Here is a 72,089-nt window from a genome sequence, read left to right as displayed (position 1 = left end):
CGTATTTTTCCAATCAATTTAAAGCAAATGCCCCCAACTGGTTTCTAGGAGAAAAACTGCACTATTCAGCCCTGTCTCATCAAATATTCAGATTGTTCATGGTTGTGAGGATATTAGACACTGAAATTAGAGTGAAGGAGGAAATCTACAAAATCTACAAAACTGAGACAAAATCAGAGTTGTGTGAATTTGTCACATCTGCCCGAATCCAATGTATTGAGAGTAAGATCAGGGTGCCACAAGCATGGCCTGAGACTACAAAGAGAGCCACGCTCACTGATCCATCCCGTGTCTGGGCTTCCAAGTAGAACTAGAGTTTCGTTTAAATCTACATGTGCTTATAGGTCCTCCCTGTGGCAATGATATCTCTCAGCTCAGTAATGGCCACTTGCAGCAGGAATATGACCCTATCCAGAAGACTCAGTGGATCCTTATCACCTTCATAGAAAGGTACTCACCACCCACGTCAAGAGCCAAGCTAACATGCTGTTGCTCCAATGAGTAAAATGCACTTCTGTAGGGCTGGCATGAGTCAGGCAGTTCAAGATAACTAGAAGGAGTCAAATATCTATCCAGTGAGTCCTGCAAGACTTCAGGCTCTTCCCCTTCCAGCAGCTCCCTGCTGAGCCTGGAAGAGTAGAAAAAGTAAAGAATAAGCCAGGGAAAATCAGAAACCTCAGAGCCCCAGCTAGATTTCATGGGTAGCATAAGGAAGTGGTTAACAAAGAAAAAGGATAGATCCATTAATGAGGTAACAAACTATTGCCTTCATGTTGGGACTGAACAGGGCCAAATGGAAAAGGATGAAAGAGAAAGACAGACAGAGAGACAGAGAGAGAGAGAGAGAGAGAGAGCGCTCAATGAATTGTCCAGGTGACACACTGATGAGGGAGTAACAGGACACTCTGAGTTAGTGTCCTCAGGACACACAGCATACAGTGATCATGAAAAGAATGCGCTCAATAATTTTCCATAAAATGTACTCAACTTTCCATGCAGTCACCATGAGAATACAGCTTTTGAAATATGGTCGATGTACTGTAGGTTCATAAATGATAAGGGGAGGAAGAAATGGAAACCTAAATATCTACTGCAATGAAAACAAACAGCAATGTTAGTAGGAATAATTCAGGCTTGGTTGAAAAGATGTAATCGATATTGTCGGCCCACTCTGTTTTCCCTGAACCAAGAGTCTCCAGGTGTCAACACAGAAGTAGCTGTTCACAATTGTTCAAAGTTACCTAGGGCATGATGGGCCTTGGTCTTCTTCCTCTTCTTGGTCCTTTTTAATTCCTACAATAAATTCAGACAGGGACAGACAAAATAAGCCAATTCACCTACACCCATAACAGTCCACTGTCTAATCCCCACATGAGGACTTCAGGCTCCTCAGCATGAGAACAGGACAATGGGAGAGATATACTTCAGGAGGCCTGAAAGCCGGTCATGATAGAGATTCTTTAGTTGCATCTCAGAACCAAGGGTGAAATGCCACTATTCTGGTAGATCGTTATCCTAAAATCATTTATCCCAAGTTTGTGGAAATAGTTATGCCTTATTGTTCCCATCAATTCAAAGAAAATGCCCCAGATGATTTCTAGGAGGAAAACTGCAGTATTCAGCCCTGTTTCCTCAAATGCCCAGCTCGTTCATGGTTGCAAGATACTGAAACTAGAATGAAGGAGGAAATCTACAAACCCTTGAGTCCAAATAATAGTTCTGTGAATTTTTCACATCTGCCTGGGTCCAATGTGCTGAGAGTGGGCTGAGGTTGTCACAGGCATGGCTGGAGACTAGGAATAGAGCCATGCTCACTGACCCATTTCATGTCTGGGCTTCCAACTGAAACTACAGTCTCATTACAAGCTATATGCACCCATAGGTCCTGCCTGTGGCAATGACATCTCTCGGGTCAGTAAGGGCCACTTGGAACAGGAATATCATCACCCCTATCTGGAAGACCAGGTGGAGGCTTATCACTTTCATAGTAAGGTACTCACTATCCACATCAAGAGCCAAGCCAAGGTGCTGTTCCTCCAATGAGTAAAAGGCACTTATGTAGGGCTGGCATGAGTCAGACAGTTCAAGATAACTGGAAGGAGTTGAATAACATCTATCCAGTGAGTCCCGCAAGACTTCAGGCTCCTTCTTGTCCAGCAGCTCCCTGCTGAGCCTGGAAAAGTGGGAGAAAGTAAAGAATAAGGCAGGGGAAATCAGAAACCACACAACCCCAGCTAGATTTCATGGGTAACATAAGGAAGTGTTTTAAAAGAAAAAGAACAGATCCAGTAATGAGGTAACAAATTATTGCCTTTATGTTGGGATAGACCAGGGTCAGGTATAAATGGATGAAAGAGGAAGAGAGAGACACACACACACGCACACACATGCACACACACACGCACACACAGAGACAGAGAGATAGTGAGCTCAGTGAATTGGCCAGGTGACACACTGATGAGGGAATCAAAGGACACTCTGTATTTGTGCTGTCAGGACACACAGCAAACAGTGATCATGAAAAGAGTGGGCTTAATAACTTTGCACAAAATGTGCTCAAGTTTAACTGCAGTCACTATGAGAATACAGCTTTTGAGGTATGGTCAACCTTCACTAGGTTAGTAAATGATAAGGTAGGAAGAAATGAAAACCTAAACATTTAATGTAATGAGAACCAAAAGCAATGTTAGTAGGCATAATTCAGACTTGTCTGACAAGATGAAATCATTATTTTCAGCATGTACTCTTTTCCCTGGACTTGGCGTCTCCAGGTGTCAACACCAAATTAACTGTCCACAATTTCTCAGACTCACCTGGGATCTGTTGCCTCTTGGTCCTCCTTTTTCACTTGATCACATCAATGTCCTGCATGCAAATAAATTCAGATGGGGCCTCTTACATTAAGCAGTTCTTCCTTGCACACAGAAACCTTCCTCTGTCCAATCCGAACACAGGGACATCAGTCTTCTCAGTGTGAGAACAGGAGACTTTGAGAGAAATATACCAGGAGGCCTGAGGTTAAGTCTTGAGAGAACTGACTTGGTTCCTTTCTTGAGCTTTGGGCAAAATTCCCCTGTTTTGGAATGTTATCTTCCCAATATGCTCTGTGCTAGGTTTGTGTACACAAATGAGCAATATTTCTCCCAATAGAGTTTAAGCAAATAGTTCTAACACCTTGTAGGAGAGATACTGCAATATTCAGGCTTCTTTCATCAAATACCCAGGATTTGATAGCTTATGAGATTGTGGACACTGAGATTTGGTGGAGGGGTGCAAAGTACCAGCTCTTGAGTCAAAATGAGACTTGGTTCTACACAGAAGCATCAGCTACTATGGCTTTTGTGGGTGAAAAGTCAGCCATTTATCTAGAAAACATGCCAGCAAGATGATGGACAGATGAGCTAAAACAAGCCAACTTAGAAGACACAGAAAATGGGGATAAATTCAGTGAAACCTGGGTCACATCTTCCACTGAGGGGTAGACAAGGGTGACACTGGCCTTAGGCAGGTAAAGAACTGCACAGACATGCTTTGGGAACAAAACTCATAATGAACTTCGTAGCTGGCAAGAGACATTTAATTCAGATTAGCTGATCTGACAGACAACTCCTGGGCATGTGCTGCATAGCTTGGTGTGAGTTTGCCACACCTGCCTTGAGTTCAATGTCCTGACAGTTGAACCAGCGTGTCATGGGCATGGCCTGAGACTAGGAAGAAAGCCAAGCTCACTGACCCACCCCATGCCTGTGCTTCAGACTCGACTCCAGAGTGATTGAAATCTCATTGATATATAGGTTCAGCCCACAGTGATGGCAACTCTCAGCCCAACCAGGGGCACAAGGCCCAAAGATTATGGGGTCTACCTGGGACATGAACTGGAGCTTTATCACCTTCACAATGGAGTATTCACTGCCTATGACAAGAGCCAAGCCGACTTGCTGTTCCTCTAATGAGTGAAAGGTGCTCCTGTAAGACTGGTACGAGGCTGACTTGTCAGGAGGAATTGAGAGAGTCGAATAACCTTCATCCCAGAACTCCTGAGGGGCTTCCTCCTCTTCAGACTCCTGCAAATTCCTGACGAGGCAGGCAGGACAGTGATGACAGAAGATTTAACCAACAGAGATTAGACAACAAAATCTCCCAGATGTTCTGATGGGAGACAGAATGGAGTGGTCACAGAAACCAAAGGCATTTTTCCTTCAAGAGAAATAAAATTATCCTTCTAAATGCAAGGTAGAGGGTGTCTGCTCTGGGGACAGAGCAAAAATGGGCAGCACGTGCTCAGTACATTTGCCACAGATGAGCCAATGTAGGGCACCAAGACTCTCCCTGTAAACTACCATCATGACTTGCAGCACAGAGAACTAACACTGGGCTTCAACTACTTTGCATAAATTAAATTGAATTTTACATGCAGCATTCAAGTGAACAGAGCTCTTGAGGCAGTGCAGACACAGATCTTGGGTATTAAGGGCCCCATTTTTCCAATATTTTGATATAATACGTTTATTTTTTCAATTTCTTTTCTTGCACAAATACTAGCAAACATACTAACAAAAAATGGGCAGAAAGCATATATACATCTCTCCCTGGATTTAAACACATGGGAGAGAACAGGCAACACCAAGAAATCCCTGTTTGAGGGTCTGGAGTGGACTCCCAGGAAACTCCAACAGACCTGCAGCTGAGGGACCTGACTGTTAGAAGGAAAACTAACAAACAGAAAGGAATAGTATCAACATCAACAAAAAGAACATCCACACCAAAACCCCATCTGTAGGTCAACATCATCAAAGACCAAAGGTAGATAAAATGACAAAGATCTGGAGAAACCAGAGCAGAAAAGCTGAAAATTCTAAAAACCAGAGCACCACTTCTCCTCCAAAGGATTGCAGCTCTTTGCCAGCAATGGAACAAAGCAGGATGGAGAATGACTTTGACTAGTGACGGAAGTAGGATTCAAAAAGTCAGTAATAACAAACCTCTCTGAGCTAAAGGAGGATGTGCGAATGCATTGCAAGGTAGTTAAAACCTTGAAAAAAAAATTAGACAGATGGCTAACTAGAATAAACAGTGTAGAGAAGACCTTAAATGACCTGATGGAGCTGGTCATCAAACCATAGCATGAGAACTACGTGATGCATGCACAGGATCGGTAGCCAATTCGATGAAGTGGAAGAAAGGGCATCAGTGATTGAAGATCAAATTAATGAAATGAAATGAGAAGAGAATTTTAGAGAAAAAAAGAGTAAAAAGAAATGAACAAAACCTCCAAGAAATATGGGACTATGTGAAAAGACCAAATCTATGTTTGATTGGTATACCTGAAAGTGACAGGGAGAATGGAACCAAGCTGGAAAACACTTTTCAGGATATTATCCAGGAGAACTTCTCCAACCTAGCAAGGCAGGCCAACATTCAAATTCAGGAAAAACAGAGAAAACCACAAAGATACTCCTCGAGAAAAGCAACTCCAAGACACATAATTGTCAGATTCACCAAAGTTGAAATGAAGGAAAAAATGTTAAGGGCAGCCAGAGAGAAAGGTCGGGTTACCCACAAAGGAAGCCCATCAGACTAACAGCAGATCTCTTGGCAGAAACCCTACATGCTAGAAGAGAGTAAGGGGCCAATATTCAACATTCTTAAAGAAAAGAATTTTCAACCCAGAATTTCATATCCAGCCAAAGGAAGCTTCATAAGTGAAGGAGAAATAAAATCCTTTACAGACAAGCAAATGCTGAGAGATTTTGTCACCACCAGGCCTGCCTTACAAGAGCTCCTGAAGGAAGTACTAAACATGGAAAAGAACAACCAGTACCAGCCACTGCAAAAACATGCCAAATTGTAAAGAACATCAATGCTAGGAAGAAAGTGCATCAACTAACAGGCAAAATAACCAGCTAACATCAAAATGACAGGATCAGATTCACACATAACAATATTAACCTGAAATGTAAATGGGCTAAATGCCCCAATTAAAAAACACAGACTGGCAAATTGGATAAAGAGTCAAGACCCATCAGTGTGCTGTATTCAGGAGACCCATCGCATGTGCAAAGACACACATAGGCTCAAAATAAAAGGATGGAGGAAGATCTACCAAGCAAATAGAAAGCAAAGAAAAGCAGGGGTTGCAATCCTAGTCTCTGATAAAACAGACTTTAAACCAACAAAGATCAAAAGAGACAAAGAAGGCCATTACATAATGGTAAAGGGATCAATTCAACAAGAAGAGCTAACTATCCTAAATACATATGTACCCAATACAGGAGCACCCAGATTCATAAAGCAAGTTCTTAGAGACCTAAAAAGAGACTTAGACTCCCATACAATCATAATGGGAGACTTTAACACCCCACTGTCAATATTAGACAGATCAATGAGACAGAAGCTTAAAAAAGATATCCAGGACTTGAACTCAGCTCTGCACCAAGCAGACCTAATTGACACCTACAGAATTCTCCACCCCACATCAACAGAATATACATTCTTCTCAGCACCACATCACACTTATTCCAAAATTGACCACATAGATGGAAGTAAAGCACTCCTCAGCAAATGTAAAAGACTAGAAATCACAATAAACTGTCTCTCAGACCACAGTGCAATCAAATTAGAACTCAGGATTAAGAAACTCACTCAAAACTGTGCAACTACATGGAAACTGAACAATCTGCTCCTGAATGACTACTGGGTAAATAACGAAATGAAGGTGGAAACAAAGATGTTCTTTGAAACCAAAGAGAACAAAGACACAACGTATCAGAATCTCTGGGACACATTTAAAGCAGTGTGTAGAGGGAAATGTATCACACTAAATACCCATAAGAGAAAGCAGGAAAGATCTAAAATTGACACCCTAACATCACAATTAAAAGAACTAGAGAAGCAAGAGCAAACAAATTCAAAAACTGGCAGAAGACAAGAAATAACTAAGATCAGAGCAGAACTGAAGGTGATAGAGATACAAAAAACCCTTCAAAAAATCAGTGAATCCAGGAGCTTGTTTTGTGAAAAGATCAGCAAGAAATCCCTGTTTAGCTAGTTCACCTGGCTCATCTGATTGCAAGTTCCTATCTTGACAGGACTACAAAACTAAAACCAATACAAGGGCCACAAATAATGCACAACATTGTTAATAAGGACAATTTGTAGTTGGGTGAAAAGAAGAAATAGTTCTATACATCACTTCCCCTTTTTCCCTAAATCTACAATCTCCCGGTGTCACTACTGAATTAACAGCCCACAATTCCACAGCATTACCTGGGAAACACTGGCCCTTTTTCTTCCTCTTCCTCTTCCTCATCATCACTTTCATTTTCTGTAAATAAATTCAGAGAAGCAGGTCACATTAAGCAATTCACACTTCACATATGACCAAATCAGTGTTCAGTCATAGCACAAGGACATAACTATTCTCAGTGCAAGAATATGGATTCTGATAGGAATATCCTAGGGTGCCCTAGATTAAGTCTGTTGAGAAGTAGATGACCCTGCTTTCCAGACCCACAGGCCAAAATCTCCCTCTATGGGTAGACCATAATGCCATATTCCCTGCCTGAGTCTATGCAAAGTTAAACAAAATTTTTCCCCAAAAAGTCTCCAAAAATTGCTCAAACAATTTTCCAGGAGTGTTGCTGCAATACTGACTTATATCCCCAGGTAACACGGACATTAAATGTTTAGAGGCATATATACATGAAACTTGACTGATAGATAAATTTGAACAGCTCTTGCTTTAAAAAGGATCTGTGATTTGGGAGGCTGAGGCAGGTGAATCATTTGAGGTCATGAGTTCAAGACCAGCCTGGCCAATATGGGAAAACCCCATCTCTACTAAAAATACAAAAACTAGCCATATGTGGTGGTGTGCACCTGCGGTCCCAGCTACTCAGGAGGCTGAGACAGGAGAATCACTTGAATCTGGGAGGCGGAGTTTGCACCAAGCCAAGATGGTGCCACTGCACTCCAGCCTGGGTGACAGAGCAAGACTCCAACGCAAAAAAAAAAAAAGAATCTATGATGCTACAAAGAAACATTGGATCAGCCATTGCATTGATGGGGGGGAGAACCAGGGTCCAGCCTTGCTTTATGGAAATATATCAGCAAAGTAAAGAAGAAAGTTTCCTTCCCGATTTCAAGGTGACTGTGCAAAGTAGCTAGGTAAGCTGACTTAAAGGAGATCGAGATTAAAGCTGAGAGCAGTGAAGCCTGGGGAACAATATTTCCAAATACACAGGAAAAGCTGCCAGCTTCCTTTAAAAGGCTTAGAAACTCCATGGACATTGTTTAGGGACAGATGACCTAATCACAGGGGACAAGAGATACTGAGTCAAAGCTAGGAGGCCTGACAGATACTTCCTGTGCACCTCCTGCACTCAGGTGACTATGAGATTGTCACACTTGCTTGGGGTCCAGTAACTTGATACTGGGGACTGGCAGACAAAGGCATGACATGAGATGAGAAGGACACAAAAACTCCCTGATATCTGTGTTTAGAATCCAATCGTAGTTTTTTATTCAAACCAATTTGTGTATATAGAGCCTGTCTTCAGAGTTTATCTTCCTCAGCCTAGAAAGAGGTATGAGACACAAGGAAAATAGAGGCTACCTGGGATAATGTGTACAGCATCCTCTCATTCATCATGAGAGGATGAGTCAATGAGAGTTGGATCGACTTTATCTTCCTCAAATGTGATTTTGGTGTTCCTGTGAGGCTGGTTGGAGTCACAAGGGCCGTGGCTATTTGAACAAGTGACGGCACATTCCTCCAGTGAGTCCTCAGGGACTTCCTTTTCTTCAGCCTTCTGCACCTCCCTGATGAGCCAGGTGGGATCGAGATGACAGAAGATTAAACACAGAGGGATTGGACCCCAGGGAGTCCTAGCTGGTTTTGACAGGAGGCATGAGAGTGGTCCCAGAAAGCAACCAGGAGGTTCCCTTTAAGAGGGAACAGGCAATCCTCTTCTCTCTGCAAGAGAACATGGCCGCCAAAGGAGCCAGAGAGGAAGAGAGCAGCTGGTGTTCATTGCACTGGACAGATAGGAGCTGAGGTGGATGAAGACTCAGCTATCCCTGTATGGTACAGACATGACACTTGGCACACATAGAGAAACACGACAGATGCCACACTCTGTGTCTCAGCTGGGTTGAATTTCACATACTGTGGCCAAAGGAATGCAGGCTTTTGGCCCACTGTAGATGCCAGAGAGGGTGTGCCTTTTAAACCTTTTTCATGTGTTAACACCCATTACTTACTCCTGAGTATTCAGTGTTACCTGGGGGCACATGATTCCTGTACTTTCTCAGCCTCCTCAACTTCAACATCTTTATCCTCATCTTCATCATTTTCTGTAAATACAGAAGTGTTTGTTCAGCTATTTCCCACTTCACACTCTGCAAGACAGTCAGCCCAATGTACACAGAGACATGAACATCTAGGCATGGGTTACCGTTAAACTGAAAGCTCTCATGTTTTGTCTTTAACAAAATGCCCTGGAACGGTTTTCTGATCCATCAGGCAATGCATTTCTGATCTGGAGGGCCACCATCAAGATGTGGCCAAATATTGAAAAGACTTTTTATGCCCCATATCACTGGAGGATTGTGCAGCCTCTCTTTGGACTTTGGCAACTGTCTCCCCGATCCCACCACAGATCTGATTCCCAGGCACAGGCTTGGTGTCCTGTCACAGTTCACATTTTGAATCTAATTCTTTCTCTTAGGAGAGGACAAGCTTGTCCCACAGTGCTCTATGAATCAGGAGACTTCACAGGCCCTCCATGTGGCTTCTGCTGTGTGACATTCTCTCCATGGGGAGTGCTCCAGTCTGAAGCACTTCTTACCACCAAAAGCCCCTACATCAAGTGCCTTCTCCAATATGACAAGGCGAGGAGCTTCATCTCATTTTGAAAAGCAGTAGTAAGTGTTCCCACATTTGGATACTTCAGTCCCTTGCAAGAGATAATCTGTCTGCCTTTGCAGATGGTGAGAGACAAACTCAGGAAGGATAAATCACTCACTTACCGACAGTTACTAAGAACATTGCTGAAGAGACAGCATGGGAACCTTCATTCTTAGTCCAGAGCTCTTTTCACTCTAACAAGCACCCTCCAGTCACAGCCTCCTTCCTGTCCTTTAAAACTAGACAGATGTTGCCTCTTGCTCCAAAGATCACCTTCCATCAAGGAAGGAGGGACACTTGCAATACTGTGACCTCCAACCCCATGGGTTTCCCATCTCTGTTCTTACCCAGGAAGTCCTGGTCATGTCATGGCCACATATGTTTGGTGGAAAAAAACACCACCGATACAACTGTCATTGAAAGTATGGAGGTCTGGAGCCTCTCATAAGCCTGGGGTTTTGGGTCATCAGGGCCTACGGCCACCTTACCTGGGCTGAGCTTTTGGACAAGGGGCTGTGCCAGCCTACACCCCTCAGCCAGCTGTTCTTGGAGGTCCTGCCCCTGGGACTTGTCCCGCTCATCCAGAGTGAGGAGGGCCTGGAGATGCTGATTCAATGAGTGGGAGGCATCTCTCCCTTCCTGTAACTTCTCCTGTAACTGGGTCAGCTCTCATTCCTGAGAGTGGACTGGGACTTTATATCACCTAAGGTTAGATAGTAGAGAAAATTTAACAGTGGAACTGGATGAGTGATCAGTTCTAATATTATGACAGATTTCTGAGAGAATGTCCAAGCAGAAGGTCAACATATGTTTAAAGAAATGTCTGTGGCCAAGAGAAAGAATAAAAAATGGTTTACAGGCTTCCTCTATATCAGAGAGGGCTCCTGTAAGATCCTCGATGATGTTCCATTCATCTTTCTCTTCTGTAAACAAAAGTAGGTGTCTTCCTAATTCAGTTTCAAAACAACATCCTTTCAGTTCCTCACTCTGACCAGGGAAATCTCCATGTGAAAATACACATAGTGTATCTTGCGGCGACTAGATACAAAGCCATGTACAGAAATGAGGCCAGGTGCAGATGGGGAGAATTGAAAAGACAAAAGAAGTAAAGAATGACAGGGTCGAGAAGGCAACATTGATTGAGTGAAAGAATGAGAAGCAGCAGTCAGGAGGTGATTCTCACTTAGGGTAAGTGGGGAGGTGATGGCACACCATTTTGAGTATACTGAATGCTGCTGGGTGGTTCCCACTCCTTTGGTTAATTTTGTATTATTCAAATTTCACCTCAACAATTACTTGCTTGAAAAAGAGAAAACAAGGCTCTGAGAAACAACTGCAACCCATAATTTATTATTATCCTTGTTCTCTGTTTGATAAATATTTGTGTGTCAAGAGGCTACCATGGCAATTCCTGCCTTTCCCCTGGCCCAGCTTAGCTCTTACTTCTCCCCACCGAGCTGCTGTAGTTCAGAGCCTGCCTGCCCCCATGGGGCCTGCCTGCCCCCACTTGCCTGCCCCCACGGGGCCCCCTCACCTGAGCTCCTCAGCTTGCCTGAGCTGCTCTGCAAGCTTCTCCTTGAACTGCAGCTCATTCCTCAGCAAAGATTTTATGAGGTCTTTGCACTCTTCACACTCTGAGAAAAGACAGACATGCCTGCCTCAGTGGAAGGCTGGACATGCTGCTGTGGTCACTGCCTACAGGGCAGGAGCCAGGTCCATCCCAAGGACAAAACTGTCCCCAGGACCAGGCCCTAGGCAGGGATTTCCACATCTTTATTCTTCAGTCTCCTGACTTTCTGGCATCTGATCCTCCAAAATTTAGGGACGAAGAAAGAGAAACTCAAGGGCACATCAAGAAAGTTGACAAGATGATTCAACCACAATGAAGTGGAGTCAGAATTCACAGCCCCAGAGGTTTGACTCTGAAAGCGGGGCCACTTTCCCAAGCCTTGCAGCCTCTCCTCTAAAACACTGCACTGGGGCATGAAGTAGTGATTTCTTGTACAGTCAGGAAGGCCCCCCAGGACTATGGGAATGATGGTTTCCCTTTTACTGGGAATTTCAAGGACAAATATGTCAAAGATTTTTAAATCATATCTTCAGATATGATTTTAAGAATCATATCTGAAGCATAAAGTATGAGGCATAAGACCATAAGGCCATGAAGGGAATAAGCCCAAATGCTAATAAAGTTTGTGTTAATTTAGAAACAATAGAATGAAGAAGTAATTGATAGTGTTTACTCTGTGCCAATAAATGTTCTAGGAGATTGGCAAGAAATAGCTCATGTAATTCATTGCAGCAATTTACAGAGGTAGGTATTATTGTCGTACCCTGTGAACAGATGAGGAAACTGAGGAACAGACTGAGGGACAGACAAGACAAGCAACTTGGATGGAGCCCAGGAGACAGACCCAGGGTCCCTGCTCTGCACGCTGTACTTCTACTTCCACACATTCTCGGGTGCGACCTTTCTTCCTCTTTGAGAACAAGAGCCTGTGCCTCAGGAAGAAGGACTTCCCTCTCAACAGGGTACTCTCTACTTTTTTTTAATTATTTATTTATTTCGACGAGTCTTGCCTTGTCACCCAGGCTCAAGTGCAATGGTGTGATCTTGGCTCATTGCAACTTCTGTCTCCTAGGTTCAAAGAATTCTCCTGCCTCAGCCTCCCGAGTAGCGGGGATTACAGGCGCCGCCACCACGCCCAGCTAATTTTTGAATTTTTAGTAGAGACGGGGTTTCTCCATCTTGCCTAGGCTAGTCTCAAACTCCTGACCTCGTGATCTGCCCAAGTCAGCCTCCGAAAATGCTGGGATTACAGGAGTGAGCCACAGTGCATGGCCCCTACTCCCTGCTCTTGATGCTGTCACTTATATATACCACATGTTCTATTAGGAGCAGACTGCTCTTGAAGCCCTTCAGAGCGGGTACTGGGCACTATCACCAAGTTTCCCTCAGGGTCACTAGAACAGAGCTTTGCCTATTGGGCCTCAACAGAAGCTTGAACTGAATAAAAATTCACTTGTCCAGACATTTAGAACAACAGACTAGATGTTATTTTTCTGCAGGATCTTATATAGTACAGAGAGGATTCTTGAAAACATGATTTAGCCTCTTGGAGAAAACAGGTCATTCTGTGCCTGTGTCAGAAATCAATAACTGGGATTTTAACTCTAGTCCTACCCCCAGCTGACTGCTAACATGGAAAGTTGCTAAATACTTTGGTACCTCTGTCTTCCAAATTTAACAAAATGTTAAAATACCCATTTCTATTTTCTTAGATGTACGGGAAGGATGAAATTATTTTTGTTGGAGACAGCATTTAGTTTCTCAGAGAGAAGATAGGGCATTATTCATCACTTTTGTGATGGTGAGCTTATAGAACTTATGGTATTTGTTCTGCCGGTTGGCCAGGAGTAGGCCACTTGAGTTACAAGAAATTTCTCTTTGATGATTCTGAACTGCTGTTTGTTCTCTGCCAGCTAGGGGCGCAATTTCTCATTGATTTCTAGAATGTTCTTTTCTGCCTTCTCACTGGATCAAGGGCTGGCAGACAACACCATGCTGACGTTTGTGGCAGAAGAGGTGGAGCCAGGGACTGGGGAGAAGAAACCCAAACACATGATGGGTTAAAAACTGGTGAAATCCAATAGGTTTAATCAGGACTGAGGGATGTCAGTAACTGAAATTGAGAAAAATGTGATCACTCCCCACAGCACTTTAGGATCCTTCACCACAAAAACAAGGTTTGAGGTGCCTGAACTCAGAGCTGAAGGCACTGCCAGTAGCTCAGACTCTGACAAAAGTAAGGAATATTGTGGCCAGCGTGCCAGGTAACCGTCTGCAGTTGCAATAACAGAATTAGAAGATAGGGGTGTCATGGAATCTTAGGAGCTCTGCGTTGCAATTGCCCAGGCTTTGCTGAAACTCAGGCACCCTGGTCTTACCTGAGGGTCACCACCAATGGGGATTATTCCTTCAGCATTCACTCTCAGTATTCGTGTACCCCTGTGACAATGCCACAGACCCATCTCTTTCCCAATACATCTAAGCATATTCCTCACTGTTTATCTCTTGTCTGTACAACATCATCAAGGCAGAAACAGTTTCCCAACAGGTTACATTTTCTTAATGGTAGTCATGAAGTCACCCCACCTGCTCTAAGTTAAAACAGAACTTAAGGCTTTTCCACAAGTCTAAGGTATCAAACTTTTAGCTTGCCCTGATGTCCTCTGGGTCTTCTGCAGTTTTTTCTGTATCCACTAGAAAGTGAATGAATAATTCATTTTTTAAAAATGTTTTCTTTCCTGTCTCGGTATTCTTCTTGCAGCATCCCATTGTTATGTTGATTCCTTTTTTTCTTACTGGGGCACCATCTTGGCTTTTCATTACACTCTAGACAAGTATGACATCCCTACATCCAAAACTCTTCCTCTGTGTGGGTTGATTTGTTTTTTAATGTCACTGAACACTACATTTTATACTTGTCACTTATGGATGTCTTTCTAGTGCCACAAGAGCTCTTTTCAAGGTATCAAGTGATCAAAATCATTTACATAGGGATCTCCTGAAAACATGTGTGACCATCTATCTTGGGAATTTTTGTAAACTGATGCTATTTTGTTGTTTCCATTTTGTTTTCCCATATACTGAAAAGAACAGGGCCACGAGCAGTTCTTATGGAATATGGTTTGATATATTTTGTTGAGTTGGACTAATACCATTGATTTTTGGTTGCATTCCACTAACAGAACATGGCAAGATCAAGGTTATGGTCAGGGTTGCTTGCTGATCCTCACTGTTGCTGTGCAGTAGAAGGTGAGTTTGAGGTGAAAGGCGTGAGTAGGAAAGAGTGATCCCCTGAACCACCTCCTCACTTTCTCAGCTTTCATCCCACCTAGGTTTTGTGAGCCTGGAACTTGGGAAAATGTTCTGTAGCCCAGGTCTCCTAAGATTGGCTGCTGGACTTGCCTGAGTTGAGGATGCAGTGGGTGTGAACCTGGGCTGCCCAGCATTCATGTGGAAGTGAAGGAAGGAGGACTGGATCAATCCCATTTGAAAGCATCCCTCCCTGCAGCCCGCACCATCCTCCAATGACACTGTGAGGACACTGCTTTGAGATGTATCAAAGGCATTAAGTCAATGTATTTTCTGGGGTCTGGGAGACCTGACATTCTGTTTCAGAATGAAAATCTGTCAGGTTTATTCATTTTACAAATGATAAAACTTCAAGTTCACAAAGTTACATGGCTTACATGAGGTCACACAAAGATGAGTTTTCAGCACTGCCAATAAAAGCAATCACAATAATTATTCAGTAATTATTCATAGAATCCATATAATTCGTAAACATTCACATAATTATTTAGTAATTATTCATTGACCAATTCATACAAGGCATTTTGCTCAAAACTGTGCTCATATTTGGACATTGTATCTTCATCATAATCCTTAAGGTAATGCTATTATCCGTAAGTAACAGGTAAGAAACCTGAAGAAGAGGAATAGCAAATCATGTATTTGGCTGTATTTCCATTTTTTGGTTTTTGTGATGCTGGAAGAATGACCAGAATGAGTCACGGGAAGAGTATTCATTCCTGTATTATTTTCCAGGACAGAGGTGTGCCCTCCTAGAGTACTGGGGCCAAAATTCAGAAGTGTCTGCAACCTTGCTTTAACAGTATGGGAAATAACCTCTATCACCTGGAATTTCCCTGGAACTTTGGAATATACAAGAGAAGTATGAGATTTGGGTCTTCCTTTGGCTGTGTTTAATTCACTCTTCTATGGAATACCAATGATTCTCACTAAGACTTCTGCCTTTTTATAACCACAATGTCTGTTATGGAGAAGATTTTATACTTTGCTCTATTTAGAAAGAATAAATATGAGCAATGGTTTAGGTTTTAGGTCCTGGACTTAATATTTTTCTGATTTCTGTTTTGAGATTAAATTCTCATGTAAATAGAAAAATACTTATTATTTCTTTTAAGGCCAAGTTTGTTATTAGTTCAAGTTTTCAAAAATGAAGCACAAACTTTTGATTTTATCTTTGTCTGTCCCCATCAGCGCCACTCATTGTCTATCAGTATGACCTGGACTTGCCCCTGCACTTAACCTCATCCTGCTGAGCCATCTCCAAGCACTGTCCAATTCCATCAGTGATTCTGGCTCCTCCCAAGGCTCCCTGAAATGGATGCAGGGATCAGGACATCAGACACATTCCAGACACAAAGGCAACCCAGACTGTAGAGCAGGCAGCTGTGTTCCCACTACCCTAATGTTCCAGTGATGTCCTAAAACTGAAAGGAACACTTTCCCTTTTTAGGGGTCTGTTCTTCATGTCTCAATGCCTCTGGTCTAGTGAACACAACTGTTCTGTAAGTGAAAGAACTTGCTAAATTTCTGGTTTCTTGTTAGGTGGCTAGAATAGGTTTATAAGACTTCCTTACTTACCCATGACTGCTGAAGTTTGAATTCTTAGCAGTATGATTCTTTTTCTTGCAAGATGAGCAGTTTAGGAAACATAGGCCATGTTGCTGTGCAAAAAGAGGTAAACTTAATTTCTACTCAAAGCATGCTTGAATTTGAAGCTAGGGCTTCCATTCTTCCAAAGTTGGACTGTCACTGCCTCAGGCATGTGTCCCGAAGGGCTTGTGTCTCTGCTGTACTCAAAATAAAGTTTAAATGGAGCCCAGCAAGCCAGATCTCCTTTAGTTCTAGGTTCCCACAACAGTTTCTCCTCTGCTTTAGAGACTGCATTGAAAATATTCTTGTTCTGCTGTTGTGTTTTGGCTTTGGAATGATGTGATGCAGCTCAGTGGGTCCTACGTCCAAGTTGATCAGAGTAAGGAACACCTGGGAAAGTCAGTGCACATACAAGTTCATTGTCCTCCTTGCAGGGATTTGGATTCAGAGGGCTCAGGTGAGGCCTGGAATGTGTCTGTTAACAGGACTCAGATGTGCAGTCAATTTGGGGACCCACTGATAGCATCGACCTTACAGTTTATGGGATGATTCTTTCTGTTTTGCTGATGAAAAAACTGAGGCACAGAGAGTCTGTAACTTTCCCAAGTTCCCCTTGCTGTAAGTCCTGGAGCCAGATCTCAGGTGGAGCAGCCTCTTCCCCATCACCTTCCCACATTTTCAGCTGGGTCAGTTCTTTCCAAGTACGTGTTTCTCTCCCCTATACCTCATTTCTGAAAAAAGGAAAACTTCTAGAATGTAACTTCTTTCATCTAATACATTTCCTCACAACTTGCTGCCAGCATCATATTCTGGCCACTTATTATTAAAGTGAGATGCCTTTTTTTTTTTTTTTTTTGAGACAGGGTCTTGCTCTGTCATCCAGGTTGGAGTTGGTGATTATAGATCACTGCAACCTCGAACTCCTGGGCTCAAGCAATCCTCCTGCCTCAGCTTTCCAAGTAGTTGGAACTCTAGGCACACACCACCATTTCTGGCTAATTTTTTATTTTTCATAGAGACAAGGTCTTGCTATGTTGCTCAGGCTGGTTTTGAACTTCTGGCCTCAAGTGATCCTCCCACCTAGGCCTCCAAAAGTGCTGGGATTACAGGAGTGAGTCACCAAGCCTGGCCCCTGAAATGCTTTTTTTTTTTTTTTTTTTTTAATGAAAATACAGGACATGGAGATGTGGAAAGACACCTTGCTTTATTACTGTTGTTATTATTATTATTTCTACAGTATAATTCATATATCACAAAATTCACCATTTTTAAGCATACATTTCAGTGTCTTTTACCATATTTCAAAGTCTCACAACCATCACCACTACCTAATTCCAGAATATTTTCATAATGCCAAAAGCATGCCTGTATGGGCAGTCACTCTCCAATTCCCCCCTTCTTGCAGTCTCAGACAACCACTAATCTACTTTTTCAATATACAGATGCACTTGTTCTGGGCACTTCCTCTATATGGAATAACAAAGTGTGGCATTTTGCATCTGGTTCTTAGCATATTGTTCTCAAGCTTCATCCTGTTTAGCCTGCATTAGTACTTTAACTTTTTTATGGCCAAATAATATTCCACTATATGGTTATACGACATTTTGTTTATTCATCAACTGATAGTGCTTTAAGATGTTTCCCCTTTTTAACTCTTATGAATAATGCTGCCATCAACACCTTTGTACATGTTTTTGAGGGAACACCTGTTTTTCATTTTCTTGGTTGTAAACCTAGGAGTGCAATTGCTACATCATATGTCACTTTATGTTTAACTTTTTTTATGTTTAACCTTTTGAGGAACTCACACACTGTTTACCAACTTCAGTAGCTATGCCATTTTACATTCCCAATAGTAATATATGAGAATTCCATATTCTCCATAACTTTCCAAACATGTGTTTTCTTTATTTTTTTCCTAAGTCATACTAGTGGGTGTGAAGTGGTATCTCATTTTGGTTTAAAATTACATTTTCCTAATGAAAAACATTGAACATCTTTGCACGTGCTTCTTGGCCATTTGTGTGTTTCCTTTAGAGAAACCTCTACTCACAGCTTTTTTCCCATTGTTAAATTTGGTTGTCATTTATTGCTCAGTTATATGAATTTCTTATATACTCTAGGTACTAGACCCGTGTTAAATACATAATTTGGAAATAGTTCTCCCATTGTGTGGATTATCTTTTCACTTCCTTGACAGTGTCCTTTGAAGCATATAAGATTTTTATTTTAATGAAGTCCATTCATCTATTTTTGGGTTGTTTGTGCCTACTTAAAAAATGTCTAATCCAAAGTCACAAAGATTTGTACCTATGTTTTCTTACAAGACATCATTTTTAGAATGAGAAATTTCCTTGGTTTTAGTGGAGGGCAGACATTGTTTATGCCTCCTGTCCATTACCGATGTTTCTCCTGATTGTTATTCATATGCTCACCACCCCTCCATGGAGCATCCCACGGCCTGTAACAGAGCTCTGGGGACTGATATCCTTCCACTGACTTTGGAGCTGGTGAGAGCCCTGGTCATGTGATTCAGCTTAGCCTTAACCCGACCCAGTTGCACATATTCCTCAGGGCCTTCAGAGTTGAAGTCGAGAGGCTCTCTGAGAACGCTTGCCAGCCCATGCTGTTTTAAGGCTGGAGCAAACTTCCTCCATCTATTCCAGACAGAGGGGACTGCAGGGGTAGGAGTCAGTCAAGACATCTCTGGTGTTAGAAAGTAGAGCTGTTTCAGGGTTTGGGGAAGATTGTTCAATTAAACTAGGTCCTCTTTGTTTTTACTGTATGTGTGACTTCTTTCTACAAACAAAGGAAGAATATTTATGTTAGAACATTTTATCTATTCTTTGTCAATTGTTTGTCTACAATTTTAACGTGGATAAAGGAGAGCTCAGTGTAAATATATTCTTAAAAACTAATTATGGTTCATGTCCACTACCATGCGATCATATTTAAATCTATGAACTATCCTGTTACTTAGGTATTATCCTGCTCCTGATGAGAAAACAAACTCAGAAAGATTGCAAAATTTCCCTAGGTCACAAAACCAGTGAGGAGAGGAATAAGAATTAGAAACCAGTTCCTTTTGGCCTTCAAAGCTAACCATATACCATTAGATCAAACTGATTTACATACTTTTGCTGGAATTAGTCTCAGAGTTCATGGTTCTCGCTTGATTTTCCAAAGGAAACTGTGCCACTTTAATATCATTTCAAACTTTGAAATTTAAACTCTTTTTTATTATACTTTTTTGTCTTTGTTCTGTTCCATTTCTTTTGATTTCTTCTCAACGGATCCCTCTTATTTATATGCTAAATATTTGTTACCTATTTTCTGTCAATTTTCACATTTTTGAATGTTTGTTTTCTCTCTGTTGTATGCTAACAGTTCTTCATTGAGATATAATTTGCATAGAGAATACTGCAAAAAACCTAAAGGTACAGCTTTATAAATTTTAATATAATTATACATTGTATAATAACACCCAGTTAAAGACAGAGAACATTTTCCCCCATGCCACAAGGCTCTTATGTGGTCCTTGCCAGTCAATACTCATCCCCCAAATGAAGAATATATTCTGAATGTTGTCACTGCCTTAGTCCCTTTGTGTTGCTGGAAAGGAACACCAGTGACTGGGTAATTTATAAAGAAAAGAGGTACATTTTGCTCATGGCTCTACAGGCTGCACAAGAAGCATGGCACCTGCATCTGCTCCTGATGAGGGCCTGAGGCTGCTTCCACTTGCAGCAGGTGAAAAGGAACCAGTGTGTGCAGAGATCATATGGTGAGAGAGGAAGCAAAAGAAAGTGAATAAGGTGAGAGGCACTTTTTAATAACCAGCTCCTACAGGAACTAAGAGAGTGAGAATTCACTCACTACCTTCTCCCAGGGTGGGGATTAATCTATTCATGAGGGATCCACTCCCGTGACCTAAACACCTCCCATTAACCCCCACCTCCAACACTGGGGACCACATTTAAACATGTGATTTGGAAGGGACCAATATTTAAACTATAGAAGCCGCCAGAGATTAATTTTGCTTATTCATGTGCTTCATGAAAATGAATCATTTTGGCCAGTCCTGGTGGTTCACGCCTGTAATTCCAAGACTGCGAGGCTGAGGCGGGCAGATCACCTGAGGTCAGGAGTTCAAGACCAGCATGGCCAACATGGCAAAACCCTGTCTCTACTGAAAATACAAAAATTAGCCAGGCGTGGTGGCAGGTATCTTTAATCCCTGCTACTTGGGAGGCTGAGGCAGGGAAAGTTTGTTGAACCTGGGAGGCGGAGCCAAGATCGTGACACTGCACTCCAGCCTGGGGGACAGAGTGAGACTCCATCTCAAAAAAATTAAAAAATGGAATCGTTTAGTATGTTCTCTTGTTTTGACTTCTCTTACTCAGGTGGTTATATATGCCACTAGTTTGTTTGATTGTGTTTTTCCCTCGTTTCATTTTGTTTTGGCCAAGTAATATCCTATTGATTGTATGATTGTCACACAATTTGATATCCATTTTTCTGATGGGAGCCAGGTTTACTTGTTGGCTGCTGTGCATAAGTAACTATGAATATTCTCATACAATTATTTCTGTGAAGACACATACTTATTTTCCAGGGTATCTATAGCTAGGGATAGAGTTGCTTGGTGAATGTGTAGAAAATGGGCACAGAGTTTTGCAAAGTAATTGTATTATTTTACATTTCTATGAAAGATGTAGGCCATTTCCCGTTGCTCTACATTCCCACACACTTAATATTTTCAGCCTTTTATATATAGCCATTCTACAATTGTGTAGTGATATCCTGTTTTGGTTTTCTCAGGCCTAATGTTCATTTAGATATCTTCTTATGGAAAATATCTTCTCAAATTTTTATGTTCGTTGATATACTGGGGTGTTTGTCATTTTCTTTGTATTCTATAGCCGTTCTTTATATATTTTGAATGAGTCCATTTATATATACTTTTTTTTTGCTATATTACATTGCAAATAATTATTCCTGGTCTACAGATAGCTTTTAAGTTGTTAATCAACAACATAATAAGTAGAAGGTTTTTAAAAATGAAGTGCAATTCACTTGATTTCTTATTGTGGTGAGTGCTACAGTATCTAGTCTAAGAAATATTTTCCTATGTCAAGTTCATGAAACTATTTCCTATTTTTCCTTTACAGGATTTCTAATTTTAACTTTCACATCTTAAGTTAATTTCAATGTATGATGGAGAATGGTTGTTAATATTAACTTTTTAAAACAACAAATATTATTTCACTCAAAACCATTTTACTTAAAAGTCTTTCATTTCCCCCAATGAAGGGCATTGGTGTCTTTGTTTTTAAAACATTTAGAAGTGGCAGTGCGAGCATGCTCTCACTCATGAGTGGGAATTGAACAATGAGAACACTCGGACACAGGGCGGGGAACATCACACACCAGGGCCTGTCATGGGATGTGGGGCTGGAGGAGGGATAGCATTAGGAGAAATATTTAATGTAAATGATGAGTTAATGGGTGCAGCAAACTAACATGGCAAATGTACACCTATGTAACAAACCTGCACGTTGTGCACATGTACCCTAGAACTTAAAGTATAATAAATAAATGAATAAATATATATATATTTTTAAAAGAGTGGCAGTGCGAGGGCTGCTGCACAGCTAGCAGAGCCGTGGTGAGGACGGCAGCGCCTGCCCCGAGCTCTCCGCCTCCGCTGCCCGCCAGCCCAGGCGGCCCCAGCAGCAGTGACCAGAGGAGCCCCTGCAGCAACGCAATGGCCAGGTGGATGCCTCCATCTACAGCCTTGTGGCGGATGGGACCTGTTAGGACATCACCATCATGGGCAACAAGGACTTGAACTGGGCTGCCGTCTCAGGGAAAACCTTCGCCAACATCACCCCAGCTGAGGTTGGTGTCCTGGTTGGCAAAGACTGGTCAAGCTTTTTCGTGAATGGGCTGACACTTGGGGGCCAGAAATATACTGTTGTCCCGGACTCACTGCTGCAGGATGGGGAATCGACCGTGGGTCTTCATATGAAGAGCATCAGTGGAGCCCCACCTTCAGTGTCACCATCACCATGACTGCCAAGATGCCAGGACTGCTGATGGGCAAAGGAGTCCACGGTAGTTTCACCATTTCATAACAAATAAATGTTATGAAATGGCCTCCCACCTTCAGCGTTCCCAATACTGACCTCCTTTGTTCCTTCCCCTCCACTGCTTCCCACAGCTTTGCCCCACTTTCCTTCTCATACATACACCATTTTAATTTTGGGGACCATTACCCCACACACCTTATTGCTGCCAAAACAACATGGGCTGGGGGCCAGGGATAGATGGGCAGACACCTTCCCCTACCTATATCCCTCTTGTGTGTGGTTGGAAAACTTTTTTCTTTTGAGGAATTTTTTAGGAATAAAAAAGATTCTACTAAAAAAATAAATAACTATACATATGTTTGAATGTATAGTTTGAATCTGTATTCTTTTACTTTGATATATTTATGAATACTTACAACAGTACTACCATTTTTAAATTACTTTAAAATCAGGTTTGAAATCTAGCAGAGAAAGTGCTCCAACTTATTGCTTCTTTAAGACCAACTTGCCTATTATAGGTTCTTTGATTTTCAAATACATTTTGAAATTAGCTTTTAAATTTCTCTAAAATCTCCTACTAGAAATATTAATCAGAATTGTGTTGATGTAATATGCTAACAAAACTGAGTCTTCCAATCAATGAACATGATATCCATTTCTCTATTTAGTCTTCTTTAATTTTTCTAACCAATTGCTTTTAGGGGCCTTGTGCCTGCTTCATTGCATGTATTCTTAAGCATGGAATGATTCCGGCTATTAATCTCTATTTAATGTTTTATTGAATTTCATTTTCTAGCTGCTAATTGCTAGTATGGAGAAATTAAGATGATGAAATCAACTTTATAAAGGTTTAATTTAGGTACAACAGACTGCACCACTTTAAAATGCATAATTCAATGCATGTTTACAAATGTATACACTAATGGAACTACTGCCACAACCAAGATAGAGGAATTTATGCCCCAAAGTTTCTTGTACCCCTCTGCAGTTCATCAGTCTTTCAACCCTCGTGCCCAAGGAACCGCTGTCACTTCAGGTCCGTTTCCATTTTTTACCATTTTCTATAAATGAAATAATACCTGCGTTCTTTTGTATCTGCCTTCTTTCATGCATCAACGTAATTTTAAAATCCATCCAGATGAGTATTTTCATCAATAGTTAATGCCTTGTAATTGCTGAGTAGTATTCCTTCATGTGGCTGTACCATGTTTGTTTATACTTTCACTTGTTATTGGACATTTCTATCATTCCATGTTTGGGCTATTATGAAGAAACTATCATGAGCATCCATACGTGGCAGGCCAGGTCTCACTAACACAGGCCTCCCTAACAATTGTTTCCGTACCGACTGAGTGGTTCAGTTAAATATTAAGAGGAAGGAGAAAAAAAAAGCCAGTGCCCTTATACAAAGGCTGGAATGTAACAAAAGCCCACCAAGAGTTTTGCCTAGGCTTTTCCTGGACCTTAAAGCATGACAAAATAATGAAGGCATTCTTAACAGGAGTCGTTTAGTATGAAACAAGTTTTATTGGGGGTCTGAAGAAACTCCCCAGGCCTCCAGAAACAAGTTTATTGGAGGTCTGAAGAAACTCCCCAAACCTCTGTGATTTAGCAGGAGACAAGATAAGGGTCCCCAGCACCTAGACCCATTTAGATTAAGTGAATTTACTGAGGCTCCAGAGGAAGGTCTTCAGGACTCAGACCTTAGTTATAGATTAAAAGAAGTTAATCACTTATGTATTTACAGGAATGCACACTTCCACATACACATATAGCTTAGAAGGTATATAAGCTCAGGAAAACTTTGTAATTTTGAGTTGGTCTGGTGATAATTTCCAGGCCTTTTCCCTGTAACCAGTTGCAGAAGTAAAAATTCTCTTCCTCCCCAGTTCATCAGCATCTTGTTACTGGGACACAAGAAATAGCAGCCCGCCCCTCAGTTTGGTCTGGAAACAGACATACAGATCATTGTGCAGACACAGTGTGTAAATTCCTAGGAATGGAATGACTGTCCATCTCATTGGTATATGTTTAACCTTTAAGAAACTGTTAGATTTTCAGTCATACCATTTTTCATTCTTACAAGTATAAGACTTCCAAGTGCTTTAATCCTCACCAATATGTGCTATTTTCAGCATTTTTAATTTTAGCCATTCTCATGGATATGTACTGGTATCTCATTGTTGTATTGATTGATCTCCCTGATGACTAAACAGTAGAGCATCTTTTTCTATGTTAATTGACCATTCATGTATCCTCTTTTCTGAAGTATCTATTCAAGTCTTTTGAGAAATTGTTTCATTGTGCTGTTTATCTTATCAGACTGCAATATATATAGTATATATGTATAGCATATATATAGTATATATATCGTGTATATATATACTATATATAGTGTATATAGTATATATATAGTGTATATATATAGTATACATATAGTGTATATATATAGTATATATAGTGTATATATATAGTATATATATGTGTGTGTATATTATATATATACACTTTTAAAAAAACCTTTGTTGGAGATATATATATCTCCTATATTGTGGCTTCTTTTTATGTTCTCTTAATGTTCCCTATTAGGAGAACAATAGATAATCTTCAAAAAGGTGAATATATATATATATATATACACACACACACATATATGTGTGAGTGTGGGTGGGTGGGTGGGTATGTACACATATATATATGTCCTAAGAATCATTAATTAGACATATATGTGAGTATCTATTTCTGGATTCTCTCTTCTCTTCCACTGGTATATATTGTATTTTTTTTTTCAACAAAACACATGATCTTGATTTTCATAGCTGTAGAGTAATTCTGGAAATAGGTAGTGAATTCATTCACCATTATTCTTTTATAATATTGCTCTTTTATTACTCTTGATCATTGACATTACCATATAAATGCTAGAATCAGCTTGTAAATTTCTACCAAAATGCTGCTTGGAATTTTTACTAGAATTGCATTGGATCTGGAGATCAATTCATGAAGAACTGACTTTTTAAACATAACAACTCTTCTGATCCATGACAAGGTTTATCTCCCCACTAATTTAGTTCTTTCATAATTTCTCAAAGCAATTTTTTTGTAGTTTTTGGTGTACTGGCCTTACATAGATTTTGTTGACTTTCTTTTTTTTTTTTTTTTGAGACAGAATCTCACTCTGTTACCCAAGCTGGAGTGCAGTGATGTGATCTTGGTTCACCGTAACCTCTGTCTCCCAGGTTCAAGTGATCCTCCTGCCTCAGCCTCCCAAGTAGCTGGGACTACAGGCACATGCCACCATGCCCAGCTAATTTTTTGTAGTTTTAGTAGAGACAGGGTTTCACTGTGTTAGGCAAGATGGTCTCAATCTCCTGACCTCATGATCTGCCCACCTCAGCTTCCCAAAGTGCTGAGATTACAGGTGTGAGCCACCACACCCAGCCTGTTGAATTTATTTATAACCACAACATGTATTTAGATGTTACTTTAAATGAAATTGTATTTTTATTTCATTTTCCAAATGCTCACTGCTAATATACAGAAATACAAAAGACTACTTATATTGAGCTTATATTTTGCAACACTACCAAACTCACTAATTAGTTTTGGTAGATTTTTGTAGATTTCTAGGATTGTTAACACATATAGACATTATCCGTGAATAAAGACAGCTTCAATTCTTTATTTTCAACCTTTTCAATACTTTTATTTATTTTTCTTACTTTATTGCATTGATTTAGAGCTCCAGTATAATGCTGAATTGAAAGAGTAACAACAGATATTCTACTTTTTTCTCTGATTTAATGGAAAAGCATTCAATCTTATGCCATTTAATATAATGTTACCTGTGGGTTTTTCAAATCTGCCCTTAATGGGGTTGGAAGTGTTGCCTTCTGTTCTTATCATGCTGAGAGTTTTCTGGGGTTTGTTTTTATAAATCATGAAAAAAGTTTTCAATTTTGCCAAATGCTTTTACTGTGTATGATGAGGCAATCATACAGTTTTTCTCTTTTGCCCTGATAATATATAAAATTATACTTTTTAAATATAAAAAAGATTTCTTGAATCAAGCTAGGACAGTTTTTTTAATTATAAACTTTTAACAAATATATTGAAATATAACTTACATGCAATTGAGATGCATTAAAGTGTATAATCACTGAAGTGTATAATTAAAGTGTATAATTTTAAGAGTTTGAGCACAGTATGCATGAGCCAAAAAGAAAGGACAGAAAATACTAAGTATGTCTCAGCATATGTGGTCTATCTTGGTGAATGTTCTATGTGAGTTTGAGAAGAGTTATTTGTTAGCTGTTCTTAGATGTATTTTGCTTAAATGTCGACTTGGCTAACTTGTGTCATTGATTGTGTGAATTAATTTTGTTCTAGTGGGCATTAAAATTACTGTCTGATCACATTGGACTTATGTGGACTTGGTTTATGTTTTATTACAGTGGATTCATGGAAAGCCAACAGCATTTCCCAAGACTCTCTAATTTGGTAGGACTCAATCACCAATCCATCCCTTTGTGGATGTTGTCAGGGTTTGGTTTTAGGCTTTACTAGGGCTGGTCTAGAATAGGCCTTATTGTAAAGTGTGACACTTATTCCTAAAGCACAGCCTTTCTAGTGTCTCAATTGGATACCTGGATGCTAATGAGGTGTGCATGAGTTCTTCCCACCCTGGATGGCAGGAACTCCATCATCCATTCCCCAACCCTCTTCCACCACAAGTACTTCTGGTCCAAACTCAACTTTATAGCAGCCACTCCTATGTTAAATCTGTTAGTCTTTTTCTTGTGCAGGTACAGTCCAGTCCTTGATAAGTATGCACATGGAACCCCACATGGACTTCGAGAGCTGCCCCTCTGAACAGCTGTCTCCTATTGGTGCCCTGCCCTGCAGATTGGAATTTCTTCAGTGGCCTTGAACTCTGATCTCTGCCTTCTCAGCTCAGTGGGGATGCCCTGCTCTGAGAGGACTCTAGCCTACTGTGCAGCTGCTGAGAAATTCTCCCCAGACAAAAACTAGGAAATCATGGGGCTTCCACCTTAAGTTTCCTGTTGTACTGCCTGTTGTCCACTGTCTGAAAACAATTTTATGTTTGTTTATGGAGGCAGTCTGATATGATTTATTCTAACAGATAGAAGTAGAAATCTGTTATAGTCTTTTAATTACTGTGTCTTTATAGTATTATGGTAGACAGAATCCTAAGATGAGCTGCAGTGATCTTTGCTCTTATATAATCACTTCTTCCTGAGTGTAGACAAAGCCAGCGATGAGATATCACTCCTGTGATTGTGTTACAATTTATGGCAAAAACGTTAGCAGATGTAATCGAGATCCCAAATCAGTCGAATCTAAGACAGGGAGATATCTTATGAGCTTGACCTAAAGAAGGTGAGTTCCTTGGAGGGACTGAGGTCTTCCTGGAGAAATGTGAAGTGCAGGAGGGTTTCCAGGCAGGGTGATTCTCCTCTGCTGGATGGAGAAAGCATGCAGTGGGAACGTGGGAGGCCTCTAGGAGCAGCAAGAGGCCCCTGGCTGACAGCCAGCAAGAAAACAGAGATCTCAGTCCTGCAGTCACAAGGAACTGAACTCAGCTGACAACCTGAGGAAACTTGAGAGGAAGTTCTTCCCCAGACCCTCCAGAAAGAAACCCAGCCTAATTTCAGCCTGTGAGGCCCTGAGAAGAAGACTCAGCTAATCCAGGCCTGAACTTCTGATCTGTGGACACTGCAAGAAAGTAAATCATTGTTATTGTAACCCTCTAAAGCTTGCAGTAATTTGGTATGCAGCAATAGAAAATTAATAAAAGTAAAATGGAGAAGACTTTGGAGTGGGGACAAGAATGAAATGGTGGGAGAGGGATGCCTGTATGCTGAGATGGTTGATGCCTGTATGGTTGAATTGGGTCTACCATTCCTCATCTAATTAGCTATGGTCTATTAAGGTGCATAGCTATACATGAATATTGGTACTAGGTGAATCCAGAGGAATAAGATATTGCATTCTTGAGAGTAGATGAGAACACCCTGAATTGGTGGTCACCGTATCATATGTCATATATCAGGTCCCTCTGGGAAGACCAGAGGAAGATTTACAGGATACACTAGTGACAACATTGAAGGCTTCTTTCTTCCCCAAAGGGACCCAACCTCCCCTCAGTCAAGACGTTCCAAGTCTCTGAACTGGATGCCAGGTTATAAATTCCCACTATACCGACTCCATCAAGCTTCTGTCCTCAGAACTAGAGTTTATCAGTAAAAGATAGACTCATGGGAGTCTAGGCATTTATTCTCTTATTTTATATAAATCAGCTAATGCGCATGAACAAAACAGACTTTGAAGAAAGAAAGTCACAGTTACCACAGGAAAACAGCTTCGACATCCTCATGAGTCATCATGGGTATTCCATTGGGAGGACTTGATATGAGGCTTTCCTCCTCATGGGTTAGTACAGATCTGGGGGAAATGTCATCAAGTACTCGATTCAGAGTGTAGCAGCTGGGGCTGTTGATTCGTTAGGCCTCCTGCAGCTGGAGATGCAAGTAGTGCATTTTCAGGGCCACCACAGGTGCCCTTAGGCTAGCATTCTTCAGAGCCAGAATCCAAAAAGCCACAGAAGCTCTGAGTATTTCCCTTTCCTCGGTCACCCACATAAACGGCTTCAGGTCCTTCTGGGGAAGGCCTGGAGGAAGATTTACAGCATACACTTGTGGCAGCATTGAAGGCTTCACTCTTCCTCAAGGGATCCAATCTCCTCTCTGTCAAGAATCTCCAGGTATCTGAACTGGATGCCAGGTCATAAATTCCTACTATGGTCTCTGTCCTCAGAACTAGAGCTTTTCTAATTATTACATACATTGATTTCTTAGTAGATTTCCCATCCATTACATTCCCAGACACCTCACGATGATTAGTAATCACCACAGATCCCTGCCTCTCAAGGAAATTCCTCCCACCTTGTTTCTAGATGGCCGAGTACCACTGCCTGTCCTCTACTCTTCCAGAACCCTATTGTTCTCCCTGACAGCAGGGAGGGCAAATCCATGCAGCATCTCCCGCCATGACCTCCAGCCTGCAGAGGTGAGGTGCCATAGGACCTTTACACACACGCCGCTGTTCCCATCACCTGTGCATTTCTTAATGCCTTGGCGAGGAGAATGTCCCTGGATCTTCATTGGTGGGAGCTAAAGGAACAAAGGTAAATAATGCTATGGGACCCACTGAGAATTGGGGCTGTGGAAAAGTGGCCACTGAAGTAAGACAGATGAAGCTATTGTCAGATACTCAGTGCCAGAGCAGGGAGGGAGAGGAAAGAAATACAGACCTCACCTGCCTCTCACTTCCAGGCTCCATCAGGTGCCCCTCATTGCTAAACCTAACTAGAAGTGTGCATGCAGGGGAGCCAGGGATGCATTTTAGAAGGGTAAGCCCTGAGTGGCATAAGACAGGATGGAAATGAGTGGAGAGTGGATCTGTGGGAAGGAGGAGGGGATGTTATTGGGAAACAAAAGGAGAATACTAGCTAATAATGCTAGGTGACACTAATATTCCAAAGTCTGTGCTCATATTCAGAAAAGAAAGTTCAGCAGAAAGCACTAAACTAGGAGTCAAGATATTATATTTTCAACTGTTGTTCCAACAGCCATATTATAAAGGACCAGTTTATTTCGTGCCTTTCTAATTTGACCTAAAGTGCCAGGTGGCATTGGGGCTGGCACAGCCTTGCTCAATTATGTGTTGAAGAGTACACAGAGACTGCCAGGCTGAGGGAAGATGAAAAAGAATAGAAGAGATGCTCTCAGGGAACAAGAGACCACACAGCCCCAGAGTCAGGGGCAGCATCAGCCACTGTTGGCTGCTCATTTCCCGGACAGAGCCCACAAGCCTCAGCCATGCTTTGCTTCTGCAAGATGCTACTTCACCTTTTCAATAAACCTGCCTGAATTTAAGCTGATAGGGGTTTATTTCTCCTTCATCATAAATGAAATTTTTCACCACAACAATCTCCAGTGAATTGTGGGCACAGCAGGCAGGTGCATCCCTGCTTCTGTTCCACTATCTCCCCTGTAGGTTGAAAAGGAGGAGGTATTGAATTACCTCCAAATGTTCCTCTCACTCTGATATTCTGTGATTCTGGTTTCTTTTCAGCTACTTTGTTTTTGGAAGCATGTATCCTAAGGCATCCAGCTGAACAACCTTTGTCTACTGTGTCCAGGCATTCCTGGTGGTATTTCAGACAAGACTCTCTGGGATTGCTGCACTCACCACCACTGAAACAATTCTATGACCATCCATTTCATGGCTACATGTTTGCTCATTTTGTGTGTTCATAAAGGGAGGGGACAGACAGCAAACTTGCATGTTACAAATTGTATCATCTTAAAAAGGAAACAAGGCAACACTTTGCAATAAAACCTTAAGATGCATTAAATTTAAGCCTAATGCAATAAAGAATGCCCATAAAATTCTTATCTAAAGAATGCTTAGAAAATTGTTGAACAAGGGACATCATCATTTAAAGTGATATGAAGAAACCTTCTTAGCTAAGCATATGGGCTAGATTAGAGAGAAAATAAAGGGCCCATCTCTTCCCTGGAAAAACTACTGATAGCATCTTTCAAAAAGCTCTCTGTGATTGAGGATGCACCTTGATCTATAGGCTCACATTTGGTCGCAACTGGCAGCTACTTCTTGGCATTGACATTGCATTCCCAACTAGTAAATCTTTCCAAGATCTGAGTTTCTGCAGATATGATATTATTTTTTTTGACCATCCTTATCTTCAAAGGCTACCAAAAAGGAACAAAGATTTTATTTACCTCCCCAAGGGAAAAGGTTTTACCAATGAGACACTTTCTTACCATGACCCCAGGGCCCCCTATGCCCTGTTCACTTGAGTGCCCTGTGTGGCCTGACAGAAGCTCATGCTGGTCACAGGATTTGTTACATAATTAACCTCCTTCCTGAATCCCAACTTCATGGTGGTGGTGATGACAGGTGTCCTGTATCCCAGGCTCATGTCCCTGAAGTCACCAGCCTGTCTCCAGTTAGAAAAAATTACATGTATATAGCGAGGTCTCTTTGGAAGTAGCAAAAGCTTTCTCACCTTCATACATTAATGGTTGGAATGTACAATAGTATAAACACTTTGGGAAAAAATGTCTGGCATATTCTTACAGAACTAAACAACTACCTATTCTATGACTCAGTAATTCCTAAGCATTTATCCAAGAGAAATTAAAACATATGCCCAGAAAATGATTTATACAAGAATGTTCATAGCAGTTTTATTCACAATAGGAAAAACTGGAAACATTCAAGTATCTGTCAATACAAGAATGGATCAATAAACTTTGACACATTCATTCCATGGAATGGCTAAAGGAACAAACTGTTGACACACAAAACAACATGGATGAATCTCAAAAACATTTTGAGTGCAACAGGAGCCACACACAAAAGAGTGTGAGAAAAAAGATAAACAATAATCGTTTCAAGAAATGCAGAGCAGAGAGCCCAGAGGCAAAGACCCACAGGATGGCAGGTCAGTCCCAGGCTGTGGATCCTAATTAAGAAACTCCTGCTGGATTTTGTCCAGCTCCATTTGCAAACTATTTTAGGTCAGTGACTTCTTTATCCCCTCCATGTTCCCTCATTTTGAACTAGAATCACTGTAGTTGTTATTCTATGTCTGTCCCATCATTTCAAATGAGGGGCAGATAAGCTGTTTGTTCAGTTTCACAGGTCAAAGGAGGTAAGGGAATTATGTCAAGGATCTGTACTCAGAGAAGGTAGGAGCTTGAGAAGGACTCCATGAGTTATTATTGGTTGATGATGGAAAAGAGAGGTAAGGAGGAAAGCAGGTGGCCTCTGGAGTCAGAGTGTCTCCCAGCTGACAGTCAGCAAAGACAAAGGGCCCTCAGTCCCCCAGAAACAAGAATAGGAAGGCCTTCAGTATCTGTAGTGAACTTGGAAAAATAGCTTGAGCTCTAGAAAAAAATACAGCCAGCCCATTCCTGGATTTTAGCTTCACATGACTCTCATCAGAGAATCCAGCTGCTTCATTCCAGACTTCTGTGGTTTCAAACCACTGGTTTGTGGTAATGTGATAATAGGCAGCAAGAGAAAACTAGTACAGGTGCCTGTCTCTCCTCTTGAATTTCAATTTTAGATACATGGATGCTAACCCCTCTAAGAGAAAAAAATTCAATCAATCAATCAATCAATGAAAGAACTACAGTAAAAATATTGCCCTCACCTTTATGTGGCTGTTCCAGAGCCCTTGCCACCTGAAGAAGACAATGAGGGCTATTTCAGGCATGCGAAGAGTGTGGCTTTACTGTTATCAATCACATTTCTGAAAGAATAAAAATGGTTCAGTTCAAGCCATGGCTCATGTCTGTAATCCTAGCACTTTGGGAGGCCAAGGCAAGTGAATCACTTGAGGTCTAGAGTTAGAGACCAACTTGGCCAATTGGAGAAACCTTGTCTCTACAAAAAGACAAAAATTGCCCAGGTGTGGTGGCAGGTGCCTGTAATCCCAGCTACTCAAGAGGCTGAGGCAGGAGAATCACTTGAACCCAGGAGGTGGAGGTTGCAGTGAGCTGAGATCGCGCCATTGTATTCCATCCTGAGGAACAGAGCAAAAACTCCATCTCAAAATAAATAAATGAATAAATAAAAAATAAAGATGGTTCATTACTTAACTCCACATATTATTATATGAAAATGTATCACCTCAATTTTAATAGCAGATTTTTTAAAATTCCTTTTCTTGTGCTCACCAGACAAGGTTTGGTAGCAAATACCAGTCACCAGCACAGATGAACCAATTCAAGGAGAGCCATAAACATGACTAATATTATGTTCCCCCAAAAATCATCCTTAGAATGCAATCTCTTCTCTACTTGTCCCAAAACGAACATAATAGTCCACTATATAAAGTCCCAAACACAGGAAAATGTAAATACAATGAAGTCTGTTTTCCAAATATTTATTCTATTCAGACCCAGTCATGGGTACCAGGGATTAGGAAATGACTACAAAGAGGTTCAAAGGAATTTGGGAAGTGACAAAATGTGCTAAAGTAGAACTCTGCTGATGGCTGCACAATTCGATAAATCAACTTAAATCATTGAGTTGTACATTGACAATGGGTGACTTTTATAACAAGTAATTCTTTAAATGAACTTTTGGGTTTCTATTCCAACATGGAAAGAGCTAGGCAGTCATGACTTGTCCTCACAGCTAGAAAAAAGCTGAATGAACTGAAAGTCAACCCTTCTAGGGTGGACCAGAGAATTGAGGTCACAGGGAAAACTGCCACCTGAAAAATGAGAAAGACAGGCTAACACACAAGGAGTCACAGCTCACAGGGAAGAGAAGCTACTGGGGACAGCAAGTGGGAGGAGCACTTAAATGGTATTGACAGATTACTAGAAGCTCAGGGTGGCCTGGCTAGAGCACTGAAAACTCCTTGAAAACCAACTAAGGGGGAATATCACACATTTCCAAGTTTTACTACAATGATCTCAACTAGGTTCTCATCATGAAGTTCAGAAAAACTCCCTGAAGTTTGGCACTACCAACTTCAGGGCTTATATTAAGCTACAGTAGCCCAAATAGGGTGAAGTTGGTGAAAAGAGAAAACACACACAAATAGATCCATGGAAAAGAATACAGAGCCCAGAAACAGACCTACACACAGTCCACTGATCTTCCATGAAGGTTTAGAGACAATTTAAAACAGCAAAGATAGCCTTTCCAACTAGTGGTGCTAGAACAGCTGGACAACCACATGCAAATGTATATATATAGATAGATCCAGGTATGCATGTTCTACCCTTTATAAAATAAATCTTACATGTAAATGTAAGGTGCAAAACCATAAGAATCCTAGGAGATAACATAGGAGAAAAATCTCGGGGATCTTGGGTTTGATGATGGCTTCTTAGATACAAAACCAAAAGCACAATCTACTAATGAAAAAAAATTAAGTTGAGCCTCATTAAAATTAAAAACTTCTGCTCTGTGAAAGACACTGTTAAGAGAATGCAAAAAGCAAGTCACAGACTGGCAGAAAATATTTACAAAATAATCTGATGGAAAAACTGCTGTCCAAAATATATGAAGAATTCTGAGAACTAAACAACACAAAGCAAAAAAAAAAAAAAAGTAGGTGAAAGATCTGAACACCTCATTAATAAGATATACAGATGGCAAATAAGCATATGAAAAAGATGCTCAAAATCATTTGTCGTGAGGGAATTGCACATTAAAACAGCAATGAGATATCACTGTAAACCTATTAGAATGGCTAAAATGCAAAAAAGTGAACACACCAAATGCTGTCAAAGATGAGGAGCAACCAGAACTCTCCATAGCTAGTGGAAATCAAAAGAGTACAGTCACTCTGGAAAAGTTAAGTTCCCTCAAAATCCTGCACATAAGTACTTAGAGCAATTTTACTCATAATTGCCAAAACTTGGAAGTACCCAAGATGTCTTCCACCAAGTGAATTAATAAACAAACTGTGTTGTAGCCATACAATGAAATCTGATTCAGTGATTTTTAAAACACAAGCTATCAAGCCATGAAAAGACATGGAGGAACTTAAAGTACATAATGCTAGAAAGAAGTCAGTCTGGAAACCTGCATACTGTATGATTCCAACTCTAGGACAGTCTTGGAAAATCAAAAAGATAGAAATAGTAAAATGATGAGTGGTTGTCAGGGATGGAGGAGAGGAGGAGGCATGAAATGGTGAAGCACAGGGAATTTTCAGCAGTGAAACTATTTTGCATGATGCTGTATTGGGGATTTAGGACATTATGTAATTGCCAAAACCCATAATCTGTGAAACTCAAAGAATTAACTCTAACGTAAACTATGGACTTTAGTTGATAATGATGTATCAACAGTGGTTCATAAATTGTAACGAATGGGCTACACTAATACAACATACTAATAGGGGAAATTGTGTGCTGGAGGACAGGGGAGCCTAGGAGAACTCTCTGTACTATCCACTCCATCTTTCTGTAAACCTAGAACTGTTCTAAAAAATAATGTCTATTAATTTTTTTAATTAGGATGCAGCAGCCCCATATCAAGGTTTTGGTGGCATCCTGTTATTGTGTGGTTAGTACTTGGCATTGAAGTGCACCAACCTGGAGTCAGAGCAGTTGGAGATTTCAATGCCTGTGCCATTTACCTCTAACCCTGGGGAGCCCCCAGAATACAGCTAGCAGATCAGTTAGGTAGAAGCAGCCTCAGCAATCTAGACAGTGCAGGCTTCTGGTAAGGACAGGTACAAACCATCTGGGTGGGCAGAACTTGATGAAGACTAGGAACCACTGAGACTCAGCAGCTGCCCCAGTGGCACCCACAAATCAAAGGAGGGGGCTGGAAAGAGCTCAGGGCTACACAATGAGCTCCCTGCCTGCAAGACAGAAGCAGCTCCAGAGATTTTGGTAAATAATGTAGGTTTCAGTACAGTGTGGTCTATTCAAAAAAGTAGAACAAAAAGGAAAGAAAAAGAGACAGCATGAGAGAGAGAGAAAGAAAGAGGAAAGAAGAAAGGAAGAAAGGAAAGAATAGAGGGAGGGAGGAAAGGAAGAAGGAAGGAAGGGAGGGAGGGAGGGTGGGTGGGCAGGAGGGAGGGAAAGAATAAAGAGAGAGAGAGTTGGAGGGAAGTAGGGAAGGAAGGAAGGAAGGAAGGAAATTAACAAATTTACATGAAGATGAGAACATCCAGGGGAACTTACACCACCAATATTTTCCATTAACAGGAACACGCTAACTAGTTATTAGAGAGAGACACACTACTGTGAAACCATATACTGTTTCCATGGGGTACAACACCTTCCTCCTCCTCTGAAACACATTCTGTCTCTGGCCCACTGTTGCCAGAGACACTGAGTCTTATCTTTGGATAAGTTCTGGTGCCCACAGGAATGAGATGAGATGGTGGACTCCAGAACACCAGGCCATGACCTTTCCTGCTGCTCCTTGTCCACTCCAGAAGCTATCCAGCTGCAGTTGGGGGCCTCAGCCCCTGGGTCTGACATAATCCATTTGCCATTCTCACTGGACTTCTCTCCTTGCACTGGTTCCCACTCCTCCAGGACCCAGTGGGTGACCACGTGAGAAGGACATAAACAGGCCATGTCCCTTTCTTTCTCCCCCTCTCAATGCCTGCAGTGGTGGGTTCCATTGGGTAGTGACCTGAGATTTACTCATTATGGGGCCTCTAGCCCAGACCAGGGCCTGGTACCTAATAGTCACCCCATGAATGCCCAGTGAAAGAAGGTGTCCACCACAAGGTCCTGGGGAACCAAGAATTCCACCGTGGCCCATAAATTCTAAGTCCTACAGGATTCTGGAATTGGAGATGGGAAAGGCCTTCAAAAGTGGCCACTCTTTTAACCTGTTATACTGGCAACTGAGCCATGTTTCCCCATCCTGGACACATCCAGAGGGCACTGCCTAAAACCAGACACATCTCCCCACCCAGGACAGAGCAGGGGCCTTAGTCTGGGGGATGTGGGTGGACAGGGAGGGGGTGAGCCACAAAAGCTGAAGAGGAGAAAGCAGGTGAAAGGGTACAGCAGGGTGGAAACACAGAGGAATGGAGGCAGAGAATGGGGGTTGAGAGGGGAAGAGACAGGAGAGGGATGCAGATCTAGCTACTAAGGAAAAGTCCTGGAGAGAACACTGTCCTCTCCTGAAGTAAAATCACTTTCACCTGACCACAGCACTGCAGGTTGAGGGCGGCACAGGCTGTGAATATTTGTTCATTCATTTAACAAATATTTATTTAATATCAGTTTCATGCCAGGCAAGGCCCTGAGATGTTTAGGGACCTTGGCATCTTTCCTTTACGTCTGAGTCATAATAGAAAGAGGGCCCTCTGACCCCATCAAGCTGGCAATGCCTCAGGATTTTTACCTGTTGGATCTAGCAGCTCTTCATGTCGGCCCACACCATGTGAGGCTGCTCTTGGTGCACTGAATGGGGAAGTTTCTACGTCAGTGCCTCGGAGAGTCCACTGGAAGCCCTGGACAGTGGGAGTCGGTGGCACCCCAAGGGTGGCGGCCAAGAGCACACAGCACTGAAGCTCCAGACACCCTCAGGAGGACGGTAAGGGACAATCAGCTGGTGAGAGCCTGGGTCACCAGGAACCTTTGCCTGGGTCTAAATAGGATTTGCCTTCAGATTGCCTATGAAATAAAAGAAAGAAATCAAGGTTAACATTGAGATTTGGGGCTTCAGCAACTTGAAGGATGGAGCTGCCATTTACAGAGACTGGGAAGACCCAGGGAGGAGCAGGTTGAAAGGTGGTGGGGAACTAGAGTTGGTTGGGTTTCTGTCATATGTAATCAACAGTCCTGACCACCTGTAATCCTAGCACTTTGGGAAGCCAAGACGGGTGGATCATGAAGTCAGGAGATCGAGACCATCCTGCCTAACACAGTGAAACCCCGTCTCTACTAAAAATATAAAAAATTAGCCGGGTGTGTTGGCAGGTGCCTGTAGTCCCACCTACTTGGGAGGCTAAGGCAGGAGAATGGCATGAACCCAGGAGGCGGAGGTTGCAGTGAGCCGAGATCTCTTGTCACTGCACTCCAGGCTGGGTGACAGAGTGAGATTCCATCTCAAAAAAAAAAAAAAAAAAAAGTCCTGACCAGCCTGGGCAACATAGTAAGACCCCGTCTCTGAAAATAAAAAATGAAAAATTAGCCGAGCATGGTGGTGCACACTTGTAGTCTCAGCTACTCCGGAGTCTGAGGCAGGAGGATTCCCTGAGCCTTGAGTTAGAGGTTACTGAGCTATGATGACACCACTGCACTCCAGCCTGCGGGGAAAAAATAGAGTCCTGACTAAATACTTGAGTAGCCAGGGAAGTTTTCACAAAGTATTTGAGGCAGATCTTAGTGAACAAGAATTTGATTATTTCTGTTAGGGAATTAAGAGAGTGTGGGTGTAGTTGCTTAATGCTTATTGAACTATCTTTGGAATCTCATCTATTGGTCTATCTGGTCTATCTGTACATGTATATTCTATACACTGTCTCACTGAGCTTTCACTAGGTTATGCTACAGTAACAAAAGCCCCAAAATCTTAGCAGCTACACATACAAAGGTTTATTTTTCATTGACATATACCTTTTTGGCAGGTTGACTATGATTCTGCTCTATACAAGCTATTTTATTTGTTAGACGGTGAAAACTGTCATACTTGGAGATTGTTGAATACGGTATTAGTATGTTATTCATTCATTCATTTAACAGATATTTATTCGATATCTGTTTCATGCCAGGCAAGGTCAAATACTGAGAATACAGTGGTGAATAAAAGAGACAAAATCTCTAATTTCCAGGAGCTTATGTTGAAAATGAGATTGAACACATACAAAATAATCATAATAACAATAATGAATACTATATTTACAAATAATAGCTGTAAGACATTTTAGCACCTGTTTTAAATTAGAAAAAATATAAAAATTATTAAAACTAAAATGGCCAGATATGATGGCTCACACCTGTAATCCCAACACTTTAGGATGCCAAGGTGGGAGAATCAACTGAGCCCAGGAGTTTGAATCTAGTCTGGGCACGATAGGAAGACCACGTCTACAAAAAATAAAAAATTAGCTGGGCACGGTTGTGCATGCCTATAATCCCAGCACTCTGGGAGGCTGAAGCAAGCAGACTACTTGAGCCCAAGAGTTCAAGACCAACCTGGGAAACATGTTGAATCCCCATCTCTACAAAAAATACAAAAATTAGCCAGGCATGACAGCACATGCCTATAGTCACAGCTACTCAGGAGGCTGAGGTGGGAGGATTGCTTAAGCCAGGAGGTGGAGGTTGCAGTGAGCTGAGATTATGCCACCACATTCCAGCCTGGGCAATAGAGTGAGACCCTGTCTCAAAAAAAAATGCAAAAACTAAAATAAAATTGCTACAAGATTAATATATAAAAATAAGTTCATATTCTTAGGCTGGGCATTGATTTCTTTTTTCTTTCTTTTTCTTTCTTTCTTTCTTTCTGTCTGTCTGTCTCTTTTTTTGTATAAGACAGAGTCTTGCTCTGTCAACCAGGCCAGAGTGCAGTAGCGCAATCTTGGCTCACTGCAAACTCCGCTTCCCGGGTTCAAGCAATTCTCCTGCCTCAAGCCTCCTGAGCAGCTGGGATTACAGGTGCCCACCACCACACCCGGCTAATTATTGTATTTTTAGTAGAGACGGGGTTTCACCATGTTGGCCAGGCTGGTTTCATACTCCTGACCTCGTGATCCACCTGCCTAGGCCTCCCAAAGTGCTGGGATTACAGGTGTGAGCCACCGCGCCTGGCCAGGCATTGATTTCTTAAACAGGACACAATAAGCAGTAACCATAAAGGAAAAGATCAATAAGAGTATATTTCATTAAGCCTAACAGAAAAATGTGTTCATACTCTTAGACTAGGCACTGATTTCTTAAACAGGACACAAAAAGCAGTAACCGTAAAGGAAAATATTGATAAAGCATAATTTCATTAAAATTAAGAAACTCCGCCAGGTGCAGTGGCTCATTCCTGTAATCTCAACACTTTGGGAGGCCGAGCCAGGTGTATCACTTGAGCCCAGGAATTCCAGACCAGCCTATGCAACATGGCAAAACCCCATGTCTACTAAAAATACAAAAAACAGCTAAGCATGGTGGTGGTCTCCTGTAGGTCCCAGCTACTTAGGGCCTGAGGCAGGAGGATCACCTGAGCCTTGGGAGGTCGAGGTTGCACTGAGCTGTGATTGTACCACTGCACTCCAGCCTGGGCAATAGAGTGAGATCTTGTCTCAAAAAGAAAAACAATTTAGAGAATCTCCATTCATGAAAAAACACCATTAAAAGAGTGAAAACACAAGCTGCAGTTTGAAAAAAGAGAAATGCAATTCATATATATCCTAGAAAGGAGGCATATCCAGAATAAAGTATTACAAATCAACAGAAAATCATATCAATGAAAACTGGATAAAAAGATTAAACAGTCACTTCATAAAAGAGGACATATAAATGGCAATAAAAGATACTCAATCTCAATACCAGGAAAATGGAAGTTGAACCCACATTGATATATTACTGTACCTCTACTAGAATAACAAAATAATTTTTAACTGACAAGCATCAGCAAGGATGTGGGGTAACTGGAATATTCCCTGCTAATTGGTAAAACCACTTTGGGAAAATGTTCGGCAATACGTAATACTAAAGTTTTATCATTCATATAGCTCTAAAACCAACAATGCCACTCCTACATATATACCCCAATACAGTAATGTTCTATTTCTTAATCTGTGGTGGTTCATTTAGTAAAAACTCATGACCTGTACTTTTTTTTTTTCTTTTTTTTTTTTTTTTTTTGAGACAGGGTGCACTGACGTGATCACCGCTCACTGCAATCTCAACCTCCCGGGTTCTTTTGACCACGCAGTTAATTTTTGTATATTTAGTAGAGATGGCATTTTGCCCAGGCTGGTCTGGAACTCCTGGGCTCAAGTCATCCGCCCACCTTGGCCTCCCGAAATGCTGGAATTACAGGTGTGATCTACCACACCCAGACCACCTGCACATTTAAAATTGTGAACTTCCTCTGTATTCTTCAGTAACTTTTCGAAGATTTCTTTGACACGAAGTTCTCAGAAATCTTAAAGCTAGGATTTTAGAATAGAAAAAAAAGCTTTTGGTTCACTGGTGAAATTTTACTAATTAAATTTAAAAACAAAAAGTTATTAATGCATATCACCTCAGAACAAAGATTAAAAACTACGAGCACATCAGTTTTCTTTAACTTCGTGAAGCAGTGGGATTCATTCTTTCGGCAAAGAAAGGATGAACAACACTGTAACTCAAAGAAAAGATACCACTGCAAGAAAAGGCCTTTTTTTTTTCTTTTTTTTTTTTTAGAGGGAGTCTCGCTCTGTCGCCCAGGCTGGAGTGCAGTGACAAGATACCTCGGCTCACTGCAACCTCCGCCTCCCGGGTTCAAGCGATTCTTGTGCTTCAGCCTCCGGAGTAGCTGGGACTACACGCGCTCGCCACCACGCCTTGCTAATTTTTCGTATTTTTAGCAGAGACGGGTTTTCACTGTGTTAGCCAGGATGGTCTCAATCTCCTGACCTCATGATCCGCCACGTCAGCCTCTTAAAGTGCTTCTTTTCGAAAGCAGCTCCACCAGCAAAAGGTAGGAGGAAAGCGAGGAAACCATTCCAAAAGTCTTGGTTAACTCTTGGGTGAAAGGACGCCAAATCAGATGATCTAAGAAGCCTCAAGGAAAGAAAGACAGACAGACAGGCACAGGAAAATCACAGCAACTCTCTGGACTGCAAACACCAACACCTCAGTCCAACCTACCAGAAATCCTGCTGTGAATTTGAGGCTTGTCCCGCTAGTCATGAGGTGATTCAGTGATGGCTACAAACGCTCCTTACGTGCATCCTGGACCTGGTACACCTGGCTTGCCCATCACCAGCCTGGAGACACCGCCAGGAGCACAATCCCTGAGGCCAATAAAGACCCCAGCTTTGCAAGTCAGGGGCGCGAGCACTCTTGCCCCTCAGGTTCCCAGAAGAAACCGCCACGAGGGTGGGGTGCGGGGTCAGTGTGCTCCACAGGACTTCCGAGGACGTGCCCCCCAAGCTGCTCCGTTCCTCCACCCCCTGGGATGCCACAGAACACCCGCCAGCGAGTTTCTTCCCCAGCGCCCATGAGAGGAGGCTGCGGGCGGCAGCCGCAAGCGAGGAATCCAGCGCAGGGAAAGTAGCCCCGGTGGGGCCCGGTGCGTCAGCCCCACTCGCGTGGCAAAACTTGCGGGGGCCCCCGCGCGCCGCGCCTCAGCCCAGCTGTGCGCCCGCAGGTCCCAGACTCGCCGCCCGCCTGACCTGGCGCGGCGCCCTCACCTCGGAACGCTGGGTGGACTTCGCAGTAAACCTTAACTTCCCATCCAGGCGGCAGCGGCGCGGTGCCTCGGCCTCGCTCCTGGCACCGCAGGTCGTCCGTCCCGCGTTCCCAAAAGCATCAGGCTCACTTAGAAGCTCAGGCAGCCTCGCGACCCTCACCTACCCCTCCCAGCACCGCCGCTGTCTCTACCGCCGCCCAGCGCAGGCGTAGCAGAGACTTAAAAGGACACGGCCGCCTCTACCGCACAACGGGTTGGAGCAGGTTAGGGGCCGCAAGGGCTGAGAAAACGAGTAACGGAGGACGGAGTGCAGCGGGAACGGGGAAATCCCTCTCCTCCGCCTCTTTTTCAAAGCACCAGCCCTTGACCCTGCAATTCGCTGATTTCCCCGGCCACTGGAACCGCCCCTGCCAGGTTAAAGAGGCGGGAGACACACCCCCTCCGGAGCCGGGAGCTACCGGGCGTTTAGGACTCCAGGCCTCGCCCTTCCGCACCGCCCCAAAGTCTGACTTGCAGGCTCGGGCCGCAGACCCGCAGGCTTCAGAAGGCAGCCCCAGCTCCCCCGAGAGGTGGCCTTAGGTCACTCGCAAAAACAGTAACCAACGTGTCGATGGCACTTGTATTTTCTAATTTAAATTTATAACACATTTCGCAGATGGGCTTCCACTGAAATAAGCCTTTGAGAAAAAGAAAAACTTTTTTTTTCAACAAGATTAGGAAATACCAAGACATACGAAGTAAAGCCATGCCGTCCACCCAGCTAAAAACTTTGAAAACTTGAAATTTTATCTAAGGCAAATGTTTGCATAACTTTAGGTCGTGCCATTATTTAAAGTAAATTTCAATTAACAATATCATTTGCAATTGAATCCATCTTCTATAAGAAAACTAAGATACATCCCTGATAATCTACCTCTCCCCTCCTGTATTCCATCCATCAGCAAATCCTACTGGTTTTTACCTTCCAAATTTTCCTTGAATCTGTCCTCTTCTGTCTCCTCCATCACCACCCTAGTCTAGGCTAGCTTCACCTGGGGAGTGGGGGTGGAGGGACTACTGACCTAGTCTCCCTGTGGTTTACCCATATCCCCTTTATCGCCTCTCTAATCTCAACACAACAGGCAGAGTGGCTTTTTCAAAATATAATGTGAACCCTGTCACTTCCCAGCCCAAACCACTTAAACACCTTCCCATTCTCTTAGACAAAACCTCCTAACTAACCAAGCCCTGAATGGCCAGGCGCCTTGCCCACCTCTCCATCTCTTCTCACAGGTCAGACCAATTCCATTCTTTTCTCTCTGCTCCAGCCAAACTGGCCTCTTTTATTCCCTATTTACCCAGCTTCCTGGACTCCACAGAGCTTTTGCTCATGCTTTGCTCTGTGCCTGAAGGTTCTTCCAACCCTCATCATTCTGACAACAGCTGTAGTCTCCACCTCTGAGAGGCAACTTCTGACCTCCCTACGGTGGTCCCTTACTCTTATCACATTGCATAAAACTGTAATCGAGTGGTTATGTTGGGGAATTTTTTACCATCAGCTCCATAAGTCCAGGATTTGGTTTTGTTTGGCTCATGCTTGTATTTCCACATTTGTGAAATACATGTTTGTTCATAAATGAGAACGATAGATGTTAGAAGTTGAAGTAAATTTGGCATAAAGTCAGAGAAAGGTAAAATGTCACAATCTAATATTTAGAGTCAGAATCTAAAAACTTCAGTTATATTAAAACTGATTTTCTATCATTTTAGGCTGGGTTGTTGCAGGGATTCTTTGGGTAATCTTTAAAACTGAGTTCTCAGAGAGCATTGTATAAACACCTGAATTAATAATGATAGCCATGGGATGGTCCACATAAAACTAATAATATTGGTTGCTTCAAGAGAGGAAGACCAAGCCAGGAACAGTGGCTCATGCCTGTAATCCAAGCACTTTGGGAGGCCAAGGCCGACAGATCATTTGAGCTCAGGAGTTTGACATTAGCCTGGGCAACTTCGTGAGTCCCTGTCTCTACACAAAATATAAGCAAAATTAGCTGGGCTTGGTGGACACCTGTAGTCCCAGCTATTTGGGAGGTTGAGGTGGGAGGATTGCTTGAGCCCAGAAGGTTGAGAGGCTGCAGTGAGCCATGATCATGCCACTGCACTCCAGCCTGGATGACAGAGCAAGATCCTGTCAAAAAAAAAAGAGAGAGAGGGAAAGAATCTTGACTGGTGGCTACTGGTGGGAAGGAGGTTTTTACTACATCCCCAATTGGACCTTTTTATTTTAAAGTATCTGAAGATAAATAAATGACACAAAAGAGTGCATACCATCCCATTTATTTGAAATTCCAGAAAAGGCAAAATTAATCTGTGGTGAAAAAATCATAACAGCAGTTCCTTCTAGCAGGGGATTCACTGGGAAGGTACACAAGAGAAATTTCTGGGTGCTAAAAATGGTCTGTCTTGATAGGGGTATGAATTACATAAGTGTATTCATTCATCAAAAACATTCAGTTAACATTCAATGAATGTAAATGTTACCTTAAAAACTATAAACATAATTAAAAATTTAAAATCTGGTCGCTAACACCTGGTTGAGCGCTCAGTGTGTATGGGGATTGGCCAAAGCTATAAATACACAATTTTGTTTAGTCCTCATACTGTCCTCTCAGGGTAAGTATTATTATCATAATCCCCTTGCATATGAAGAAGCCCAAATTTAGTAAATACTAAATAACTTGCCTTACTTTATGCCACCTGGAAAATGGGGAAAGAGCTTTGAAAACCATCAGTCAAATGCCAGAAGTTATTAAACATTAGACCCTATAACACTTCTCTGAAATTGTAATATTTTTGGCATATATATATGTATATATATATATATAAAACTCATCTACTAGATCAAGAGCTTCAGAATGATTGAAATCATAGTTTGTGTTTTGTTTGAGGTTTATGTGTTTATTTTATGTCATTATTTTAAAGACTGGGTCTTGGCTGGGCATGGTGGCTCATGCCTGTAATCCCGGCACTTTGGGAGGCCAAAGTGGGTGGATCACTTGAGGTCAGGAGTTCGAGACCAGCCTGGCCAACATGGTGAAACCCCATCTCTACTAAAAATACGAAATCAGCTGAATGTGGTGGCGCATACCTGTAATCCTAGTTACTCAGGAGGATGAGGCAGGAGAATCATTTGAACCCAGGAGGTGGAGGTTGCAGTGAGGCAAGATTGTGCCACTGCCCTCCAGCCTGGGCCACAGAGTGAGACTCCATTTCAGAAAAAAAAAAAAAAAAGACTGAATCTCACTATGTTGCCCAGGATGCACTTGGACTCTTGAATTCAAGCCATCCTCCTGCCTAGGCGTCTTGAGTAGCTGGGACTACAGGCACACACTATCACGCCCAGTATTTTGTCTTAAGTTTCTAAGAAGTCCCAACACTGCACAGTAGCTGTTCAATGTATTTTGAGTGAATGATTAAAAACAAGCTTGGTGTTGATTTTATTGCTACAATTTATATTTACATATGTAATATTTATATTATATGCTTTCTATATATTTATATGTGTGTATGTATATAATTGGCACCAACTTAGCATTGCTGTGCTTAAGTGCCTGAGATGTATCTCAAATGAATAGGCCTGAGGAGAGAAGCTTGTGTCATTAGCTCTGACCCTGCAGCACTAATCCTTATTTACCCCTTTCTTTCACTCACCCTGAGCACATAAATATTTATTTGGTGAAAGAGCTTACACTTTAACATCTCACTGAAATAGCTCATTCCAAAGAAAGAGCTAATTCTAACCTCTCACAAGTGCTTGAGCATTTGCATAAGTGAAATTTCACTGTGTGAGTTTCACCCAACACCACCTCTGCTCCAGCTCCTGCTACTCTACTGCTCATACCATGGAACTCCACAGGTGGAGTAGAAGATGGAGGATGCATGATGCAGTACGCAGCAGCATCCTCCTCAGAGAGAGTTTTATTTGCAGTAAATTCGATGTGCAATAGGCAAAGCAACGAAGAGTCAAGGTGAGGCAGGAGAGCAGCAGAGGGAAGTAGAAGTTGGATAAAGAGTGAACTGAGTAGGAGCAGAAGCAGGTTAAAAAGGTGGGTGAGCCTAGAAGAAAACCTAGGCAATACCATTCAGGACATAGGCATGGGCAAGGACTTCATGTCTAAAACACCAAAAGCAATGGCAACAAAAGCCAAAATAGACAACTGAAATCTAATGAAACCAAAGACTTTCTGCACAGCAAAAAAAAAAAAAAAAAAAAAAAAAAAAAACTATCATCAGAGTGAACAGGCAACCTACAGAATGGGAGAAAATTTTTGCAATCTACTCATCTGACAAAGGGCTAATATCCAGAATCTAGAAAGAACTCAACAAACTTACAAGAAAAAAACAAACAACCCCATCAAAAACTGGGCAAAGGATATGAACAGACACTTCTCAAAAGAAGACATTTATGCAGCCAACAGACACATGAAAAAATGCTCATCATCACTTGTCATCAGAGAAACACAAATCAAAACCACAATGAGATACCATCTCACACCAGTTAGAATGGCAATCATTAAAAAGTCAGGAAACAACAGGTGCCGGAGAGGATGTGGAGAAATAGGAATACTTTTACACTGTTGGTGGGACTGTAAACTAGTTCAACCATTGTGAAAGACAGTGTGGCAATTCCTCAAGGATCTAGAACTAGAAATACTATTTGACCCAGCCAACCCATTACTGGGTATATACCCAAAGGATTATAAATCATCCTGCTATAAAGACACATGCACACGTATGTTTATTGTGGTACTATTCACAATAGCAAAGACTTGGAACCAACCTAAATGTCCATCAATGATAGACTGGATTAAGAAAATGTGGCACATATACACCATGGAATACTATGCAGCCATAAAAAAGGATGATTTCATGTCCTTTGTAGGGACATGGATGAAGCTGGAAACCATCATTCTCACAAAAAACCAAACACCACATGTTCTCACTCACAGGTGGGAATTGAGCACTGAGAACCCTTGGACACAGGAAGGGGAACATCACACGCCGGGGCCTGTCGTGGGGTGGGGGGAGGGGGGAGGGATAGCATTAGGAGATATACCTAATGTAAATGACGAGTTAATGGGTGCAGCACACGAACATGGCACATGTATACATATGTGACAAACCTGTACATTGTGAACATGTACCCTAGAACTTCATTAAAAAAAAAAGGTGGGTGAGCAAGAAGCAAGATAAGCAGAAGTTGAGCAGCGAAAACAAAAGTGAGATGGAGTAGTGAGTAAAAGCTTATGGCTGGCAGGATCCAGAGCAAACCAGTAAGAGGCAGCTCCTCAGAGATAGGCATGGGTATGGGAGAGAAAAAGTAGGCTTAAAATGACCCCGTATGATAATCAGCTCATTAAAGCTAATGCATATGGACTGCATATCATGGATGTACTTAAAATTATGGGATGGAGGTGACCGGGAAGCACACAGGGGCCAAATAACTAAGGAACCCACCTATCAATCAGAAGGCACATGCTGGGTAGAGATTAGGCAGCCCCAGGAAAAGGAGAAAAAAAAAAACATATAAAAAGACCCAAAGCCCAAAGTTCACCAAACTGATGCTGATCTCATTTTGCAGAAGTTAGCCAGTTCTCCCCTCTCTGAGAGTTTTACTGTGCTTAATAAGTCTTTTGCTGCTTTGCTACATGTGTGTTTGTGTGTCACATCCAATTCTTTGTTTGAGACACCAAGAAACTGGGACTTCACAACACCAGCCAGTAACAAAGATATGTAAGCTTGGGAGGGAGGAAAGAAAGAAGGGAGCAGGAGGAGATTCAGACATGAGATGCATTCACCCTATGAGTTGAACCCCAGTCTCCAGCGTGGGAGTTGGCAATTCTATTACTGAACCATCAATGCTCCATGTGGTATAACCTCTCATGTTTTTTGTTTGTTTGTTTTGTTTTGTTTTGTTTTTTCAAAAAGAGAATCTCTGGTGGTATAGGCAGGCATGAGGGGGCAGGGAGGATGGAGGTGGGAAAGTTCTATAATAGGCTGACACAGATATTTTTGGGAAACAGAGCTAACAAAGCAACAGGCACTTGAAGCAAAGGCTTGCCCTAAACCTTCCACTGTTTGCCAAGGGAAGAAATTTTGGAGTCAAATTTTCACTTTCTCTCTTGTGTAGATCTCTGTAAGACACAAAAGTTTGGATGACAGTCATTTTGATTCTTGGACTTTACTAGAGACTCCAAAGACGCATCTGAGGAGAAAAGCTCTGGGTCCCTGGGATGACTGTGCCACTCGACATAGCCTCCTGGAGTGGCCAAAGAGAGTGTGGTTGAAAAAAGAAATATTGGAGTGAACTTTCACTCACTCCCACTTTTGTAGGTTTCTTAAAAACATGAGTTTAGAAACAAGATACTGGGCTTTTTCAAATGACTCAAAAGAGGTGTAGATGAAGAGAAGCTCGATCATCCCACAGATCTTTTGGAGTAACCTGGACACATCCCTAAGTCTCCAGCTCCTGGGTCTTTGAAAGCCAGTTTGTCTCAGGGTTGGGAGGCAAGTGTTTGGAAAGCACCAAGGCAGGAGTTGGCAAAAAGGTTACCTCATCGGTGAAGAAATGAAATTTCCAGAAGTTTTCACCAGATCTGGGACCAGAGACAAAGGCCTGGATGAATTTCCTATGCAAACCTTTTTTAGAACCTCCGCTTCAGAGTTCTTCCAGAGACTCTTCAAAATTAGATCTGGTGAAACCGCTGCTGGTGGTGGATTGGTAGTTCAGCAGCAGAATTTTTTTCTCCCACGCGGGAGACTCGGTCCGACTCGCGGCCATGCAGGCCTTCTTACCCTTCAGGCAGGAAGGGCTACTACCTTTCTACCCAACAAAGTTATTATATTACCCAGGCTGTACTGTATTTATGGACCTTGGTCGTGGCAGCTACAAGTTAACCTGAGGGGCGTGCCACCTCTGGAGCATTCTCTGTGCTCGAACTAATCCCGGGATTTACAGTTCCTGTGCTCGAAGCCTGTCCTTGAAAATGAGGAGTGTTTCCAGTAGGTTGCTGTAGTTTTGAATACTGGGAATTAAAACCTTTGCTACTTTCATCTAGTCTCCGGGGCAAACCCCTGGGTAACCCAAAGGCCATCAGACGGATTCGCGTGCTGGGCTTTCCACTACCTTAGGCCACGTGTCACTATGGAGGGAAGATCAAGAAGGTCCCGGAAGGAGAGAAGCTGCGGGGTCCAGGGAGACTTTTTGGTGGTTGGTCGGAGAGGCTTCAGCTGCCCAAGGAAAAGGGAAGCGTGTGGGGAGGTATCCGCATAGAGATGAGGGCCTCGGCGGAGACAGTCTCACGCAGAGGTATGCCACCTTGGCATCCGCGCCTTCCATGGGCCCGTGGGTCTTCCGGGAGGGATTCTGTGTCCCTGGTATTGTGTATCAACAGGTGTTAGCCTGATATTTGTATTTTTAATGAGAAAACGAACTACAGAATTTGTGAGTTTTGCTTTTTTTCTGGTTTTGCTTTATACCTCTTGGACACTCCTTTCAAAGGATTCCGATCTGAGGGACATTGGGGTGTGACTATGGTAGACAAGGAGTGGTGAATTTTCATTCAAAAATCTTTGGCGGATTCCCTTGCTCTCCCGCTCCCCAGTCTAACAGTAGTTTAAAACAGAAGATCAGCAACATTTGGAGAGGTTTTTTTTTCTCTGCGTTCTGATGATAAACTTGATTTATTCCATTCCAAAAATTTCTTTATTCTGAGGTTGTCTTTCTATATTTTGAGTATAAAACCATGGCCATACAATGTTGGACCCACCAAGGTTCTTCTCTTCACTTGTTTATTTGTACAGTCTCCTTGTAATCTCAGAATTTCTTGAGTAAACTGGGAACTGTTATACATAATTCTGTGTTTTTGAGCATTCTTTGTAAACAGGAATCAGGATTGGGGGTGGGGAAGGAGGGAGGAGTGGGAGTGCTGATTTGTGTAACGGAAAAATCATAGATTACTTATGTGATGGGGCAAAGGTTTTAAAAACTCTTAGTGTCCTCAGATTTCCCCTTATACTATTTGCTGAAGAAAATTATGTCCTTGACTCCCTTCTTTACCCTCTCCTGGCAAGGGAAGGGGACCCCTCCTGCCTCAGGGTCTCTGTCCTCCTGGGGTTAGGAGAAGCGCATCCAACTCCCTCTCCAAGTGCTGGAGAGGAGGCTAAGTCTTTCCCATGGGCCGGGGGCTTTGCTGTCCCAAGGACGGCTGGGGAGGAAGAGGAGGCAGAGGCGGAAGAGGAAGTCGGCTGAGATTTGTGAAGCAGCTCTTGCTACCGCGGGTAGGAGAGGGCGCGCGGGACCCAAGAGCCTCCGTGCGGAGCCAGGCCTCAGGAGCAGCCGCCTTGGTCCTGGAAGGGATGCCTCCATCCATCTTGTCTCCAAAGAATGTAGGGAGACCTTCTCACCCGGTGGGAAAGCGACGTCTCCCATGCTTTCCCACCACGGACGCCTTATGTCCCTTTTCCTGCTAGTGTCTGACCGCCAGCCTGCGGGGGCTGCGGCTGCAACGGTTCCAAGCTGGGTGGAGGCTGCCTGCCCGCGAGCCAAGAGCCGCGCTAGGAGGCAGGAGTCGGGAAGTCGTGTGCAGGCCCGGAGGAGACCCAAGCTACGGGTCAGGCTTTTTTGCCAATTGCCAAATTCAGCGTGTAAAACAGAGAGCTCACATCTGTCTGTTTGTAAGCTTCGGTGAGAACAACAAGGAAGGCCCTCAAGATCCCTAGGAGGGCGGCGAAGGGTCTCTGGCGGCGATATCCGCGTCGGCGGTGAGCCAAGGTATGTCAGGAGAGAGTGCGAACCCAGCCCCCGGGTAGCACGAACACCACCGCAGACAAGGGCCCCGCTTGTGGGGAAATCGCAGGGCCAGTGCAGCCGCAGTGCGGTGGACTAGCCTCATCCAGGGAGAACCCCCTTCCTGACCACGGTCTGTCCCCCGCCAGGTAAGAGGAGAGGAGGGACAGTACAGCCTCCTGTCCCGCAGCCGCAGGCTCAGGGTCACCACCTTCCCCTCTGCTTGTCCGGCGCCATTCTACCAAACCACTCTCCGCCAAAGATTCCACCGACAGTCACCCACAGGACAACCCAGCCGTCATTTCCGTCCTTTCAGCAGCGGATCCCGCCCCGCAGCCACCGCGCCCTCTCACCCCAGCGCTTCTACCCACCGCCTCTGCCCAGTCTGTGCACTTCACCTCCCTCGCCCCGGCTCCCCTCTGAGCTTACAGTGGACAGGGGGTTCGTCCCCAACCCTTCTTGGGAATACTGAATAGAAAAGGGAGGAGCTTGCGCAGTTCCTTGGTAGTGTGTAGACGGACATTGTGGGATTTGGCTGTGGTACCATCGCTTTGACGTCCTAGTGATTTTTACACCTGCCTTCTGCTTAGAACACCGGCCACAGTTTTCCATTTGTGTCTACTCCACCTGCTGTCTTTGTTGGATAAGCGAACATCGTCCCCCTCTACCACTCAATCAACAAAAGGGCGGTCCTGGAGGACCTCACCCGCCGCTCACCCGCCGCTCACCCCCCTCCCAACCTTGCGGACATCGCCTCCGGTCGCCTCTTCCGAAGGCCTAAGAAGCACGTTAGCTGCGAACGGAGGTGAGGAGGCTCAGCTGACCGCCTGTGTCAGCTGACAACGTGTGACACGCACAAACGCCAGGACTTGGCTTGGCCTCTCTCTTAGTTATTTGCAGCTCTGCCCAATCGGCGCCTCCGGGACGGCGGAGACGGCAAAGACGGTGGGCTTCTTGGGTGCAGCTCCACGAAGGCTGGCATCCCTGCACGGCGGTGAACACCTGAGGAAGACGCTCAGTCTCTCTCTAAAGCCACTTCTGCGGATGACACGGAGATAAATAAGAGCAGTGTGTCATGAGAGGCCGTTCACCAGGACTTGCCCTCCTTTGCCAGGGTTTGCACCTAGCAGAGAGACTGTTCTGCCTCTGGCCCTTGGAGCAGGCTGGCTGACAGCGGAGTAAAGAAAAATTACTGCGGGTGGGCAGTCAGTGCAAAACAATTCTCTGACCGATAATTGAACCCGGGATGCGGTGGTGAAAGAGCTGAATCATAGCCACTAGACCAGCACGGGGGCACGGGAGGGTCTTTCTCAACCTTCTTGCCATATAAGTGACTGTTTCCCTGTGCGCTGGGAGGACTTGGGCCTTGTGGGGGTCGTTGGTCGCTCCTGGAGTCGTCTCACAAGGCCTTTCCCTCCCTCCTTTCTCCAAAAGAGGAGCCCGGAGGCGACGCACCCAGTACTCTGCGAGGCCCACCAAGGCCACGAGTCCCGAGTCCTGGAGCGAGTTGCAGCGTCCAGGCTGCACCTGACCACTGACCTAGAAATGTGCCTTTGCGAAGCGGCAGCGCGTGGAGAAACAGTCGCTGGTGGCCGGGGCCAGAGTCGCGCACCGGGTAGCCAGAGCAGGCAGGAGCGAGGAGGCTCCCGGGGTGAGAACGGGGCACCCCGCACATCATAAAGGACTCAGACCTTGGCAACCCCGACATCATAAAGGACTCACACGGATGTGGAAACCGAGACGAGCTGGATGGAAAACTTTCCAGGGGGGGTCCGGGGCCCTCAACTGCTCTCTGACCTTCCCCTGCAACCTGCGACACCTGCCATTTTCCCATCTTAGGCGACGGCAACGCTACCCTTCCTTATGCTCCGGGCAAAACTCCTAGAGTTCCCTCTGACGCTGGAGTTTTTTCCTCAAATCCAAAATCCAATTGGTCACCAATTCGTGATTTCCCGTCGGCCAAGTGCGTGGGCATTGATCTACACGCGAATTTCTCCACCTCGGCGGAATGGCCACTTAGGGGTGGGGGAGGGGCCCTCCGGTGGATTGTAAGGTGTTTAGCAGCATCCCTCGCGTCCGCTGACTAGATGGATGCCAGGGGTTAACATTCTCCCTCCGGGCTTCCCCTAGTCTGGCCTAGTGTCCCAGCGGGGATGGGGGAGTAGTCTGAGGGTGAAGTTGCCGCCTATTGAGAACCACTGGTGCTCATAGTCCTGCCCTCTGAGCTTGTGCAGAGGACTCTCCAGATGAAGTCTCAGGGATCGATCCAGCTCGAGACCCCCTCGCTCCCCCGCACAGTCGGACCTTAAAATTGGAGGGTTTTAACATCTCGACATCATGAGATTCTACCTTTAGGTCTTTTCTTCCGTTCTGTCCGCCAAGTCGGCCTCTTCCGAGTTTGTTGACCAGGGCCAGCCAGGCAGAAGGCTGGTTTCGCTCAAAGAGGATCCCCTCGCCCTCCTGGAGCTTCAGGCCTGTTTCCGTTGGGTCTGCAGAGAAGCCTTAGGGGCCACTTCCTTCGGCATGGGGAGGGGGAGCAGGTGCGCGCTGCGCGGGGAAGAAGAGGGTTTGACTGCTGTTCTCGACCCCCGGCGCCAAACCTCCACCCCGGTGCGCGCCCCTCCAGGCTCCTGCTGGTCCCACTCGCCGGTAATTAGGTCTCCGGTCAGCCTCAGCTCCCGAGACACCCAGGCCCAGAAGGACACGTAGGGGAAAGCAGCTACTCACTTCGGTCCTGTCCGCAAGGGATCCCTTTCTGACGGGAAAGAAAGGTGGCGAGTCCCGTTCTGTTGAGTAAGCGGAAGAGAGATCAAAGGGAAGAGAAGAAAAATCCTGTGAGGTTTCAGGATCTAAAGTTACCATGAAGTCGACCTAACCTCGTCTGGAGGTCCTCCCGTGGCTGGCGAAGGTGAGTCGAGTCTCCGTCTTCAGTTTGTCAAAGTGGACAAAGCCTACGACAACTGCCAGTACCAGCTACTAGGCATCCGCAGTCTTTCCAGTTGGTGGTACTGGAGCCTCCCTACCCAGGATTTCCGTGGATTCCAAGGGTACAACTAAACAGCTTTTGTTGTTCCAACTGCTCTTATTTGAAGAAAGGGCCGATCTGTTGAGAAGCACATAGGAAAACCACTTCCATAAGAGTGTAGCTACTGTTGTTGAGACTGTCACATTCTCCCTCCTCCTCCTCCCTCTTCCTAGAAATGTGCAATGAAAATTAATCCCCATGATCGGCCTGTTGTACTTTCAATGTACAGTTGGCAGAACCTAAGGTAACTCTAGGAGGTTCCGGGATGAATATTTGAAGTATGACACAGTCATTTTTATTTGCACGTGCATTCCAAAAACACATTGGACAAACACATCCAGTTCACCTGTGCCACACTTACAAAGACGCGAAAAGAGGGACTACATACAAACAAGTGAAAGATGTAATCAAACGGCTTTTAAATGTCTGCTGTTTCCACTGAAGGTCTTCTTCTCTGGATACACCTACCAGTGTCTTCTCTTTCTCCAAAACCAGACATTCAAGTGCCAGACCCTGAAATCAGTTTTCTGGTTCCAACTTGTTCTTCCCCATTCTGTATCTCTGCCCCTCCACTCTCTTCTTTCATATGCAGGAAAGTTCAGCTCTCCCTCAGTTTCCAATTTGCAACATCCCATTCGAAGAATGCAATGACCAGCATCAAAAATTAGACACCTTCCATGGGACTCCGTCTGTCTCTTAGTTGGAGCTTCTATAACAATGTACCATAAATTGGGTGACTCATCCTAAACAGACATTTCTCACAGTTCTGGAGTTTGCAAGTCTAAGATCAAGGTGCCAGCATGGTAGGGTTATGGTGAGGAACCTCTTCCTGGTCATAGACTGCCATCTTCCCACTGTGTCTTCAGGTGGCTGAAAGAGGGGGAAAGAGCTCTCTAGTGTCCCTTTTATAGGGGCACTAATCCCACTCAGGAGGACTCCACTCTCTGGATCTAATTACCTCCCAAAGGCCCCTCCTAATAATTTTAACACATTTCCTGGGGTGGGCAGGGGAAGGTTAGGGTTCCAATCAAGGTATTTTGGGGGGACACAAACATTAGGTCTCCTGTGATCTTTCTAGAAGAAGAAATTATACATGACCCAAAGTTTTGTACATTTCACAGTTAGAAATAAAGAAAACTTTTTCTAAGATTTTGAAAGGCCTGAAATGTGAGGCCAACCAACCCCATCACTAAAATCTGGACTCTGTGCTGAGTGTTGTGGACTTTTTGCGTGTTCATCCTCCCTGCAGACAACTGAAGATTTATTCTCTCCAGAGGGTAGAAGAGAAGATGTATTGGGAGAACCCACCCCCAATATTTCAAAGTAGGTTCTTTCTATTTTCCGTAAGTGTCAGCTGGCTGAAAAATAAAGAGACAGTACAAAGAGAGGAATTTTGCAGCTGGGCCACCAGGGGTGGCATCACATATCAGTAGGACCATGATGCCTGCCTGAGTCTCAGACCACCAAGTTTTCATTAAGGGTTTCAAAAGGGGAGGGGGTGTAAGAACAGAGAGTAGGTACAAAGATCACATGCTTCAAAGAGCAAAAAGCAGAACCACTGATAAGGGTCTAACAAAGATCACGTGCTTCTGAGGGAACAGGGCAAAGGGCAAAAGCAGAACCACTGATAAGGGTCTGTGTTCAGCAATGCACATATTGTCTTGATAAACATCTTAAACAACAGAAAAAAGGGTTCCAGAGCAGAGAACCGGTCTGACCACAAATTTACCAGAGCCGAGTTTTCCTAACCCTAGTAAGCCTGAGGGTTCTGCAGGAGACCAGGGCTTATCTCAGTCCTTATCTCACTGCACAAGACAGACATTCCCAGAGTGGCTGTTCATAGACCTCCCCCCAGGGATGCATTCTTTTCCCAGGGTATTAATATTAATATTCCTTGCTAGGAAAAGAATTTAGCAATAAGTTTCCTACTTGCACGTCCATTTATAGGCCCCCTGCAAGAAGAAAATTATGGCTCTTTTTGCCCGACCCCACAGGCAGTCAGACCTTATGGTTGTCTTCCCTTGTTCCATAAAAATTGTTATTATTCTGTTCTTTTTCAAGGTGCACTGATTTCATATTGTTCAAACACACACGTTTTACAATCAATTTGTACAATTAACACAATTATCACAGTGGTCCTGATGTGACATACATCCTCAGCTTATGAAGATAACAGGATTAAGAGATTAAAGACAGGCATAAGAAATTATAAAAGTATTATTTGAGAACTGATAAATGTCTATATTAAGATGAAATCTTCACAATGTACTTTCCTCTGCTGCAGCTGCAGCTTGTCCCTCTGTTTGGGTTCCCTTACTTCCTGTAACAAGGATCCTTGGTCCCAAGGGGGCAATCAGCATAGATGAGCAAAGACTTGTGTCCCACACTGAAATGAGAGGGATGAAGTGACAGCATATCTTGATCTATGTGATGGTTACATAAGTTATGACCTATTTCAAAGCTTATTATGCTGTGTGAAAAAGAACAAAACCAGAGGACTTGCACAACCTGACATTCAGACTCACTCTAAGCTGTTATAAACAAGGCAGTGTGCAAGCGGCATTGGGAGACACAAATACATCAACAGACTGACTTGGGAGACCTGAAACTGACCACAGCTGTAAGGTCCATAGGTTTTTTGTTTGTTTGTTAATTTCTTTTTGTTTTCTGAGACAGGGTCTCACTCTGTCACCCAGGCTGGAGTGCAGTGGCCTAATCTCAGCTCACTGCAAACTCTGCTTCCCATGCTAATGCAATCCTCCTGCCTCAGCCTCCCAGGTAGTTCATACTACATGTGCATTTTAGTAGACATGAGGTTTCGCCATGTTGTCCAGACTGGTCTCCAACTCCTGGGCTCAAGTGATCCACCAGCCTCTGTCTCTCACAGTGCTGGGATTACAGGCATGAACCACCATGACTGGTCACAGGTTTTCAATAAAAGCAGTTCAATGGGGCAAAGGAAATAGTTTCAATTAATTGACTTTCACAAAGAAGAAAGGGGAGATGAACAAGGTTATTTCTCCCTCACACTACACTTGAAAGTAACTTGAGGCACATTATAGACCAAAACTTAAAAGCTAAAGATATAAAGCATTTCAAGGATACTTTGTGACTTGTTGGTAGACAGAGATTTATTAAACAAGGCACAGAAAAAAACATGTATAAAGGAAAGACTTGATAAATTAGACTTCATCAATATTAGCCACATCTTCTCATCAAAAGATGCCACAAAGAACTTGAAGAAATGAGTCAGCCTCAGACAGGGAGAAAATAGTCACAAAACCTATCTGACCCCCAAACCCTGTAACTATAATGTATGGTGAGATCTTCTTACCTGGTAATGAAAACAACAACAACAAAACAAAAACAAAAAATAATCAACCCAAGTATGCTAGAAGGGTAAAAGACTTGAACAGATACATAAGAATAAAAGGTACACACATGGTCAATAAAGCACATACAATATGTTTAGTTATCAGGAAAATGGAAATCAAGACCACACTGAGACACCACTATAACTCCCAGTAGCATGGCTAAATTTATAAGGAGAGGAAACACCCAATCTTGGAGAAGATGAAGAACAACCACAACTCTCACACGTCATTGGTGGAAATGTAAAATGACACAACTACTTTGGGACAAGTTTTGTCATTTTTTATGAACTTGCCCATATCCCACTCTTTGGTACCAGCAATTCGGCACCCAGGTTTTCCCAAGAGACACGAAAACAGATGCCCTCAAAATCTCTTGTGAGAAGAAAGTTCAAAGCAGGCTTATTCAGAATAGCCAATACCAGTTTATTCAGAATAGCCAATATCCAGACTCTCATTATCAGGGTGGGGGTGGGGCGGGAATGGCAAAAAAACTGTGCTGTTTCTTTGCAATGGAATACTACTCAGCAATGAAAGAGGAATGAACTTCTGCTACACTCAGCAATGGATAGAGCCAGAGACATTATGCAGAGAGAAAGAAGCATGTAGAACAGAGTAGATGCACCGTGATTCCATCTGCGTGAAGTTCTAGAAGCAAAGGTAAAGTGAAAACAATCTGGAGAGTGATTGTTCACAAATAAGGCAGAGGACAACGACAATGATTTTTATAATTCTGGTGATTACGTTGTTGATTGAGTAGTCACTAAATCCAGGCACATCTGACAACAACGGTGTAAGGTAGAGTTTGTGAAGTGGCCCAACCTTCCACAGAAAAATGTTGAGGCACATAAAATGTAAGATACTTAACCAAGGTCAGGCAAGGACTGACACAGATTTCCAACACAGAACCTGGGTTCTTGGACATAGATTAGACTGGACCTGTCCACTTCTCTGTTTCAGGTGTCTCTGGGATTCTCAGCTGCACCGGAGGAGAGAGAGAAGGACAGAGAAGGAGACAGAGGGAGAGAGGAGTAGGGAAGAAATGGAGGGAGGCACAGGGCCTGTAGCTGTTGAAGAGCAGAGAAGTAACTCTTGCCAGTGTATTTACAGTATAGAAAAGTTTTCTGGCAATCAGGACATTAGCAGATGCTAAGCTTGCTGTGGTCAGGAGATGAATTTGATATGCCATAGATTTAGAAATTAAAACGAAACCCTAAAGTTATTGGAAGAGAATGTAGCAGAATACATTTCTGCCTTAAGAGATAACAGGAAAAAATAAAGCAAAGTAGAATTTAACCAAAGTTATCAACTTCTGCTCATCAAGAATCACCATGAAAAGGGAGAAGGTGAGCCACAGACTGGGAGAAGATAATTGCCCCGTGTTTACCTGAAAAAAAAAAAAAAAACTCAAATCTTGAATATAGAGAGTACTTTTTACAAATCAGTAATAAAAAGCAAAGCCAATTGAATTAGGGAAAATGCTTCAATAGCCTCTCTTCTCAAAGGATTGCTAAATGGTGAAAACGCATTAGTAAATATGCTCAACAGCATTACTCATTAAAGGAAACACAAATTGAAGCCATGATGTGGTACCGTTTTACATCCACCAGAATGGGTTTATTTAAAAGACAGTAAACATCACGTGCTGTCAAGGATGTTCAGCCAGTGGAACTCTCCTTGCTGGTGAGAAAGCATTCTGGAAGAAACCATTTGGCCGTTTCTAATAAAGTTAACATTACACCTACCGTATGATTGAACAATTCCAGTACTTGGTATTCCTCAAAGGAAATGAATGCACGTGTCCACAAAAAGACCCCACACAAGAAGAATCTTCATTCGCCTTGTCCAGCTAGTGGAATCTGTTTCTTACCAGCAGGAGTAGAAGTCTGAACATTTCTGGCCCTAGCCTCTTGGTATCAGAGTCGCCAAGGAAAATACAACGCAGTCAAGCACTGGACGGAAAAACAACACATTATTCACACAGAGAGGAGACACAGCCGGGTGTGGGCTCCGCTTCAGTAGTGGGCGTTGGTCCCCCATGGCCATCTGGTCCCTCCATTTGGCCTGCACACACAGCCTCTTGAGAAGCAGAAGAAAGGGCCCCTCCCCCTCCCCTCAGCGGGGAGCAGATACAGCAGCTGGCCAGGTGCCAGTTGATGCACATGTTTAAGTGGAACAAAGGGGTACACAGTCTGATCGGGGGAAAGATACTCCCACACAAGGAGGTGAGTCCAGCACAGGCTCTGAGGACTCCTTATCTCTTGGGAAGGAAGTGCTCCAGGCCCAAGGCCCATTCCTACCCGGCAGAGTGGAGGTGGAAAGACCCCTGGCACGAGATTGCCTTTCCCCACACTTTCCTGTTGGCATACAAACTTGGCGACGAGCTGGGAGACAAGCCATTGTAGGCCACAACAAACAGTTTGAAGTTTAAAGTCATTAAAAGCTTGTCGTTTCGTGTGTAACAGCCCCAGTGACTGGAAAACAGGTTCTGAGGGCACCATTGCCTTCGTGTAAGCCACCAACAGGGCTGACTTGGTTATTTGCTGTGTGAGGCTCGGAAACGGACGGAGCACGTCCAGGGCTTCCCTTGGATTCCTCGCCAGGTTAGTGGGCTGTGAGGTCTCTTTTCCTTTCCCTGAGGCGCCTGGTTGCAGGGAGCAAAAGTGGATAGCTGACGGCCTGGACAAACGACATTGCCGTGACTCGGATTCGAACCGAGATTGCTGCGGCCACAGCGCAGAGTACTAACCACTATACCATCATGGCGAGCCACAGGCCAAGCGATGATACCTGGGCTTGCTCTAGTAATTTTGACATCAATAGATTTCGATTATTAGGCGGCTTTGTTCCCAGACAGCCACAGGGGGATCGCGCTATTCTTTCATACCCGCTCTGCTTTTCCCTCCCTTCCTCCCAATCCTCATGCGTGATGAGAAAAATTCTTATCTCCTCCACTCCAGCCTGGGCCTCTCTCGCGAGGTCTCTCTGTCCTCGTCCGCACCTCCTCTACTTCTCTCCCGCCTCTCCGTATTTCTGCTTTTCACCCTTCCTCTCTCCCGCCGGACCGACCGAAGCAGAGGTGAGCGAGGGTAGCGCAAGCAGCGTAGCGAGTCAGGTGAAGGCGGAGCCAAGAACTGCGAGAGCTATCACTAGAGCCCACGGGGCGTTCTGCTTGCTTCCCTTCGGACCCACGCGATTCAGGCTCAGGGAGTCGCGGACCCGGGCGTTTCCAGGATGCTGGGTCTGATGCCTGCGAGGGGCAGGACGAGGCGAAGGCCATTCCGCTGCCCTTCCAGCTTCGGTATCACCCAATGCACGGGTTTCAACCGTAGCCGGCAAGCTGCCCCTCTCCGGTTTTCCGAGGCTTTGGAGCCTGCACAATTGTTCTACAAAAGGCGGTGGCTCCGCCTAACGTTAGATGGACGCTTGCTCTGCGTGGTGATACCAGAGCGAGAGTCGACTGTTCCTGTGTCGCAGTCGGGTGGTGTGCTTGCTTCCAAGTCTGGAGGCGGGTGGTTCGAGCTCGTTCTATGGAACGTTTCCTGCATTTTAAAAATGCTTAAACCGCTGGCAACTTTCTTCTATCCAGCACATGCACTCATGGAAAGGCAGAGCGAGACCAACTTTACCCTCCTCTCATCCCTCTCCCTCTCCCCCTCCCCCTCCCCCTCCCCCTCCCTCTCCCTCTCCCTCTCGAGACGGAGTCTCGCTCTGTTGCCAGGATGGAGTGCAGTGGCGCGATCTCGGCTCACTGCAACCTCCGACTCTCTGGTTCAAGCAAGTCTCCTTCCTCAGCCTCCAGAGTAGCTGGGCTTATAGGCACAAGCCACCACGCCCAGCTAATTTTTGTATTTTTTAGTAGAGACGGGGTTTCACCATGTTGGCCAGGGTGGTGTGGATCTCCTGACCTGGTGATCCGCCCGCTTAGCCTCCCAGAGTGCTGGGATTACAGGCGTGAACCACCGCGCCTGACACTCTCTGTCATTCATTTAGCCCTTTCCATACGCTTTTGAGGTTAAATTGGTTCTGTGATTTTACTATTACATATAATGCTCTAGTCATTCTTGTTTGGGCATTTTCAGCCACTGGTGTAAGTATTTCTATAGCGTAGAGGTGCAATTACTATGTGAAAAGCAATTACTCTATCATAGTGTTCACACGGTTTTTATATCATTCCATTCTCTCTCCTCTGTTTGCTTATTAGATATAACTCTTTCTTTTGTTATTTTAGTAATTGCCTTAGGGCTTATAGCAAACCATTTTAACTTATCACAGTCAACCTTCAAGTGATATGATACCTCGCCTTCTGGCCTTGATGCTGATGCTGTAGCTGACATGCACTTTGCTTTTACGCATGTTACAAACCCCACAACCCATTGTTATTGCTTTTGTTTAAATGGTCAAATTTTTACAAAAGAAATTTACAGAATTAAAAAAACTAGTATAGTTACCCATTTCTGGTGTTCTTCATTTCCTCGTGTAGATCTGGATTTTCATCTGGTATTGGATTCCTTCTGCCTGGAGGACTCCTTTGACGTTTCTTGTAGTGTGAGTCGGCTGGTAGTGAATTCGTTCAGCTTTTGTACATCTCTAAATGCCCTTATTTTACTTCCAGTTTTGAGAATTTATTTTTTCTGGTATAGTATTCTAGGTTAACTTCCCCTGCCCTCAGTACCTTAAAGATGTTGCTTCTATGTCTGCTCATGTGCATTGCTGCTCCTGGTAGAGGCCGGCAAGAGCAGAAAGGAAGCTGATGCAATCCTCATCTTTGTTCCTGTGTATGTACAATGTATTTTTCTTCTGGCCGGATTTGAGCAATATTATTATGAGGTATCTAGGAGTGGTTTTCTTCATGTTTCTTGTGCTTTGGTTTCCTCAGCTCCTTGGGTCACTGGATTTATAATTTTTGTTATGATTGGGGACTTTTCAGCTATTGTTTCTTCAAAAATTGGCCGGACACAGTGGCTCACAACTTTGGGAGGCCAAGTCGGGAGGTGTTGAGTGAGGCCTGAAATTCAAGACCAGCCTGGGCAATGTACTGAGACCCCATTCCTAATAAAAGTAACAAAGAAAGAAATAAATGTTTCCTTTCCCCCCTGCTCCTTCTCAGGGACTTCCATTACTCATAATTTAGACCTCTTAAGTCTGCCCTACAGTTCACTGATAATCTTTTATTTTAAAAAAATCTCTTTTGTCTGTGAGTTTCATTTTGCATATTTTCAATTATTCATGGTTCCATGTTCCCTGATCATTTCTTCTGCAACGTCTAATCTGCTGTTGATCCCATCCAGTGAATTTATCATCTCTGATATTGTGGTTTTGGCATGATATCGGCTCACTGCAACCTCCTCCTCCCAGGTTCAAGTGATCCTCCGGCTTCAGCCTCCCAAGTAGCTGGGACTACAGGCATGTACCACGATACCAGGCTAACTTTTTGTATTTTGAGTAGAGATGGAGGTTTCACCGTGTTAGCCAGGATCGTCTTCATCTCCTGACTTTGTGATCCACCTGACTCAGACTCCCAAAGTGCTGGGATTATAGTCGTAAGCCACCGCACCCGGCCCCCTCCCTTCCTTCCTTCCTTCCCTCCTTCCTTCCTTCCTTGAGACAGGGTCTCACCCTGTAGCCCAAGCTGGACTTCAGTGGTGTAATCTTGGCTCACTGCAACTTCTGCCTCCCAGGCTCAAACAATCCTCCCACTGCAACCTCCTGAGTAGCCGGGACTACAGGCACATACCACCATGCCTGGCTAATTATTTGAATTTTTTTGGTAGAGATGAGGTTTCCTTATGTTGCCCAGTCTGGTCTGAAACTCCTGAGCTCAAGGGATCAGCCCACCTCAGCCTCCCAAACTGCTGGGATTACAGGTGCCTGTTTGTTTGCAGAGAGGAGCAGTGAGCAGATTTCAGGCAGGAGAGTAAATTGGGCATCCGTTACTCAAACTTTGCCGGGAGCCTAAGGCATCTCTTTACATGTTCTTAGTTTGACTTCAACAGGAGGTGTGTCAGTTTATCTTCCAACATATTTTTCCAACTCAATGAGAGAGACTTTTCCTTCGTGCTCTTGCCAGCACAGCAGTTTCCATATATCAGTCTGATGTACCAGTGAGGGGGTGGTGCCCTGCCTGACTTACCTAAGCAGGAGGTGCAGCAGAAAGACATGGTGGACAGTTCCCAGAGATACTCTCTGGCACGTGTTCCACAGCTAAACCTCCAAGATGTTTAGAAAGTCTTCCAATAATTGTAATTGTTTTCTCTGGTGATCTACCTAAGCCCAGAGAAAACTGGCTGGAGAGACCCTGAACTGCTTCCTGTCAAGAGGCTTATCAAATAGGAGGGGAAAGAATGGCTCCTTCTAGAAATTTGTTCCTTTTCTCTTTTCTTTATGAATTGCATTCTGCTTTTGTTGAATGCAAATGATCTCCGGACTGTTCTCCCTCCTAGATAAGGGTGAATTGGCATGCTAATAACTACCTCTGTGTTATTCCTTCCTTGATGGTGTTTGTTTTGTTTTGTTTTTCTGTAAAACTCATCTCACTGGAGACAAATCTCTGGATCCTGCACCTGACCATGCTTCTTATGCAGACCTGGATCCTTGGAGTTATTGGCTCCCTTTGCCTTGTTTATTTTGTTGACTCTCTTCAGCAAAACTGAACTCCAAATTTTACACCCTAAATCTGGCTCTTGGACATATAGGTCCTTTTGCTTTCCGACTCCTCCTCGACCCAGCCCTGCCTTTCCAACCTCTCCATCTGTATCTGTGTGCCTGTGTCTGTCTGTCTGTCTCTCATACCCCAGGCTGCCCGCAGTATTACCCACTTTCTTCTCCTCCTCTTCAGTGTTCAGGGTTCACCTTCTTCTCTGCCTACAGAGTCCCACAGGCTGAGGGTGTGTCCCCTTACAGAGAGGGGAGCTCATTCCAGAAGGTGCCCTCTAGACTTGGAATTAACCTTACAAACAACACCCAGGTTTGAAAAGCTTTTTCTGTCTTCCCATTACCTGCATTATTCAAAGGACTAAAAGTGGGGAGTCCAGTAGAATTCTTGATGTCTCTCAGAAGCCTGCATTGGAATGCCTTCATTCACCGAGCATATGTTGGGTGCTCACAAGGTGTGAAGCCTTGCTCTAGGTGAGTAGCTGCATGGTGAGCAAGTCCTGCCCCACCGAGCCCACATCTGGAGGAATCAAAAGGGACCGGGCAGTGGGAACACAACCAGCTCGTGTCCTCCCCACAAGTGTTTCCCCATTCGGGCACAGGGAACACAAGCGGTAAGCATGACAGATAAAGCATAGCGAAGGATGGGGAAGTGGGTGACTTCAGACCAAGAGGCTACTGTGGTCATGTGCAATGGGGCCACTTCCGACAGGAGAAGTGCAGGGGGACAGTGTGGGCCAGGGAGAATATCGTGGATCTGGCATTCCTGCATCTTGCCCTCACTCACACGGCCTGGTGTCAACTCGGAAATGTGCCCAACCACACAACTTCTGGCCTCCGTGTCACCTAGAAGGCATCTAGAACCCGTGCAATAGCACAAAGAAGTGAGGATGTGCAGCCTGGGGATGGGGACATTTAATAACAGACAGGTGTCTGAGGCAGATGTCCTCAGATTTCCAGGCACCACTTGCCTCTTTGTGGAGCAATCAGGGCAATCATCGGCAAAAAACTAAAGACTACTCGTCCTGTTCCACGCAGAGGCGTAGTTAACCTTGTAACTATTCTTTTCTGACCTTCGTTCTTCCACGTCCAGATATATGGGGGTCTTTGTTGCCCATCTGCTTCAAGTTAGATGAAGAAAATCCTGCCTGAAGGCTTAAGGGTTTGTTAGAAAAATAAATGCTGTTCAGAAAAGGTGCATTTTAGGCAAAAGCTCAGTTCTGAAGCTCCAGAACCTACCTATCCCAAGCCCAATACACACCTCCTTTCTCTCCCTCCCTGCTCATCGCACCTGCCTTCACTGATTCTTCAGGCTGCACATCTCTGAGAAGATGACAATCCCTAGCAGAAGAACAAGAGAACCTTGGACACTTCTGTCCATGAAGCCATAGACGCGAGCAGATAGCCTCATTCCATGGTGGTGTGACTCTGAAGTCACTCAGGTTTTCTGTGCCTCCATTTCCACATTGTAAAATGGGCCCAATAGGAATGCGTTTCTGAATGGGTTGTTCCAAGTTTAAATAAGACACGGCAGTAAAACATTGAACGCACACCCTGATGCATAGTAAACGCTCCAAGAGCAGTAGCCATTATTACTATCATTATCATCGGTGGCCTCATGACGGCTATTATCGTTATCTACATCCATCTTTGAAATAATTGCATATCCTTTTAGGGTATGGAGGGATTGCAACATATAACAAATCCTAACTGATGAACATTTCTTATTACAAATATTGCTGCTGGGAACATATTTCTGTATTTTAATCATCACCTGTGTGTTTCTCTATCAAATCTTCGCACACAATTTGGGGATGTTGCAAAAGTCATTCCCTGACCGGGAATCGAACGCCGGCCGCGGCGGTGAAAGCGCCAAATCCTAGCCACTAGACCACCGGGGAAGCCAACAGACACAGAAATCTCCTTGTCAGAGGAAACAAGAGAAGGTAAAGATTAACTTTCTAAGAGGAGGAGAGCCCCACTGAAAGTGGCTCTCTGTGACCCAAGCGGGCTGCAGGACTGCAGGGCTCCAAGCAGTCACTGCCCAGCTGCTCAACACCTCTCACCTCTGCTAGCCTGGCCACTGCTTTGGGCTGTATTGAGGACAGGCCACAAGGAAACTGAGCGGTGTTCCATTCTAGCCTTGCTGTAGCATGGTGTGAGGCAGAGCCAGGCACTTGCTCTCTTTCCGAGCCTCAGTTTCCTTGCCACCAAAGTGCGGACGTGGCTCTCAGAGGGTGATGAGCCGAGTCCTTCTAGTTCCTGATCTCTGAACTGGCTCAAGGGGCTCTACCGATAAAGACATGTGTAGGGGTCCCCTTTCGCCCCCAACTAGCTCAATTAGTAGAGCATGAAACTCTGAATGGATGGGTCTTTGGCTCGAGCTCCAGGTGCAGATTTGGGTTCATTTTCTTTTGTTCCGCCACACAATTCGACCGGTTCCGCAACTGAGCTCGGGTCGCGAGGAAGCCAAGTGGGCTTCACAGGAAAGACCTCCTTGGTTTCAGAGACATTGTAGCTGTCAGCTTGAAATCTTCAGAAAGAAGATTTCGGCGATAGATGAGAAGACTGGAAATTTCTGGATCTAAAGCTAACATGAAGTCACCCTCATCCGGCGCCCTCGTCTCCCGATCCAATTCACGGCGGGCAAACCAGGCCTGGTTCCTAATGCTCAGCGAAGGGTTTCAGGTAGTAATGGAACTCCTCCCGTGCTTCCAGAAGCTGCTGCAGCCGGCGGGGTTTGAGCGCCGGAGTTCCGGGCGGCAGTAGTGTGGACCCCGCCCCTCCAGGGCTGTGGGCCCCGCCTCGGGACCTTATCCCTGGTGTCCGGCCTTCAGGGCTCTTGGCTTTGACAGGGTACGGACTTTGGCGGTCCTTCCAGGAGCTGCAGGACCCTGCCTGCCCGCCCTTCACTCAAGTCAAGGGGCCTCATCCCTGCGCTCTTTCCTCGCTTTGGGCTCTCCACTCAGGGTGTCAACAGAGGTAGGTCAGGTGAGAAACCTGGATTTCCACACACACCTGGCTACAAGGAGATGGCACCACTCCCCTTCTCCTGCAGAAGCAGACTCAGAAAAAAGGTTATTAAAACAGAAGGTTTCAATAAAATCGAGAGTCTGATAACATAATACCCAAAAGTCCAAGTTTCTATTGAAAATCATTCATTACACTAAGAACCAGAAAATCTTATTCTGAATGAAAATAGACAGCAAATACACACCGGCAATAAGATGAGAGAGGGGTCTGGATTGTCTGACAAAGATTTTAAAGCAAGCAAGCCTGATGAAAATGATGTAGTAATTATGAGCACATTCGAAACAAATGGACAAATAGAAAGCCTTAGCAAATAAATACAAGACTTAAAGGAGAAACAAATGGAAGTATTAGAAGTGGAAAATACAACAACCAAAATAAAAAGTCCGGCACATAGGCTCAACAGCAGAATGGATGGTGCAGAGCAAAGAAATCCATCCACTGCAGATGAAAAAATAGAAATTACACAATCTTAACAAGCAAAAAATAGACTGGGTGAGAAAGTGAACAGAACCTCAGGGACTTGTGAAACTGCCTCACAAGGTCTCACTTTCATGTTGTTATCTATGTCTGGAAGGGGAAGAAGAAGAGGACAAGGCTGAAAACATAAAGAAGTCAATGACTAAACGCTTGCCAGAGTTGGCAAGAGACAGAAACCTACAGGTTCAAGAAGCTGTGAAGACCCCAAATAGGAGAAAACCCAAAGACGTCTATGGCAAGATACATGAAAAAATAAAATGTAGGAAATGAAAGACAAAGAAAATATCTTGAAAGCAACAGAGAAAGGTGACACTTTACCTAGAAAGGAAAAACAATTCTGGTGATGATGGATTTCTCATCAGAAACCATGGAGGCAGAAAGAAGTTGTGCAGTGCTTTTCAAGCCATGAAAGAAAACAATTGTCAGCCCAGACTCCTCTGTCCAGCAGAAACATCTTTCAGGGATTAAGGGGAAGATCAAAACCGTTTCAGATTAAGAAGAGCTAAGGGAATCTCTGACCAGCAGTTCTACCTTAAAACAAAAGGCTAAAGGGAGTTCTCCAGACAGAAAGGAAGTGATTAAAGAAGGAACCTTGGGACATCAGGAAGAAAATTAAAAAAAAAAAAAAGTAAGCAAAATAGGCCTTCCTTCTTCTCTTGAGTTTTCTAAACTATGATTGACGGCTTCAGAAAAAAATCATAGCATCATTCAATGTGGTTCTAACTCTCCAAAAAGAAAATGTTTGAAACAATTATAAACTGGGAGGGTGAAGAGACCGGTAAGGAAGGTAACTCTTCTATCATTCACTCATACTGGTACAACAATGACACCAGTATACTGTGTGGTAAGACATAGATGCACAGACATATGAATATCTGGGAAAACCAAGAGGGCTATCCAAACAGATATACGCAAAAATACTATGGATAAGGCAAAACACCATTCTCAAAGACGTTCAAGTCACCACAGGAAGGTAAGAAAAAGAAAGCATATCCGGAAAACGACACCAGAGAGAACAAACACAAAAAGAAAAATATAATGGCAGACTTAAGCCCTAGCATATCAATCATCATATTAAATATAAATGGCCTAAGTACACCAATTACAACACAGAGATTGGCAGAGTAGGTTAATGGACATGACCCAACTACATCCTGGCTGCAAAGAGACTACCTTCAAATATGATGATACAGGAAAGTTGAAATCAAAAGGATGGAAAAAGATACATCATGCAAACCTTAGACAAAGGAAAGCAAGACTGGCTATATTAATGCCAGATATAGTATATTTCAGAACAAAGAAACTAATCAGAGACAGAGAGGGACATTATATAATGAGGAAACAACCAATCCACGAATTCCTCTCCTGACAAAAGTCATAAATGTCTATGCAACAACAACTGAAAGTACTGAACAGAGAACTAGGCAAATCCACAAATATAGCTATATGCTTCGAAGTTCCCCTTTCTTAACAATTTATACAAAAACCAGACAGAAAATCAACAAGAATATAGAAGAACCCAACAGCATGATCAACCAGCGGGGCTTAAATTGACAATTTTAGAACACCCAACCACGTCAGAATACACATTGTTAAGGGATGCATTGTGCCCAGCCCCCCCAAATTCATATGTTGAAATCAGAACATTAGTGGCAACTAGTAATATACTAGTTAAAATCACAATGAGAAATTGCTAATATACCTATCAGAATGGCCAAAAGAAAAGCGTGACCACATCAAGTGCTGTCAAGGATTCAGAGAAAGCTGGATCACTCATACATTGCTGGTGGAAATGTAAAAAGTTACAGCCCACTCTGGAGAATATCTGTATAGTTTTTACTTTTTAAACTATATGTGCAACTACCACACCACCTAGGAATTGCATTCTCTGCATTTATCACAGAGAAATAGAATCTTATGTTCACACAAAATCCATGTACTTAAAGTTTATAGCAGCCTTGTTTTTAATAGCCAAAACTGGGGAAAAAATGTATAGACGACTTTCATGAGGTGAATGGTTAAACAAACTGTGACATATATCCATAGCACTGAAGAGTCCTCAATAATTTTTTAAAAAACAACAAACTATTGATACCCACAATAACCTGGATGAATCTCCACAGAATTATGCTGAGTGGACAAAGGGTAATCCCAAAGGTGACATGTAGGATTCCATTTATGCAACATTCTTGAAATAAATAAATTATAAAAATGGGGAATAGATTAGTAGTTGCCAGGGGTTAAGGAGGGAAGGAGGAGCAGCACTGAAGAGACAGGGTCATGGCTATAAAAAGGCAACATGATGAATCCTAGTGTTGATGGAAATGTTCTGTACCTTGCTTGTATCAATGTCAATCTCCTGGTACAGTGGCATTTGCAATACATTTGCAATATTTGCAAATATTACCATTTTGGAAATATTACCAAGATGTTACCATTGGAGGAAACTGAGTAAAGGATACAAGGGACCTCTCTTTTTCTCTCTGAGTTCCTAAGATTGTATGTGAATTATTAAAATGTAAAAATTAACTTAAGAAAACCTAAGTATATTTCTCCTTTACTGATCATGCCTTTGCTTAAAAACATTAAGGCAACAATATTTTTCCCAACACCCTTTATTTTCTTGAAGACAGTTTTAACAAAAGCTGTTCTTAGGGCTTTTCCTAAAAGTTTAAAACTTCCAGTAATCCTTACTGTTCTTCTTTGAGAACCCTCCAGGGTTTTGTTTTCCAAAAGAATAAAGACAAAAACTGGCAACTGGCATATAATACTATATTAGTCTTAGTTCTCCAGAGAAAGAAAATGAGCAGGATACACACACACACACACACACACGCATGCACACACACACACACAGAAGCAGAGAAGCCCAAGTTCTACTCTGAGTAAGCTCTAGACCTAGGAGAGTCAAATATAGTTCAAGACAAAGTCCAAGGCTTAAGGCAGAAGACTGATGTCCCAGCTCAAAGACAGTGCAGCAGAAAAACTTCTTTCTTAACCCTTCATCCTATTCAAGCCGTCCATGGGTTGGATGAGGCCCACTCACACTCAGGAGGGAAATCTGCTTCAATCAGTTTACTGATTCAAATGTCAATCTCTTCCAGAAACACCCTCAGAGACACAGTGAGAAATCATGTCTAACCAAACATCTGGGCACTCCCTGGCCCAGTCAAATTGACACAAAAATTAACCTTCACAAATGCTCTCAATAGAAGTGACTAATAAATGCAGCATCATGTACTGCCTGTTTATCCCGTGACAATTAATATATTCCAGCATAACATTGGCTTCTGTTCCCTTACTGTAGGAACACATAGGAGTTTCATTTAAAGTGAGGATAATTTTTGCCTTATGGAGTCTCTCCCTACCCGTACCTACCATTGCCACTTGTGGATTGTCATTTTGCCATGGCTTTCTTATTCATAATATCAATAAGCTGTATACTTTGCTAATGTAAGTTTGAATTTCATCCTGGTTGCATAAGTCACTTTCCATTTTGACAAAGCCTAGAAATATTTTTGTTTATCTCCTGTATATTGGTAACACATACCTATTGTGGGGCCCACTCTCAATCTCATGGTTTTCTTTATTTTCATTCAGATCTCAATAGATATGCCTAGGCTGCTTGAACATCACTGAAAATGGCCCGTGGTCTTGTCCATCTATCAGAGTCCAGTAAAATCCTGGCCATGGAATGGGGGGATGGAAAGTGAGAACCACCAAACTCAGCACACAAAGACTCAGTTTAAACCTCTGCGCTAAGAGATGACCAGACTCTATCATGGCTCCTAATAGCATAAGACCATGTCCCATGGATGACCCTAGGCTCCCATGACAATGCCTACCTAAGAAAGCTCAAGGCTACCAGGGGAACTTACTTTAGTTCTAGCCAATACCTGCTGATGATGGTAGGTTCTTTCTTATAGCATTTACTAAGAAGGTAATCCCTCCTCCATCCCTTTGAGATATGTATGTATCTCCTAGGGACTCCAGTGTGTCTTTCCACAGGATTTGAAAGCCATTCCTTTTAGGTGTAGTCCTCAGGAAGGACAGAATCTCTGTCTTCCGGTCTCTGTGGGAGATTAGGATCCTAGCATCTAATATTGCCAGCTGTCAGAAACAGCTGTCCTGATGAGGCAGAAGCTTACAATGACCAATCTTTCATAATGTTTCACTTGTGCCCTGACCCTGCCCTCTCCCCTGCCTCACTCTCTCATTAGAATGCCATCACCTCTGCACAAACGGGATGGAATTCAGCCCCCTCTGCTTTGGTCAGTAGTTACT

The 72,089-nt window shown here is 43.5% G+C and overlaps 1 protein-coding gene, 1 long non-coding RNA gene, 1 other non-coding gene and 1 pseudogene across 3 annotated transcripts in view; 1 reads left to right on the top strand and 3 right to left on the bottom strand.

Annotated features, from left to right (window-relative positions):
* The window catches only part of LOC100989298 (neuroblastoma breakpoint family member 15), a 16,212-nt gene extending 2,741 nt beyond the window's left edge, over nucleotides 1-13,471 (bottom strand). Inside the window, 11 exon segments of the mRNA XM_055114084.1 lie at nucleotides 459-628; nucleotides 1,242-1,293; nucleotides 2,001-2,173; nucleotides 2,814-2,865; nucleotides 4,022-4,074; nucleotides 7,267-7,324; nucleotides 8,615-8,820; nucleotides 9,282-9,354; nucleotides 10,396-10,610; nucleotides 11,442-11,541; nucleotides 13,294-13,471. Coding sequence (XP_054970059.1) covers nucleotides 459-628; nucleotides 1,242-1,293; nucleotides 2,001-2,173; nucleotides 2,814-2,865; nucleotides 4,022-4,074; nucleotides 7,267-7,324; nucleotides 8,615-8,820; nucleotides 9,282-9,354; nucleotides 10,396-10,610; nucleotides 11,442-11,541; nucleotides 13,294-13,471 — 1,330 coding nt within the window.
* A 109-nt stretch (nucleotides 13,472-13,580) lies between these two features.
* Nucleotides 13,581-22,563, top strand: LOC100989644 (profilin-1-like; annotated as a pseudogene).
* Nucleotides 22,564-26,156: 3,593 nt separating this feature from the next.
* LOC129398046 (uncharacterized) lies at nucleotides 26,157-52,932 on the bottom strand. The gene is made up of 4 exons (XR_008625773.1): nucleotides 52,785-52,932; nucleotides 37,424-37,695; nucleotides 32,736-32,834; nucleotides 26,157-28,204 (listed from the first exon to the last, which is right to left on the bottom strand). It is a non-coding gene; the product is annotated as an uncharacterized LOC129398046 (long non-coding RNA).
* Nucleotides 52,933-60,335: 7,403 nt separating this feature from the next.
* On the bottom strand, nucleotides 60,336-60,407 carry TRNAH-GUG (transfer RNA histidin (anticodon GUG)). The gene has a single exon. It is a non-coding gene; the product is annotated as a tRNA-His (tRNA).
* Nucleotides 60,408-72,089: the final 11,682 nt, after the last annotated feature.

Source organism: Pan paniscus, chromosome 1 (assembly GCF_029289425.2).
Source record: "Pan paniscus chromosome 1, NHGRI_mPanPan1-v2.0_pri, whole genome shotgun sequence".
Classification (NCBI taxonomy): Eukaryota; Metazoa; Chordata; class Mammalia; order Primates; family Hominidae; genus Pan; species Pan paniscus.
This window is presented reverse-complemented; position numbering and strand designations above follow the sequence as displayed.